Here is a 68,513-nt window from a genome sequence, read left to right as displayed (position 1 = left end):
GCGTGATATCAACCCCCAAGTCTTTTTCCTTCTCTGACTCCTGAAGAATTTCCTCTCCCAGACGATACCTTGTATCTGGCCTCCTGCTCCCTACACCTATCTTCATTACATTACATTTGGTTGGGTTAAACTCTAACAACCATTTGTTCGACCATTCCTTCAGCTTGTCTAGGTCTTCTTGAAGCCTCAAACAGTCCTCTTCTGTTTTAATCCTTCTCATAATTTTAGCATCGTCCGCAAACATTGAGAGAAACGAATCGATACCCTCCGGGAGATCATTTACATATATCAGAAACAAGATAGGACCGAGTACAGAGCCTTGTGTGTGTACTCACCTAGTTGTGTTTGCGGGGGTTGAGCTCTGGCTCTTTGGTCCCGCCTCTCAACCGTCAATCAACAGGTGTACAGATTCATGAGCCTATCGGGCTCTGTCATATCTACACTTGAAACTGTGTATGGAGTCAGCCTCCACCACATCACTTCCTAATGCATTCCATTTGTCAACCACTCTGACACTAAAAAAGTTCTTTCTAATATCTCTGTGGCTCATTTGGGCACTCAGTTTCCACCTGTGTCCCCTTGTGCGTGTTCCCCTTGTGTTAAATAGACTGTCTTTATCTACCCTATCAATCCCCTTCAGAATCTTGAATGTGGTGATCATGACCCCCCTAACTCTTCTGTCTTCCAGCGAAGTGAGGTTTAATTCCCGTAGTCTCTCCTCGTAGCTCATACCTCTCAGCTCGGGTACTAGTCTGGTGGCAAACCTTTGAACCTTTTCCAGTTTAGTCTTATCCTTGACTAGATATGGACTCCATGCTGGGGCTGCATACTCCAGGATTGGCCTGACATATGTGGTATACAAAGTTCTGAATGATTCTTTACACAAGTTTCTGAATGCCGTTCGTATGTTGGCGAGCCTGGCATATGCCGCTGATGTTATCCGCTTGATATGTGCTGCAGGAGACAGGTCTGGCGTGATATCAACCCCCAAGTCTTTTTCCTTCTCTGACTCCTGAAGAATTTCCTCTCCCAGATGATACCTTGTATCTGGCCTCCTGCTCCCTACACCTATCTTCATTACATTACATTTGGTTGGGTTAAACTCTAACAACCATTTGTTCGACCATTCCTTCAGCTTGTCTAGGTCTTCTTGAAGCCTCAAACAGTCCTCTTCTGTTTTAATCCTTCTCATAATTTTAGCATCGTCCGCAAACATTGAGAGAAATGAATCGATACCCTCCGGGAGATCATTTACATATATCAGAAACAAGATAGGACCGAGTACAGAGCCCTGTGGGACTCCACTGGTGACTTCACGCCAATCGGAGGTCTCACCCCTCACCGTAACTCTCTGCTTCCTATTGCTTAGATACTCCCTTATCCACTGGAGCACCTTACCAGCTACACCTGCCTGTCTCTCCAGCTTATGTACCAGCCTCTTATGCGGTACTGTGTCAAAGGCTTTCCGACAATCCAAGAAAATGCAGTCCGCCCAGCCCTCTCTTTCTTGCTTAATCTGTGTCACCTGATCGTAGAATTCTATCAAGCCTGTAAGGCAAGATTTACCCTCCCTGAATCCATGTGTGTGTGTGTGTGTGTGTGTGTGTGTGTGTGTGTGTGTGTGTGTAAATTTGTTCGGTATCAATAAAATACTAACTCTTACGGTCAATAGTATGCTGGAGTTTAATTTATCCATAAAAATGAAAGTGCAACAAGGACCATAATAACCTACAACTTGAACATCCTTGTTGTTCTAGTTGCAGGTTGGTATAGTCATATAGTGACTTGTGTTGTATAGATAATGTACATGTAGATGTCATGAATAACAGTAAATAGTAAAAACCATCTTGCTTTTGTCTCAATCCATTATAGTCGGCTAATAATTTTGGGATTCAACAACTATAATGATGTTTTAATGACATAATTAACACATGTTTGCTTCAGTCTTAAGAAGATTTGTTCAGATAACGACTGGTAGGATGCATAATATCTTTATTAGTAATATTGTTTAACTAACATTGTCAACTCCTTGTCTTCTTTGTCTCAAGCTTGTGTGATCATATACCAGCTTGGTTGATGATGGATATCCTCAGCGATCATCTTGTTTTTTCTAACAATGATAGCACAATGTTCCTCTCTTCTCGAGTCAGTATAGTTAGATAAAGACTACTAGTGTGAAGCAGGATATCATAGTTATAGTAATACCCTATTCCCCACTCCCTCGTCCGATGCATTCCCAAATGATCTGAGGTTCCCATCAGAAAATTGGGAACATCAAATGATCTGATGTTCCCATTACTGATATATAAAAAACCCAGATAAAACACAATGAAAAAAAAATGAAAAAAATATAAAAAGTAAACTATTCCGACAAAATGAACGGTATGGTAAATAACACAGCTTAATTCCAATGCAATGTCACACAAAATAATTAAACCAAAATGAAAATGAATCAAAATCTATGAAAATTCAATTTTTCAATGAAATCGGAAATATTGAAAGGCATCGTAACATATTTAGGATAGTGCATGTTGCTATTACGGGCAATAGATGGCACTGTTTTTAAACAAAAAGCATGTTTTTACCTGTCACAGGTGTAGCATCTATACGTATACTCGCAAAATGAATGGTATTGTAATCAACTCTGCTCAATTTCACGCACTGTCACACATAATAAATAAATTAAATTGAAAATAAATAAAAATCTACGAAAATTCAATTTGTCAATGCAATCGGCAACATTGAAATGGAATAGTAACATATTTATTATAGCGTGTGCTGCTCTTCGTGCAACAGATGGCGCTGTTTCTTAAAAAATGAATGTTTTTACCTGTCTCAGGTGTGCCATCTATACTTACACTTGCGAAATGAACGGTATTGTAAATTACACAGCTCAATTCCACCGTATGTATGTATATAGTATAGTAGCATGTATATAGTAGGTATATAATAACACGCCCCTATTCGAATGCAATGGTGTGTCAGAATTTCAGAGCAATGGGTAAAGAGGTTTCGATGATTTCCCTCACATGAAAAAACATGAAAAAATAGTTAAAAAAAAAAAAAATCCCGGCACAGACGTGACATCTATATAGTATGTATATAAAAACGAACCTCGGATGCGAATGAAACGTTGTGGTTAAATTTCGAAGCAATCGGTGAAGAACTTTCGGAGATTAGCGATTTTGAACAAACGAACATTTACATTTTCATTTATATAGATTTATCAGGCGTGTTGCTCATGCCTTAAGCTTGCATGGTAAGATAACTATAGGTGGTGTTCCGAGTGTCTGTGAAGCTCATTATTAACTGATGACGACAACAATGTTCCTCGTGCCTCAATCCGCCATTCTCATATATCATTAGTTACATACCATTTATGATTATATTGGTTGAATGGTGATGGCAACAATGTTTCTCTTTCCTCGAACTAGTATTGCCAACATTTTATTGCCAAACATTTATGGCGTATGTTGCTTATAAAGGTTATATTGATTAACTGACGATGGCAAGACTGGAGCTATCGGTTAACAATTAGTAAAGTCATTTATTGTTGGGTTCTGCATAATGCTCTTCTTCTTCTTCTGTTAATAAAAATAATAATAATCTTTAAGGGGGAAAGTACATACATACAAAATGGTATTCAAGAAAAATGTTGTATCTCTATGTAGGACAAGTAAATACAATGCCTCAAGCCACTAATACACTCAGTGTTTCAGGCATGACAATAGCACCACTGTCGCTCTCGTCACAAGTAATAAATTATCAAATAAGAACTGGTGAAATGTCGGATATTTTAATGGTGATCTATTCTTATTAATTGTAAATTGATCTTCCTCTCTTAAATTTACGGTGAAAATAGTTATACATAAAAGCTTAAAGTCGGTATACTTCACTAGTATATAAAAATGGTCAACTAGAACAACTTATTTCAATATTTTACATAAATTACTGGAATCGTGACGGTTTATGCATAATAACAATTGTGGTATCTGTTGACAGGCGAGACAGCCCTTCACGGGGCAGCCGAAGGTGGTCACGACAACACTGTGAAGGTCCTCCTCGAAGCTGGAGCAAACGTCAACGCTACAGATAATAACGGTAAGAGTCACACTTATGCATCCCAACATTATACAACACTCATATCACACAACACCACACTTATCATGGGTCAAAATGTAATATTTATATTTTATAATTATACCATAGGGGAAAGTGTTTGTCTGTTCATAGTTGGAGGCTAAAGTTTTAAAATAAGTTGTGTTATAGTAATCTGCACCATAATTCATTGATTTTGAAAAAATTAACAGAAAATTCCTGCTGTGAATAATTTGTCAATACTAGCATCAAACAGATAATTCTCCCACAGTGGCAAAAGTTTCTCAAGCAACTGCTCTTTACCATGGTAAGGATAACTATTGTTTTTCTAGTACTTCACACCACTGAACTGCTGTCACTGCCAACTACCTACACATTAGATAATTATATTATTTTTAAGACAGAGATTGACAGAGAAAAAGATAGAGACAGAAACACACAGAAAGTCAGAAACAAAAACACAGCTCGAGACAGACAGAGCGAGGAAGAGACAAAGATAGAGGAAGAGAATGAGGCAGACAGTAGATAAAGGGATGGATGGATAGACAAATGAATAAACAGATAATCCGTAGGAGCTGTGATGCGGGTTTGAACCTATGTGCTGGGTGTTCCCAGGCACACGCTCTCTTTGTATTGAAGGCGGAGCGTCAGAGGTAGAACATTTCGAGATGACAGAGCCAGAGTGCATGGGGGGGATTGTGCGAAACTCTGGTTCGTGCTTCAGTGGAAGCCTCAGAAGTCCTAGAAGTCCTCATGCAGTATTACCTCAGCTTGTAATCCTTTTTGACCTTGTCGTCGCTTACTCTTCTAGAGAGTGTGCCTGGGAACACCTAGCGCATAGGTTCGAACCTATGTCACGGCTCCTACGGATTTTCTCATTGATGCATCACGCGAGTGTGATTACTCACTGTGTAATGAATAGGTAGATGCATGTATGGATACATAGGTAGACATATAAGTGGTTAGATGGAGAGATAAATGGATGAATAGATAGACAGATGAGTAGATGGTTGGACAGGTAAATGGAAGGACAGATAGATGAATATATGGATGGACGTATAGGTAGCAAGATGGATATGGATTGAAGATTAATTACATGGGATAGATAAATAGAGATAATTGGGTGGATGAATGGATAGAACGATCAGTAGGTGCATGGATAGATAGATGGATAGATAGATAGAACAATAGATGAATAGAAAGAACCTGATGGATATGAACGAAGGATAGAAGGCTGTACAGATGGACGGAGAGAAAGAAAGGTGGATATATATATATATATATATATATATATATATATATATATATATATATATATATATATATATATATATATATATATATATAACTGAAAACTCATACCCCAGAAGTGACTCGAACCCATACTGCCAGGAGCAACGCAACTGGTATGTACAGGGACGCCTTAATCCACTTGACCATCACGACCAGACATAAGGAAGTGATAGCCGAGGCTATTTGACCCACTTCCTGTGGACCTGTGGACCATTCAGGCTTGTTCGCATTTGTGTTCCTCACGTGTTGCCCCAAAAATGAGGTGATTTGATAAAATGCTATCCCCAAGATTACCATCCGAGTGCCAGCGGGGAAGTGGGTCAAATAGCCTCGGCTATCACTTCCTTATGCCTGGTCGTGATGGTCAAGTGGATTAAGGCGTCCCTGTACATACCAGTTGCGTTGCTCCTGGCAGTATGGGTTCGAGTCACTTCTGGGGTGTGAGTTTTCAGTTGCATATTGTCCTGGGGACCATTCAGGCTTGTTCGCATATATATATATATATATATATATATATATATATATATATATATATATATATATATATATATATATATATATATATATATATATATATATATATATGTATGTATATATATATGTCGTACCTAGTAGCCAGAACGCACTTCTCAGCCTACTATGCAAGGCCCGATTTGCCTAATAAGCCAAGTTTTCATGAATTAATGTTTTTTTGACTACCTAACCTACCTAACCTAACCTAACCTAGCTTTTTCGGCTACCTAACCTAACCTAACCTATAAAGATAGGTTAGGTTAGGTTAGGTTCGGTCATATATCTACGTTAATTTTAACTACAATAAAAAAAAATTGACCTCATACATAATGAAATAGGTAGCTTTATCATTTCATAAGAAAAAAATTCGAGAAAATATATTAATTCATGAAAACTTGGCTTATTAGGCAAATCGGGCCTTGCATAGTAGGCTGAGAAGTGCGTTCTGGCAACTAGGTACGACATATATATATATATATATATATATATATATATATATATATATATATATATATATATATATATATATATATATATATATATATATCCACCTTTCTTTCTCTCCGTCCATCTGTACAGCCTTCTATCCTTCGTTCATATCCATCAGGTTCTTTCTATTCATCTATTGTTCTATCTATCTATCCATGCACCTACTGATCGTTCTATCCATTCATCCACCCAATTATCTCTATTTATCTATCCCATGTAATTAATCTTCAATCCATATCCATCTTGCTACCTATACAGTCCATCCATATATTCATCTATCTGTCCTTCCATTTACCTGTCCAACCATCTACTCATCTGTCTATCTATTCTGATTTTTGTCTGTAGGGATAACGTTTCTATTAACAATATCTTTCAGGACCCTTTCCTCCGTTTTATGAGCTGTGGAAAAGAAGTTGCTGTAAAATAGTCTAATAAGGGGTATAGGTGTTGTGTTGGTTGTCTCTTCAGAGGTTGCATGGCGTTTCACTTTCCTTCTTATGATGTCTTCGACGAAACCATTGGAGAAGCCGTTGTTGACTAGGACCTGCCTTACCCTACAGAGTTCTTCGTCGACTTGCTTCCATTCTGAGCTGTGGCTGAGAATGGAAGAACACCTATACCCCCTATTAGACTGAGAACACCTATACCCCCTATTAGACTATTTTACAGGAACTTCTTTTCCACAGCTCATAAAACGGAGGAAAGGGTCCTGAAAGATATTGTTAATAGAAACGTTATCCCTACAGACAAAAATCAGAGGATACAACTGACGATTTACTATAAAACCAGAAAAACGGCCAGCCTACTCATGAGAAACTCTCCAGACACAAAACAGAACGCTTTAAAAGAGACTAACGTCGTCTATGCCTTCAAATGCCCTCTTGGGGACTGTAAGCTCCAAAAACCCCAGTATATAGGCAAGAAAACAACATCTCTTTCTAGGCGTTTAACGATGCATAAGCAACAGGGCTCCATTAAGGAACATATAATCTCTTCCCACAACCAAACCATCGCCAGAGAAATCCTAGTAAACAACACAGAAATCATCGATAGATACAGTGATAGCAGGCGGCTTGATGTTTGCGAGGCATTACACATCAAGAAGTCAACACCAGCAATCAACAGCCAATTAATGCACAACTATATTCTACCCACCTCAAGACTCCGCTCCAATATAGAAGCTTCAAGAAATATGGACCAATAGGCTTTCTACAATCACTTCTATTCAATACCCATTGTTGCATGTTCTGGCTTGTGTTGATGAAATTAATACCTTATTAAAAACCACGTCACCCCATCCACCTCACTCAAATGTAGATATAAACAAAATCGGAGATGTGTAAGTTCTATTCAGTTGTGTATGTGTTAACTAAAGTCTTTGAAAATGTAATAAGTTTTACGAAACGTGCTCAAGTGTCGCGTCAGACAAGAAATAAAAATGAATTTTGGAGAATTGATTTTTGAATTACCTCCAACAGTGAAAAGAAATGTACGAAAGATTGAGAAAATTCGTGTTAGAATTATTAATCTTACTTTTTCGGTCATATTTAATAATATATGTCTACAGGAAAGACTGCTACCAAAATATACTATTATATATATTATATATATATATTATATATATATTATATATATATATATATATATATATATATATATATATATATATATATATATATATATATATTATATATTATATATATTTATATATTTTATTTATATAATATACTTGCTGTACCCGGCCACGCTTTGCTCAGCCACAGCAACTTTCCCCTGTCCTCCCTCCCCCGTTCCATTGTGCTCCCAACCACTCCCCCGTTTCCTCTTTCTCCTAACCATTCCTCATTCCCCCATCCCCCCACCATACCCCCCCCCCCCTCCTCTATCCCCTTGTCCTCCCCACCATTCCCCACTCCACCGTCCCCTCATCCTCCTTATCATTCCAACCTTCCTGTCCCATTGTCCTCCCCACCATTCTCTATTCTCCCATCCCTTCCTCCCCACCATCCCCAGCTCCTCCGCCCCCTCGTCCTTCCCATCATTAACCCCTCCCCCTGTCACCGCGTCCTCCTCACCATTCCCCACTCCCTTGTCCGATGCATTCCCAAATGTTCTGATGTTCCCATCAGAAAATTGGGAACATCAAATGATCTGATGTTCCTATCACTGATATAAGAAAACAGTTAAAAAAACGAAATAAAAACAATGAAAAAATAAAAAAATAAACTATACTCACGAAATGAATGGTATGGTAAACAACACAGCTCAATTCTAACGCAATGCCACACAAAATAATTATATAAAAGTCAAAATAGATCAAAATCTATGAAAATTCAAGTTATCAATGAAATTGGAAACATTGAAATGGAATCGTAACATATTTAGCGTGTGTTGCTCATATGTGCAACAGATGGCACTGTTTCTTAAAGAAGGTTTTTACCTGTGACAGGTGTGGCATCTATACTTATACTTACAAAATGAATGGTATGGTAAACTACACAGCTCAATTCCATGGCAAGGTCTCACAAAATAATTAAATCAAAATGAAAATAATTCGAAATCTTTGATAATTCAATTTATCAATGCAATCGCAATCATTTAAATGGAATCGTAACATATTTAGTATAGAATGTGTTGCTATTACATGCAACAGATGGTGCTTTTTTTTTGTAAAAAAGCAGGTTTTTACCTGTCACAGATGTGGCATCTATTTAATAGGTATTTAATAATATATATAGACTGGCTGTACCCGGCCACGCAATGCTCTGGCTCAACAACGTCGCAGCAACCCTTCCCTGTCCTTCCTGACCTCCCCACTAGTCTACCTCTCCCATCCCATCCCATCCCATCCCATAGTCCTCCCAACCATTCCCCTGTGCCGTCATCCTCCCCCACCATTCCTCCCTCTCCTGCCCCCTCGTCCTCCCCACCATTCCCCACTTCCCCTGTCCACTCGTCCTCCCCACCATACTTAACTAACCCGTACTCCTGTCCTCCCCATCATCCCTCCCTCCCTCGTCCCCTTGTCCTCCCCACCAGCCTCCACTCAACGGTTTCCTTGTCCTCCCCACCATTTTCCATTCCCCCCGTCCCCCTCTTCCTCACCATGCTACACTTCCCCCGTCCCCTCGTCCTCTCCCATCATCTCCCACTTTACTGTTCTCTTGTCCTCCCGCAACTCTCCACCCTCCATTCCTTCGTCCTAAACATCTTCCATTCCCCTATCGCCATGTCCTTCCCACCATTACCCCAAACACACAATCCCATCGTTCTCCCCACCATTCCCCTCTCTAGTCCTCTCGTCTTCCCCACCGTACCAAATTCATATCCCCTCGTCCTCCCCCACCATTCCCCACTACCTCGTCCGATGCGTTCTCAAATGATTTGATGTTCCCGTCAGAAAAATGGGAACATTTGATGATCTTATTAAGTTTTCAGGCATCACTGAAAAATAAGTAGAACAGTTAAAAAACGAAATGAAAAACAATGAAAAAATACAAAAACTATTCTCACAATATGAACAGTATGGTAAATATAAAAACACACACATATTCGAATGGAACGTTGTGTCAAATTATGAAAGCAATCGGCGAAGAACTTTTGGAGATTACAGTTTGTATTGCTCTTACGTCCAACAGATGGCGCTGTTTTTCAAAAAAACATGTTTTTTCCTGTCACAGGTGAGGCATGTATATAGTAGATATTTAAAAACATGCGCCTATTTGAATGCAACATTGTGTCAAAGTTAAAAAGCAATCGGTAAAAAAGTCAATGTCACACAAAATAATTAAATGAAAATGAAAACAAATCAAATTATATGAAAATTTAATTTGTCAATGTAATCGGAGACATTGAAGTGCAATCGTAACATACTTAGTACAGAGTGAGTTTCTCTTACATGCAACAGATGGTGCTGTTTCTTAAAAAAAATGTTTTTACCTGTCACAGAACAAATCCACAAGGGCCATGACGAGGATATGCACCTACATCCTAGATCATCCCAGATGCTGCCTTAATCGACTGAGCTACGACATGGTCAAAGGAGTTGAAACCAGAAGTTCTACTGGACTTACTTGGGTTTGTGTCTTGGAGAGGCTGCAGGATCCAAGTAAGTCCAGTAGAACTTCTGGTTTCAATTCTTTTGACCATGTCGTAGCTCAATCGATTAAGTCAGCGTCTGGGAAAGATCTCTAACGTAGGTACGAATCTTAGTCACGGTCCTTGTGGATTTGTAAATTGATGCATCACACTATTGTGATTTCTGTGTTTAACCTGTCACAGGTGTGGCATCAATACTTATACTTACGAATTGAAAGGTATGGTAAACAACACAGCTCAATTCCAATGCAATGCTACACAAAATATTTAAATCATAATGGAAATAAATCGAAATCTATGAAAATTCAATTTGTCAATGCAATCGGTAACATTGAAATGGAATTGTAACATGTTTAGTATAGCATGTGTTGCTATTATGAACAACAGATAACGCTGTTTTTCAAAAACGGCATATTTTTACTTGTCACAGGTGTGTCATCTATATTGTAGGTATATAAAAACCTGCATGTATTTGAATGGAAAGCTGTGTCAAAATTTCAAAGCAATAGGTGAAGATCTTTCGGAGATTTCTGCATGTGTTGGTCTTACGTCCAACAGATGGCCCGGTTTCTCAAAAAACATGTTTTTTTCTGTCACAGGTGAGGCATGTATATAGTAGGTATATTAACTGTGTGAGCCTACTGTGTTGGTGAGAGGGTGAGTGTGGTCACCCTGGCCTACTGTGTTGGTGAGAGGGTGAGTGTTGCCTCCCTGGCCTACTGTGTTGGTGAGAGGGTGAGTGTTGCCTCCCTAGCCTACTGTGTTGGTGAGAGGGTGAGTGTTGCCTCCCTGGCCTACTGTGTTGGTGAGAGGGTGAGTGTTGTCTCCCTGGCCTACTGTGTTGGTGAGAGGGTGAGTGTTGCCTCCCTGGCCTACTGTGTTGGTGAGAGGGTGAGTGTTGCCTCCCTGGCCTACTGTGTTGGTGAGAGGGTGAGTGTTGCCTCCCTGGCCTACTGTGTTGGTGAGAGGGTGAGTGTTGTCTCCCTGGCCTACTGTGTTGGTGAGAGGGTGAGTGTTGTCACCCTGGCCTACTGTGTTGGTGAGAGGGTGAGTGTTGCCTCCCTGGCCTACTGTGTTGGTGAGAGGGTGAGTGTTGCCTCCCTGGCCTACTGTGTTGGTGAGAGGGTGAGTGTTGTCACCCTGGCCTACTGTGTTGGTGAGAGGGTGAGTGTTGCCTCCCTGGCCTACTGTGTTGGTGAGAGGGTGAGTGTTGCCTCCCTGGCCTACTGTGTTGGTGAGAGGGTGAGTGTTGTCACCCTGGCCTACTGTGTTGGTGAGAGGGTGAGTGTTGCCTCCCTGGCCTACTGTGTTGGTGAGAGGGTCAGTGTTGCCTCCCTAGCCTACTGTGTTGGTGAGAGGGTGAGTGTTGCCTCCCTGGCCTACTGTGTTGGTGAGAGGGTGAGTGTTGCCTCCCTGGCCTACTGTGTCGGTGAGAGGGTCAGTGTTGCCTCCCTGGCCTACTGTGTTGGTGAGAGGGTCAGTGTTGCCTCCCTGGCCTACTGTGTTGGTGAGAGGGTGAGTGTTGCCTCCCTGGCCTACTGTGTTGGTGAGAGGGTGAGTGTTGTCACCCTGGCCTACTGTGTTGGTGAGAGGGTCAGTGTTGCCTCCCTGGCCTACTGTGTTGTCTCCCTGGCCTACTGTGTTGGTGAGAGGGTGAGTGTTGCCTCCCTGGCCTACTGTGTTGGTGAGAGGGTGAGTGTTGCCTCCCTGGCCTACTGTGTTGGTGAGAGGGTCAGTGTTGTCACCCTGGCCTACTGTGTTGGTGAGAGGGTGAGTGTGGTCACCCTGGCCTACTGTGTTGGTGAGAGGGTCAGTGTTGTCACCCTACTTGTCCTCCACAACACTACCCTCCTCTTCCTCCTCCACAACACTACCCTCCTCCTCCTCCTCCACAACACTACCCTCCTCTTCCTCCTCCACAACACTACCCTCCTCTTCCTCCTCCACAACACTACCCTCCTCCTCCTCCTCCACAACACTACCCTCCTCCTCCTCCTCCACAACACTACCCTCCTCTTCCTCCTCCACAACACTACCCTCCTCCTCCTCCTCCACAACACTACCCTCCTCCTCCTCCTCCACAACACTACCCTCCTCCTCCTCCTCCTCCACAACACTACCCTCCTCCTCCTCCTCCTCCACAACACTACCCTCCTCCTCCCCCTCCACAACAGCCTCTCTGTCTCTGCCTCTCTGTCTCTGTCTGTCTCTGCCTCTCTGTCTCGGCCTCTCTGTCTTTGCCTCTCTGTCTCTGCTTCTCTGTCTCTGTCTGTCTCTGCCTATGTCTCTGCCTCTCTGTCTCTGCCTCTCTGACTCTGCCTCTCCGTCTGTGCCTCTCTGCCTCTGTTTGTCTCTGTCTCTGCCTCTCTGTCTGTGCCTCTCTGTTTCAGCCTCTCTGTTTCAGCCTCTCTGTCTCTATCTGTCTCTGCCTCTCTGGCTCTGCCTCTCTGTCTCTGCCTCTCTGTCTCTGCCTCTCTGTCTCTGCCTCTCTGACTATGCCTTTCCGACTCTGCCTTTCTGTCTGTCTCTACCTCTATGTCTCTGCCTCTCTGTCTCTGCCTCTCTGTCTTTGCGTCTCTGTCTCAGCCTCTCTGTCTCTGTCTATCTCTGCCTCTCTGTCTCTGCCTCTCTGTCTTTTTCTCTCTGTCTCTGCCTCTCTGTCTCTGTCTGTCACTGCCTTTGTCTGTCTCTCTGACTCTGCCTCTCTGACTCTGCCTCTCTGTCTCAGCCTCTCTGTCTCTACCTCTGTGTCTCTGCCTCTCTGTCTCTGCCTCTCTGTCTTTGCCTCTCTGACCCTGCCTCTCTGATTCTACCTCTCTGTCTCAGCCTCACTGTCTTGGCCTCTCTGTCTCTGCCTCTCTGTCTCTGCTTCTCTGTATCAGCCTCTCTGTCTCTGCCTCTCTGTCTCTGCCTCTTTGTCTCAGCCTCTCTGTCTTTGCCTCCCTGTCTCTGCTTCTCTGTCTCTGCTGCTCTGTCTCTGCCTCTCTGTCTCTCTGTCTCAGCCTCTCTGCCTCTGCCTCTCTGATTCTGCCTCTCTGTTTCCCTGTCTCAGCCTCTCTGTCTCTGCCTCTCTGTCTCTGACTCTCTGTCTCTTCCTCTCTGTTTCCCTGTCTCAGCCTCTCTGTCTCTGCCTCTCTGTCTCTGACTCTCTGTCTCTTCCTCTCTGTCTCTGCCTCTCTGTCTCTGCCTCTCTGGCTCTGCCTCTCTGGCTCTGCCTCTCTTACTCTGCCTCTCTGTCTCTGCCTCTCTGGCTCTGCCTCTCTGACTGTGCCTCTCTGTCTCTGCCTCTCTGTCTCAGCCTCTCTGTCTCTGCCTCTCTGTCTCTGACTCTGTCTCTTCCTCTCTGTCTCTGCCTCTCTTACTCTGCCTCTCTGTCTCTGCCTCTCTGGCTCTGCCTCTCTGTCTCTGCCTCTCTGACTCTGCCTCTCTGCTTCTGCCTCTCTGTCTCAGCCTCTCTGTCTCAGCCTCTATTTCTCTGACTCTCTTTCTCTGCCTCTCTGTCTCTGCTTCACTGTCTCTGCCTCTCTGTCTCTGCCTCTCTGACTCTGCATCTCTGTCTCAGCCTCTCTGTCTCTGCCTCTCACTCAGTCTCTCTGTCTCTCTGTCTCAGCCTCTCTGTCTCTGCCTCTCTGTCTCTGCCTCTTTGTCTAAGCCTCTCTGTCTCTGACTCTCTGTCTCTGCCTCTCTCCCTCTCTGTCTCTGCCTCTCCCTCTCTGTCTCTGCCTCTCTGTCTCTGCCTCTCTGTCTCTCCCTCTCTGTCTCTGCCTCTCTGTCTCTCCCTCTCTGTCTCTGCCTCTCCCTCTCTGTCTCAGCCTCACTTTCTCTGCCTCTCTGTCTCTGCCTCTCTGGCTTTGCTTCTCTTACTCTGCCTCTCTGTCTCAGCCTCTCTGTCTCTCTGTCACTGCCTCTCTGTTTCTGCCGTTCTGTCTCGGCCTCTCTGTCACAGCCTCTCTGTTTCTGCCTCTCTGTCTCTGCTTCGCTGACTCTGCCTCTCTGAAGCTGCCTCCCTGTCTCTGTCTCTCTGTCTCTGACTCTCTCTCTCTCTCTGTATCTGCCTCTCTGTCTCTACCTCTCTGTCTCTGCCTTTCTGTCTCTGCCTCTCTGTCTCAGCCTCTCTGTCCCTGCCTCTCTGTCTCTGCCTCTCTGTTTCTGCCTCTGTCTCAGCCTCTCTGTCTCTGTCTCTGTCTGTCTCTGCCTCTCTGTCTCTGCCTCTTTGTCTCAGTCTCTCTGTCTCTGCGTCTCTGTCTTTGCCACTCTATCTCTGCCTCTCTGTCTCTGTCTCTCTGTCTCTGCCTCTCTGTCTCTGTCTCTCTGTATCAGCCTCTCTGTCTCTGCCTCTCTGTCTCTGCCTCTTTGTCTCAGCCTCTCTGTCTTTGCCTCTCTGTCTCTGCTTCTCTGTTTTTGCTGCTCTGTCTCTGCCTCTCTGTCTCTCTGTCTCAGCCTCTCTGCCTCTGCCTCTCTGTCTCTGACTCTCTGTCTCTTCCTCTCTGTCTCTGCCTCTCTGGCTCTGCCTCTCTGGCTCTGCCTCTCTTACTCTGCCTCTCTGTCTCTGCCTCTCTGGCTCTGCCTCTCTGACTGTGCCTCTCTGTCTCTGCCTCTCTGTCTCTGCCTCTCTGTCTCTGCCTGTCTGTCTCTGCCTCTCTGACTCTGCCTCTCTGTCTCAGCCTCTTTGCCCTTTTCATCTCTGCCTCTCTGTCTCTGCCTCTCTGACTCTGCATCTCTGTCTCAGCCTCTCTGTCTCTGCCTCTCTCTCAGTCTCTCTGTCTCAGCCTCTCTGTCTCAGCCTCTCTGTCTCTGCCTCTCTGTCTCTGCCTCTTTGTCTAAGCCTCTCTGTCTCTGCCTCTCTGTATCTGCCTCTCTCTCTCTCTGTCTCAGCCTCTCTGTCTCTGCCTCTGTCTCTGCCTCTCTGTCTTAGCCTCTCTGTCTCTCCCTCTCTATCTCTGCCTCTCCCTCTCTGTCTCTGTATCTCTGTCTCTGCCTCTCTGTCTCTCCCTCTCTGTCTCTGCCTCTCTGTCTTAGCCTCTCTGTCTCTGCCTCTCTGTCTCTGCCTCTCCCTCTCTGTCTCAGCCTCTCTTTCTCTGCCTCTCTGTCTCTGCCTCTCTGGATTTGCTTCTCTTACTCTGCCAATCTGTCTCTGACTCTCTGTTTCTGCCTCTCTGACTCTGCCTCTCTGTTTCTGCCTCTCTGTCACTGCCTCTCTGTTTCTGCCGCTCTGTCTCTGCCTCTCTGTCACAGCCTCTCTGTTTCTGCCTCTCTGTCTCTGCCTCGCTGACTCTGCCTCTCTGAAGCTGACTCCCTGTCTCTGTCTCTCTGTCTCTGCCTCTCTCTCTCTCTCTGTCTCTGCCTCTCTGTCTCTACCTCTCTGTCTCTGCCTTTCTGTCTCTGCCTCTCTGTCTCAGCCTCTCTTTCTCTGCCTCTCTCTCTGTCTCTGTCTCTCTGTGTCTGCCTCTCTGTCTCTGCCTCTCTGTCTTTGCCTCTCTGTTTCTACCTCTCTGTCTCTGCCTCTCTGTCTCAGCCTCTCTGTCTTGGCCTCTCTGTCACTGCCTCTCTGTCTCTGCCTGTCTCTGCCTCTCTGTCTCTGCCTCTCTGTTTCTGCCTCTGTCTCAGCCTCTCTGTCTCTGTCTCTGTCTGTCTCTGCCTCTCTGACTCTGCCTCTCTCAAGCTACCACTCTGTCTCTGTCTCTCTGTCTCTGCCTCTCTGTCTCTGCCTGTCTCTGCCTCTCTGTCTCTGCCTCTCTGTCTCTGCCTCTCTGTTTCTGCCTCTGTCTCAGCCTCTCTGTCTCTGTCTCTGTCTGTCTCTGCCTCTCTGTCTCTGCCTCTTTGTCTCAGTCTCTCTGTCTCTGCGTCTCTGTCTTTGCCACTCTATCTCTGCCTCTCTGTCTCTGTCTCTCTGTCTCTGCCTCTCTGTCTCTGCCTGTCTCTGCCTCTCTGTCTCTGCCTCTCTGTCTCTGCCTCTCTGTCTCTGCCTCTTTGTCTCTGCCTCTCTTACTCTGCCTCTCTGTCTCTGCCTCTCTGTCTCTGCCTCTCTTTCTCTGCCTCTTTTTCTCTGCCTCTTTGTCTCTGCCTCTCTTACTCTGCCTCTCGGTCTCTGCCTCTCTGTCTCTGCTTCTCTGTCTCTGCCTCTCTTTCTCTGCCTCTCTGTCTCTGCCTCTCTTTCTCTGCCTCTCTGTCTCTGCCTATGTCTCTACCTCTCTGTCTCTACCTCTCTGTCTCTACCTCTCTGTCTTTGCCTCTCTGTCTCTGCCTCTCTGTCTCTGCCTCTCTGTCTCTACCTCTCTGTCTCTGCCTTTTTGTCTCTGCATCTCTGTCTCTGCCTCTTTGTCTCTGCCTCTCTGTCTCTGCCTCTCTGTCTCTGCCTCTCTGTCTCTGCCTCTCTGACTCTGCATCTCTGTCTCAGCCTCTCTGTCTCTGCCTCTCACTCAGTCTCTCTGTCTCTCTGTCTCAGCCTCTCTGTCTCTGCCTCTCTGTCTCTGCCTCTTTGTCTAAGCCTCTCTGTCTCTGCCTCTCTGTCTCTGCCTCTCTCCCTCTCTGTCTCTGCCTCTCCCTCTCTGTCTCTGCCTCTCTGTCTCTGCCTCTCTGTCTCTCCCTCTCTGTCTCTGCCTCTCTGTCTCTCCCTCTCTGTCTCTGCCTCTCCCTCTCTGTCTCAGCCTCTCTTTCTCTGCCTCTCTGTCTCTGCCTCTCTGGCTTTGCTTCTCTTACTCTGCCTCTCTGTCTCAGCCTCTCTGTCTCTCTGTCACTGCCTCTCTGTTTCTGCCGCTCTGTCTCGGCCTCTCTGTCACAGCCTCTCTGTTTCTGCCTCTCTGTCTCTGCTTCGCTGACTCTGCCTCTCTGAAGCTGCCTCCCTGTCTCTGACTCTCTCTCTCTCTCTGTATCTGCCTCTCTGTCTCTACCTCTCTGTCTCTGCCTTTCTGTCTCTGCCTCTCTGTCTCAGCCTCTCTGTCCCTGCCTCTCTGTCTCTGCCTCTCTGTTTCTGCCTCTGTCTCAGCCTCTCTGTCTCTGTCTCTGTCTGTCTCTGCCTCTCTGTCTCTGCCTCTTTGTCTCAGTCTCTCTGTCTCTGCGTCTCTGTCTTTGCCACTCTATCTCTGCCTCTCTGTCTCTGTCTCTCTGTCTCTGCCTCTCTGTCTCTGTCTCTCTGTATCAGCCTCTCTGTCTCTGCCTCTCTGTCTCTGCCTCTTTGTCTCAGCCTCTCTGTCTTTGCCTCTCTGTCTCTGCTTCTCTGTTTTTGCTGCTCTGTCTCTGCCTCTCTGTCTCTCTGTCTCAGCCTCTCTGCCTCTGCCTCTCTGTCTCTGACTCTCTGTCTCTTCCTCTCTGTCTCTGCCTCTCTGGCTCTGCCTCTCTGGCTCTGCCTCTCTTACTCTGCCTCTCTGTCTCTGCCTCTCTGGCTCTGCCTCTCTGACTGTGCCTCTCTGTCTCTGCCTCTCTGTCTCTGCCTCTCTGTCTCTGCCTGTCTGTCTCTGCCTCTCTGACTCTGCCTCTCTGTCTCAGCCTCTTTGCCCTTTTCATCTCTGCCTCTCTGTCTCTGCCTCTCTGACTCTGCATCTCTGTCTCAGCCTCTCTGTCTCTGCCTCTCTCTCAGTCTCTCTGTCTCAGCCTCTCTGTCTCAGCCTCTCTGTCTCTGCCTCTCTGTCTCTGCCTCTTTGTCTAAGCCTCTCTGTCTCTGCCTCTCTGTCTCTGCCTCTCTCTCTCTCTGTCTCAGCCTCTCTGTCTCTGCCTCTGTCTCTGCCTCTCTGTCTTAGCCTCTCTGTCTCTCCCTCTCTATCTCTGCCTCTCCCTCTCTGTCTCTGTATCTCTGTCTCTGCCTCTCTGTCTCTCCCTCTCTGTCTCTGCCTCTCTGTCTTAGCCTCTCTGTCTCTGCCTCTCTGTCTCTGCCTCTCCCTCTCTGTCTCAGCCTCTCTTTCTCTGCCTCTCTGTCTCTGCCTCTCTGGATTTGCTTCTCTTACTCTGCCAATCTGTCTCTGACTCTCTGTTTCTGCCTCTCTGACTCTGCCTCTCTGTTTCTGCCTCTCTGTCACTGCCTCTCTGTTTCTGCCGCTCTGTCTCTGCCTCTCTGTCACAGCCTCTCTGTTTCTGCCTCTCTGTCTCTGCCTCGCTGACTCTGCCTCTCTGAAGCTGACTCCCTGTCTCTGTCTCTCTGTCTCTGCCTCTCTCTCTCTCTCTGTCTCTGCCTCTCTGTCTCTACCTCTCTGTCTCTGCCTTTCTGTCTCTGCCTCTCTGTCTCAGCCTCTCTTTCTCTGCCTCTCTCTCTGTCTCTGTCTCTCTGTGTCTGCCTCTCTGTCTCTGCCTCTCTGTCTTTGCCTCTCTGTTTCTACCTCTCTGTCTCTGCCTCTCTGTCTCAGCCTCTCTGTCTTGGCCTCTCTGTCACTGCCTCTCTGTCTCTGCCTGTCTCTGCCTCTCTGTCTCTGCCTCTCTGTTTCTGCCTCTGTCTCAGCCTCTCTGTCTCTGTCTCTGTCTGTCTCTGCCTCTCTGACTCTGCCTCTCTCAAGCTACCACTCTGTCTCTGTCTCTCTGTCTCTGCCTCTCTGTCTCTGCCTGTCTCTGCCTCTCTGTCTCTGCCTCTCTGTCTCTGCCTCTCTGTTTCTGCCTCTGTCTCAGCCTCTCTGTCTCTGTCTCTGTCTGTCTCTGCCTCTCTGTCTCTGCCTCTTTGTCTCAGTCTCTCTGTCTCTGCGTCTCTGTCTTTGCCACTCTATCTCTGCCTCTCTGTCTCTGTCTCTCTGTCTCTGCCTCTCTGTCTCTGCCTGTCTCTGCCTCTCTGTCTCTGCCTCTCTGTCTCTGCCTCTCTGTCTCTGCCTCTTTGTCTCTGCCTCTCTTACTCTGCCTCTCTGTCTCTGCCTCTCTGTCTCTGCCTCTCTTTCTCTGCCTCTTTTTCTCTGCCTCTTTGTCTCTGCCTCTCTTACTCTGCCTCTCGGTCTCTGCCTCTCTGTCTCTGCTTCTCTGTCTCTGCCTCTCTTTCTCTGCCTCTCTGTCTCTGCCTCTCTTTCTCTGCCTCTCTGTCTCTGCCTATGTCTCTACCTCTCTGTCTCTACCTCTCTGTCTCTACCTCTCTGTCTTTGCCTCTCTGTCTCTGCCTCTCTGTCTCTGCCTCTCTGTCTCTACCTCTCTGTCTCTGCCTTTTTGTCTCTGCATCTCTGTCTCTGCCTCTTTGTCTCTGCCTCTCTGTCTCTGCCTCTCTGTCTCTGCCTCTCTGTCTCTGCCTCTCTGTCTCTGCCTCTCTGACTCTGCCTCTCCGTCTCTGCCTCTCTGTCTCTGCCTCTCTGTCTCTGTCTGACTCTGCCTCTCTGTCTCTGCCTCTCTGTCTCTGCCTCTCTGTCTCTGTCTGACTCTGCCTCTCTGTCTCTGCCTCTCTGACTCTTCCTCTCTGACTCTGCCTCTCTGTCTCTGCCTCTCTGTCACTGCCTCTCTGTCTTTGCCTCTCTGTTTCTGCCTCTCTGTCTCTGCCTCTCTGTCTCTGCCTCTCTGTCTCTGCTTCTCTGTTTCAGCCTCTCTGTCTCTGCCGCTCTGTCTCTGCCTCTCTGTCACAGCCTCTCTGTTTCTGCCTCTCTGTCTCTGCCTCTCTGTCTCTGTCTCTCTGACTCTTCCTCTCTGAAGCTTCCTCCCTGTCTCTGTCGCTCTGTCTCTGCCTCTCTCTCAATCTCTCTCTCTCTCTGCATCTCTGTCTCTACCTCTCTGTCTCTGCCTCTCTGTCTCTGCCTCTCTGTCTCAGCCTCTCTGTCTCAGCCTCTCTCTCTGTCTCTGTCTCTGCCTCTCTGTCTCTCCCTCTCTGTCTCTGCCTCTCTGTCTTGGCCTCTCTGTCACTGCCTCTCTGTCTCTGCTTTTGTCTCAGCCTCTCTGAAGCTACCTCTCTGTCTCTGTCTCTCTGTCTCTGCCTCTCTCTCTCTCTGTCTCTGCCTCTCTGTCTCTACCTCTCTGTCTCTGCCTCTCTGTCTCTGCCTCTGTCTCAGCCTCTCTGTCTCTGCCTCTCTCTGTCTCTGTCTCTCTGTCTCTGCCTCTCTGTCTCTGCCTCTCTGTCACAGCCTCTCTGTCTCTGCCTCTCTCTCTGTCTCTGTCTCTCTGTGTCTGCCTCTCTGTCTCTGCCTCTCTGTCTCAGCCTCTCTGTCTCTGCCTCTCTCTGTCTCTGTCTCTCTGTGTCTGCCTCTCTGTCTCTTCCTCTCTGAAGCTACCTCTCTGTCTCTGTCTCTCTGTCTCTGCCTCTCTGTCTCTGCCTGTCTCTGCCTCTCTGTCTCTGCCTCTCTGTCTCTGCCTGTCTCTGCCTCTCTGTCTCTCTGTCTCTGCCTCTCTGTCTCTGCCTGTCTCTGCCTCTCTGTCTCTGCCTCTCTGTCTCTGCCTGTCTCTGCCTCTCTGTCTCTGCCTTTCTGTCTCTGCCTCTCTGTCTCTGCCTCTTTGTCTCAGTCTCTCTGTCTCTGCGTCTCTGTCTTTGCCACTCTTTCTCTGCCTCTCTGTCTCTGTCTGTCTCTACCTCTCTGTCTCTGACTCTGTCTCAGCCTCTCTGTCTCTGCCTCTTTGTCTCTGCCTCTTTGTCTCTGCCTCTTTGTCTCTGCCTCTCTGACTCTGCCTCTCTGTCTCTGCCTCTCTGTCTCTGCTTCTCTGTCTCTGCCTCTCTTTCTCTGCCTCTCTGTCTCTGCCTCTCTGTCTCTGCCTCTCTGTCTCTGCCTCTCTGTCTCTGCCTCTCTGTCTCTGCCTATGTCTCTACCTCTCTGTCTCTACCTCTCTGTCTTTGCCTCTCTGTCTCTGCCTCTTTGTCTCTGCCTCTTTGTCTCTGCCTCTTTGTCTCTGCCTCTCTGACTCTGCCTCTCTGTCTCTCTGTCTCTGCTTCTCTGTCTCTGCCTCTCTTTCTCTGCCTCTCTGTCTCTGCCTCTCTGTCTCAGCCTCTCTGTCTCTGCCTCTCTGTCTCTGCCTCTCTGACTCTGCCTCTCTGTCACAGCCTCTCTTTTTCTGCCTCTCTGTCTTTGTCTCTTTGTCTCAGCCTCTCTGTCTCTGCCTCTCTGTCTCTGTCTGTCTCTACCTCTCTGTCTCTACGTCTCTGTCTCTACCTCTCTGTCTCTTCCTCTCTGTCTCTGCCTCTCTGTCTCTGTCTGTCTCTACCTCTCTGTCTCTACGTCTCTGTCTCTACCTCTCTGTCTCTTCCTCTCTGTCTCTACCTCTCTGTCTCTGCCTCTTTGTCTCAGCCTCTCTGATTCTGCCTCTCTGTCTCAGCCTCTCTGTCTTGGCCTCTCTGTCACTGCCTCTCGGTCTCTGCCTGTCTCTGCCTCTCTGTCTCTGCCTCTCTGTCTCTGCCTCTCTGTTTCTGCCTCTGTCTCAGCCTCTCTGTCTCTGTCTCTGTCTGTCTCTGCCTCTCTGACTCTGCCTCTCTCAAGCTACCTCTCTGTCTCTGTCTCTCTGTCTCTGCCTCTCTGTCTCTGCCTGTCTCTGCCTCTCTGTCTCTGCCTCTCTGTCTCTGCCTCTCTGTCTCTGCCTCTTTGTCTCTGCCTCTCTTACTCTGCCTCTCTGTCTCTGCCTCTCTGTCTCTGCCTCTCTTTCTCTGCCTCTTTTTCTCTGCCTCTTTGTCTCTGCCTCTCTTACTCTGCCTCTCTGTCTCTGCTTCTCTGTCTCTGCCTCTCTTTCTCTGCCTCTCTGTCTCTGCCTCTCTTTCTCTGCCTCTCTGTCTCTGCCTATGTCTCTACCTCTCTGTCTCTACCTCTCTGTCTCTACCTCTCTGTCTTTGCCTCTCTGTCTCTGCCTCTCTGTCTCTGCCTCTCTGTCTCTACCTCTCTGTCTCTGCCTCTTTGTCTCTGCATCTCTGTCTCTGCCTCTTTGTCTCTGCCTCTCTGTCTCTGCCTCTGTCTCTGCCTCTCTGTCTCTGCCACTGTGTCTCTGCCTCTCTGACTCTGCCTCTCCGTCTCTGCCTCTCTATCTCTGCCTCTCTGTCTCTGTCTGACTCTGCCTCTCTGTCTCTGCCTCTCTGTCTCTGCCTCTCTGTCTTTGCTTCTCTGTCTCAGCCTCTCTGACTCTGCCTCTCTGTCTCTGCCTCTCTGTCTCTGCCTCTCTGACTCTGCCTCTCTGTCACAGCCTCACTGCCTCTACCTCTCTGACTCTGTCTCTGTCTGTCTCTGCCTCTCTGTCTCTGCCTCTCTGTCTCAGCCTCTCTGACTCTACCTCTCTGTCTCTGCCTCTCCGTCTCTGCCTCTCTGTCTCTGCCTCTCTGTCTCTGTCTGACTCTGCCTCTCTGTCTCTGCCTCTCTGACTCTACCTCTCTGACTCTGCCTCTCTGTCTCTGCCTCTCTGTCACTGCCTCTCTGTCTTTGCCTCTCTGTTTCTGCCTCTCTGTCTCTGCATTTCTGTCTCTGCTTCTCTGTTTCAGCCTCTCTGTCTCTGCCGCTCTGTCTCTGCCTCTCTGTCACAGCCTCTCTGTTTCTGCCTCTCTGTCTCTGCCTCTCTGTCTCTGCCTCTCAGACTCTGCCTCTCTGAAGCTTCCTCCCTGTCTCTATCTCTCTGTCTCTGCCTCTCTCTCAATCTCTCTCTCTCTCTCTGCATCTCTGTCTCTACCTCTCTGTCTCTGCCTCTCTGTCTCTGCCTCTCTGTCTCAGCCTCTCTGTCTCAGCCTCTCTCTCTGTCTCTGTCTCTGCCTCTCTGTGTCTCTCTCTCTGTCTCTGCCTCTCTGTCTTGGCCTCTCTGTCACTGCCTCTCTGAAGCTGCCTCCCTGTCTCTGTCTCTCTGTCTCTGCCTCTCTCTCTCTCTGTCTCTGCCTCTCTGTCTCTACCTCTCTGTCTCTGCCTCTCTGTATCTGCCTCTGTCTCAGCCTCTCTGTCTCTGCCTCTCTCTCTGTCTCTGTCTCTCTGTGTCTGCCTCTCTGTCTCTGCCTCTCTGTCTCAGCCTCTCTGTCTCTGCCTCTCTCTGTCTCTGTCTCTCTGTGTCTGCCTCTCTGTCTCTTCCTCTCTGAAGCTACCTCTCTGTCTCTGTCTCTCTGTCTCTGCCTCTCTGTCTCTGCCTCTCTGTCTCTGCCTCTTTGTCTCAGTCTCTCTGTCTCTGCGTCTCTGTCTTTGCCACTCTATCTCTGCCTCTCTGTCTCTGTCTGTCTCTACCTCTCTGTCTCTGACTCTGTCTCAGCCTCTCTGTCTCTGCCTCTTTGTCTCTGCCTCTTTGTTTCTGCCTCTTTGTCTCGGCCTCTCTGACTCTGCCTCTCTGTCTCTGCCTCTCTGTCTCTGCTTCTCTGTCTCTGCCTCTCTTTCTCTGCCTCTCTGTCTCTGCCTCTCTGTCTCTGCCTCTCTGTCTCTGCCTCTCTGTCTCTGCCTCTCTGTCTCTGCATATGTCTCTACCTCTCTGTCTCTACCTCTCTGTCTCTACCTCTCTGTCTTTGCCTCTCTGTCTCTGCCTCTCTGTCTCTGCCTCTTTGTCTCTGCCTCTTTGTCTCTGCCTCTTTGTCTCTGCCTCTCTGACTCTGCCTCTCTGTCTCTGTCTCTCTGTCTCTGCTTCTCTGTCTCTGCCTCTCTTTCTCTGCCTCTCTGTCTCTGCCTCTCTGTCTCAGCCTCTCTGTCTCTGCCTCTCTGTCTCTGCCTCTCTGACTTTGCCTCTCTGTTACAGCCTCTCTGCCTCTGCCTCTCTGTCTCTGTCTGTCTCTGCCTCTCTGTCTCGGCTTCTCTGACTCTGCCTCTCTTTTTTTGCCTCTCTGTCTTTGCCTCTTTGTCTCAGCCTCTCTGTCTCTGCCTCTCTGTCTCTGTCTGTCTATACCTCTCTGTCTCTGCCTCTCTGTCTCTGCCTCTCTGTCTCTACCTCTCTGTCTCTGCCTCTTTGTCTCTGCCCCTCTGTCTCTGCCTCTCTGTCTCTGCCTCTCTGTCTCTGCCTCTCTGTCTCTGCCTCTCTGACTCTGCTTCTCCGTCTCTGCCTTTCTGTCTCTGCCTCTGTCTCTGTCTGACTCTGCCTCTCTCTCTCTGCCTCTCTGTGTCTGCCTCTCTGTCTTTGCCTCTCTGTCTCAGTCTCTCTGACTCTGCCTCTCTGTCTCTGCCTCTCTGACTCTGCCTCTCTGTCACAGCCTCTCTGCCTCTGCCTCTCTGTCTCTGTCTGTCTCTGCCTCTCTGTCTCTGCCTCTCTGACTCTGCCTCTCAGTCTCTGCCTCTCTGTCTCATCCTCTCTGTCTCTGCCTCTCTGTCTCTGCCTCTCTGACTCTGCCTCTCTGTCACAGCCTCTCCGCCTCTGCCTCTCTGTCTCTGTCTGTCTCTGCCTCTCTGTCTCGGCTTCTCTGACTCTGCCTCTCTTTTTCTGCCTCTCTGTCTTTGCCTCTTTGTCTCAGCCTCTCTGTCTCTGCCTCTCTGTCTCTGTCTGTCTCTGCCTCTCTGTCTCTGCCTCTGCCTCTCTGTCTCTGCCTCTCTGTCTCTTTCTGTCTCTCCCTCTCTGTCTCTGTCTCTCTGTCTCTGCCTCTCTGTCTCTGCCTCTCAGTCTCTGCCTTTCTGTCTTTGCCGCTCTGTCACAGCCTCTCTGTCTCTGTCTGTCTCGGCCTCTCTGTCTCTGCCTCTCTGACTATGTTTCTCTGTCTCTGCCTCTCTGTCTCTGCCTCTCTGTCTCTGTCTCTCTGTCTATGCCTCTCTGTCTCTGCCTCTCTGTCTTGGCCTCTCTGTCTCTTCCTCTCTGGATCTGCCTCTCTATCTCTGCTTCTCTATCTCTGCATCTCTGTCTCTGCCTCTTGGTTACCCTGTTTCAGCCTCTCTGTCTCTGCCTCTATGTCTCTTCCTCTCTGTCTCAGCCTCTTTGTCTGAGCCTCTCTGTCTCTCCTTCTGTCTCTACCTCTCTGTCTCTGCCTCTCTGTCCCTGGCTCTCTGTCTCTTCCTCTCTGGATCTGCCTCTCTGTCTCTGCCTCTCTGACTCTGCCTCTCTGTTACAGCCTCTCTGCCTCTGCCTCTCTGTCTCTGTCTGTCTCTGCCTCTCTGTCTCGGCTTCTCTGACTCTGCCTCTCTTTTTTTGCCTCTCTGTCTTTGCCTCTTTGTCTCAGCCTCTCTGTCTCTGCCTCTCTGTCTCTGTCTGTCTCTACCTCTCTGTCTCTGCCTCTCTGTCTCTGCCTCTCTGTCTCTACCTCTCTGTCTCTGCCTCTTTGTCTCTGCCTCTCTGTCTCTGCCTCTCTGTCTCTGCCTCTCTGTCTCTGCCTCTCTGTCTCTGCCTCTCTGACTCTGCTTCTCCGTCTCTGCCTTTCTGTCTCTGCCTCTGTCTCTGTCTGACTCTGCCTCTCTCTCTCTGCCTCTCTGTGTCTGCCTCTCTGTCTTTGCCTCTCTGTCTCAGTCTCTCTGACTCTCTGTCTCTGCCTCTCTGACTCTGCCTCTCTGTCACAGCCTCTCCGCCTCTGCCTCTCTGTCTCTGTCTGTCTCTGCCTCTCTGTCTCGGCTTCTCTGACTCTGCCTCTCTTTTTCTGCCTCTCTGTCTTTGCCTCTTTGTCTCAGCCTCTCTGTCTCTGCCTCTCTGTCTCTTTCTGTCTCTCCCTCTCTGTCTCTGTCTCTCTGTCTCTGCCTCTCTGTCTCTGCCTCTCAGTCTCTGCCTCTCTGTCTTTGCCGCTCTGTCACAGCCTCTCTGTCTCTGTCTGTCTCTGCCTCTCTGTCTCTGCCTCTCTGACTATGCTTCTCTGTCTCTGCCTCTCTGTCTCTGCCTCTCTGTCTCTGTCTCTCTGTCTATGCCTCTCTGTCTCTGCCTCTCTGTCTTGGCCTCTCTGTCTCTTCCTCTCTGGATCTGCCTCTCTATCTCTGCTTCTCTATCTCTGCATCTCTGTCTCTGCCTCTTGGTTACCCTGTTTCAGCCTCTCTGTCTCTGCCTCTATGTCTCTTCCTCTCTGTCTCAGCCTCTTTGTCTGAGCCTCTCTGTCTCTCCTTCTGTCTCTACCTCTCTGTCTCTGCCTCTCTGTCCCTGGCTCTCTGTCTCTTCCTCTCTGGATCTGCCTCTCTGTCTCTGCCTCTCTGACTCTGCCTCTCTGACGCTGCTTCTCTGTCTCTGTCTGTCTGTCTCTGCCTCTCTGTCTAGAGAGGCAGAGACAGAGAGGCAGAGACAGAGAGGCAGAGTCAGAGAGGCAGAGACAGAGAGACCGAGCGGCAGAGACAGAGAGGCAGAGTCAGAGAGGCAGAGACAGAGAGGCAGAGACAGAGAGGTAGAGACAGAGTGGCAGAGACAGAGAGGCTAAGACAGAGAGGCTGAGACAGAGAGACGGAGAGGGAGAGACAGAGAGGCAGAGACAGAGAGGTTGAGGCAGAGAGGCAGAGACAGAGAGGCAGAGACAGAGAGGCAGAGATAGAGAGGCTGAGACAGAGAGACAGAGAGGCAGAGACAGAGAGGCAGAGACAGAGGCAGAGACAGAGAGGCAGAGACAGAGAGGCAGAGACAGAGAGGCCGAGACAAAGAGGCAGAGACAGAGAGGCAGAAACAGAGAGGCAGAGACAGAGAGGCAGAGACAGAGAGGCCGAGACAAAGAGGCAGAGACAGAGAGGCAGAAACAGAGAGGCAGAGACAGAGAGGCAGTAACAGAGAGGCAGAGACAGAGAGGCAGAGTCAGAGAGGCAGAAACAGAGAGGCAGAGACAGAGAGGCAGAGACAGAGAGGCAGAGACAGAGAGGCAGAGTCAGAGAGGCAGAGACAGAGAGGCAGAGACAGAGAGGCTGAGACAGAGAGGCAAAGACAGAGAGGCAAAGACAGAGAGGCAAAGACAGAGAGGCAGAGACAGACAGAGACAGAGAGGCAGAGACAGAGAGGCAGAGACAGAGAGGCAGAGACAGAGAGGCAGAGTCAGAGAGGCAGAGACCGAGAGGCAGAGACAGAGAGGCTGAGACAGAGAGTCAGAGGCAGAGACAGAGAGGCCGAGGCAGAGAGGCAGAGACAGAGAGGCAGAAGTACAGAGGCAGAGACAGAGAGGGAGAGACAGAGAGGCAGAGACAGAGAGGCAGAGACAGAGAGGCTGAGACAGAGAGACAGAGAGGCAGAGACAGAGAGGCAGAGACAGAGAGGCAGAAGCAGAAAGGCAGAGACACAGGCAGAGACAGAGAGGCTGAGACAGAGAGGCTGAGACAGAGAGTCAGAGGCAGAGACAGAGAGGCCGAGACAGAGAGGCAGAGACAGAGAGGCAGAAGCAGAAAGGCAGAGACACAGGCAGAGACAGAGAGGCTGAGACAGAGAGGCTGAGACAGAGAGTCAGAGGCAGAGACAGAGAGGCCGAGACAGAGAGGCAGAGACAGAGAGGCAGAAACAGAGAGGCAGAGACACAAGCAGAGACAGAGAGGCAGAGACAGAGAGGCAGAGACAGAGAGGCAGAGACAGAGAGGATGAGACAGAGAGGCAGAGACAGAGAGGCAGAGACAGAGAGGTAGAGACAAAGAGGTAGAGACAGAGAGGCTGAGACAGAGAGGCAGAGACAGAGAGGCTGAGACAGAGAGACAGAGAGGCAGAGACAGAGAGGCAGAGACAGAGAGGCAGAGACAGAGAGGCAGAGTCAGAGAGACAGAGACAGAGAGGCAGAGACAGAGAGGTAGAGACAGAGAGGCAGAGACAGAGAGGCAGACACAGAGAGGCTGAGACAGAGAGACAGAGAGGCAGAGACAGAGATGCAGAGACAGAGAGGTTGAGACAGAGAGGCAGAGACAGAGAGGCAGAGACAGAGAGGCAGAGAGAGAGAGACCGAGAGGCAGAGACAGAGAGGCAGAGACAGAGGCAGAGACAGAGAGGCAGAGTCAGAGAGGCAGAGACAGAGAGGCAGAGACAGAGAGGTAGAGACAGAGAGGCAGAGACAGAGAGGCAGAGACATAGAGGAAGAGTCAGAGAGCCAGAGACAGAGAGGCAGAGACAGAGAGGCTGAGACAGAGAGTCAGAGGCAGAGACAGAGAGGCCGAGACAGAGAGGCAGAGACAGAGAGGCAGAAGCGGAAAGGCAGAGATACAGGCAGAGACAGAGAGGCAGAGACAGAGAGGCAGAGACAGAGAGGCAGAGTCAGAGAGACAGAGACAGAGAGGCAGAGACAGAGAGGGAGAGACAGAGAGGCAGAGACAGAGAGGCAGAGACAGAGAGGCTGAGACAGAGAGACAGAGAGGCAGAGACAGAGATGCAGAGACAGAGAGGTTGAGACAGAGAGACAGAGAGGCAGAGACAGAGAGGCAGAGACAGAGAGGCAGAGACAGAGAGGCAGAGACAGAGAGGCTGAGACAGAAAGACAGAGAGGCAGAGACAGAGATGCAGAGACAGAGAGGTTGAGACAGAGAGACAGAGAGGCAAAGACAGAGAGGCAGAGACAGAGAGGCAGAGACAGAGAGGCAGAGTCAGAGAGGCAGAGACAGAGAGACCGAGCGGCAGAGACAGAGAGGCAGAGTCAGAGAGGCTGAGACAGAGAGACAGAGAGGCAGAGACAGAGATGCAGAGACAGAGAGGTTGAGACAGAGAGACAGAGAGGCAGAGACAGAGAGGCAGAGACAGAGAGGTAGAGACAGAGAGGCAGAGACAGAGAGGCAGAGACAGAGAGGCTGAGACAGAAAGACAGAGAGGCAGAGACAGAGATGCAGAGACAGAGAGGTTGAGACAGAGAGACAGAGAGGCAAAGACAGAGAGGCAGAGACAGAGAGGCAGAGACAGAGAGGCAGAGTCAGAGAGGCAGAGACAGAGAGACCGAGCGGCAGAGACAGAGAGGCAGAGTCAGAGAGGCAGAGACAGAGAGGCAGAGACAGAGAGGTAGAGACAGAGTGGCAGAGACAGAGAGGCTAAGACAGAGAGGCTGAGACAGAGAGACGGAGAGGGAGAGACAGAGAGGCAGAGACAGAGAGGTTGAGGCAGAGAGGCAGAGACAGAGAGGCAGAGACAGAGAGGCAGAGATAGAGAGGCTGAGACAGAGAGACAGAGAGGCAGAGACAGAGAGGCAGAGACAGAGGCAGAGACAGAGAGGCAGAGACAGAGAGGCAGAGACAGAGAGGCCGAGACAAAGAGGCAGAGACAGAGAGGCAGAAACAGAGAGGCAGAGACAGAGAGGCAGAGACAGAGAGGCCGAGACAAAGAGGCAGAGACAGAGAGGCAGAAACAGAGAGGCAGAGACAGAGAGGCAGTAACAGAGAGGCAGAGACAGAGAGGCAGAGTCAGAGAGGCAGAAACAGAGAGGCAGAGACAGAGAGGCAGAGACAGAGAGGCAGAGACAGAGAGGCAGAGTCAGAGAGGCAGAGACAGAGAGGCAGAGACAGAGAGGCTGAGACAGAGAGGCAAAGACAGAGAGGCAAAGACAGAGAGGCAAAGACAGAAAGGCAGAGACAGACAGAGACAGAGAGGCAGAGACAGAGAGGCAGAGACAGAGAGGCAGAGACAGAGAGGCAGAGTCAGAGAGGCAGAGACCGAGAGGCAGAGACAGAGAGGCTGAGACAGAGAGTCAGAGGCAGAGACAGAGAGGCCGAGGCAGAGAGGCAGAGACAGAGAGGCAGAAGTACAGAGGCAGAGACAAAGAGGGAGAGACAGAGAGGCAGAGACAGAGAGGCAGAGACAGAGAGGCTGAGACAGAGAGACAGAGAGGCAGAGACAGAGATGCAGAGACAGAGAGGTTGAGACAGAGAGACAGAGAGGCAGAGACAGAGAGGCAGAGACAGAGAGGTAGAGACAGAGAGGCAGAGACAGAGAGGCAGAGACAGAGAGGCTGAGACAGAAAGACAGAGAGGCAGAGACAGAGATGCAGAGACAGAGAGGTTGAGACAGAGAGACAGAGAGGCAAAGACAGAGAGGCAGAGACAGAGAGGCAGAGACAGAGAGGCAGAGTCAGAGAGGCAGAGACAGAGAGACCGAGCGGCAGAGACAGAGAGGCAGAGTCAGAGAGGCAGAGACAGAGAGGCAGAGACAGAGAGGTAGAGACAGAGTGGCAGAGACAGACAGGCTAAGACAGAGAGGCTGAGACAGAGAGACGGAGAGGGAGAGACAGAGAGGCAGAGACAGAGAGGTTGAGGCAGAGAGGCAGAGACAGAGAGGCAGAGACAGAGAGGCAGAGATAGAGAGGCTGAGACAGAGAGACAGAGAGGCAGAGACAGAGAGGCAGAGACAGAGGCAGAGACAGAGAGGCAGAGACAGAGAGGCAGAGACAGAGAGGCCGAGACAAAGAGGCAGAGACAGAGAGGCAGAAACAGAGAGGCAGAGACAGAGAGGCAGAGACAGAGAGGCCGAGACAAAGAGGCAGAGACAGAGAGGCAGAAACAGAGAGGCAGAGACAGAGAGGCAGTAACAGAGAGGCAGAGACAGAGAGGCAGAGTCAGAGAGGCAGAAACAGAGAGGCAGAGACAGAGAGGCAGAGACAGAGAGGCAGAGACAGAGAGGCAGAGTCAGAGAGGCAGAGACAGAGAGGCAGAGACAGACAGAGACAGAGAGGCTGAGACAGAGAGGCAAAGACAGAGAGGCAAAGACAGAGAGGCAGAGACAGACAGAGACAGAGAGGCAGAGACAGAGAGGCAGAGACAGAGAGGCAGAGACAGAGAGGCAGAGTCAGAGAGGCAGAGACCGAGAGGCAGAGACAGAGAGGCTGAGACAGAGAGTCAGAGGCAGAGACAGAGAGGCCGAGGCAGAGAGGCAGAGACAGAGAGGCAGAAGCACAGAGGCAGAGACACAGGCAGAGACAGAGAGGCTGAGACAGAGAGGCTGAGACAGAGAGTCAGAGGCAGAGACAGAGAGGCCGAGACAGAGAGGCAGAGACAGAGATGCAGAAACAGAGAGGCAGAGACACAAGCAGAGACAGAGAGGTAGAGACAGCTAGAGGTAGAGACAGAGAGGCTGAGACAGAGAGGCAGAGACAGAGAGGCAGAGACAGAGAGGCAGAGTCAGAGAGGCAGAGACAGAGAGGCAGAGACAGACAGAGACAGAGAGGCTGAGACAGAGACGCAAAGACAGAGTGGCAGAGACAGATAGGCAGAAACAGACAGAGACAGAGACGCAGAGACAGAGAGGCAGAGACAGAGAGGCAGAGTCAGAGAGGCAGAGACAGAGAGGCAGAGACAGAGAGGCTGAGACAGAGAGTCAGAGGCAGAGACAGAGAGGCCGAGACAGAGAGGCAGAGACAGAGAGGCAGAAGCAGAAAGGCAGAGACACAGGCAGAGACAGAGAGGCTGAGAAAGAGAGGCTGAGACAGAGAGTCAGAGGCAGAGACAGAGAGGCCGAGACAGAGAGGCAGAGACAGAGAGGCAGAAACAGAGAGGCAGAGACACAAGCAGAGACAGAGAGGCAGAGACAGAGAGGCAGAGACAGAGAGGATGAGACAGAGAGGCAGAGACAGAGAGGCAGAGACAGAGAGGTAGAGACAGAGAGGTAGAGACAGAGAGGCTGAGACAGAGAGGCAGAGAAAGAGAGGCAGAGACAGAGAGGCAGAGATAGATAGGCTGAGACAGAGAGACAGAGGCAGAGACAGAGAGGCAGAGACAGAGAGGCAGAGACAGAGAGGCAGAGTCGAAGAGACAGAGACAGAGAGGCAGAGACATAGAGGTAGAGACAGAGAGGCAGAGACAGAGAGGCAGAGACAGAGAGGCAGAGACAGAGAGGCTGAGACAGAGAGGCAGAGTCAGAGATGCAGAGACAGAGAGGTTGAGACAGAGAGACAGAGAGGCAGAGACAGAGACACAGACAGAGAGACCGAGAGGCAGAGACAGAGAGGCAGAGTCAGAGAGGCAGTGACAGAGAGGCAGAGACAGAGAGGTAGAGACAGAGAGGCAGAGACAGAGAGGCAGAGACAGAGAGGCTGAGACAGAGAGACAGAGAGGCAGAGACAGAGTTGCAGAGACAGAGAGGTTGAGACAGAGAGACAGAGAGGCAGAGACAGAGAGGCAGAGACAGAGAGGCAGAGACAGAGAGGCAGAGTCAGAGAGTCAGAGACAGAGAGACCGAGAAGCAGAGACAGAGAGGCAGAGTCAGAGAGGCAGAGACAGAGAGGCAGAGACAGAGAGGTAGAGACAGAGTGGCAGAGACAGAGAGGCTGAGACAGAGAGGCTGAGACAGAGAGACGGCGAGGGAGAGACAGAGAGGCAGAGACAGAGAGGTTGAGGCAGAGAGGCAGAGACAGAAAGGCAGAGACAGAGGCATAGATAGAGAGGCTGAGACAGAGAGACAGAGAGGCAGAGACAGAGAGGCAGAGACAGAGAGGCAGAGACAGAGAGGCAGAGACAGAGAGGCAGAGACAGAGAGGTTCGACAGAGAGACAGAGAGGCAGAGACAGAGATGCAGAGACAGAGAGACCGAGAGGCAGAGACAGAGAGGCAGAGTCAGAGAGGCAGAGATAGAGAGGCAGAGACAGACAGACAGAGAGGCAGAGACAGAGATGCAGAGACAGAGAGGTTGAGACAGAGAGGCAGAGAGGCAGAGACGGAGAGGCAGAGACAGAGGCAGAGACAGAGAGACCGAGAGGCAGAGACAGAGAGGCAGAGTCAGAGAGGCAGAGATAGAGAGGCAGAGACAGAGAGGTAGAGACAGAGAGGCAGAGACAGAGAGGCAGAGACAGAGAGGCTGAGACAGAGAGACAGAGAGGCAGAGACAGAGATGCAGAGACAGAGAGGTTGAGACAGAGAGACAGAGAGGCAGAGACAGAGAGGCAGAGACAGAGAGGCAGAGACAGAGAGGCAGAGACAGAGAGGATGAGACAGAGAGAAAGAGAGGCAGAGACAAAGAGGCAGAGACAGAGAGGCAGAGACAGAGAGGCCGAGACAGAGAGGATGAGACAGAGAGGCAGGGAGGCAGAGACAGAGAGGCAGAGTCAGAGAGACAGAGACAGAGAAGATGAGACAGAGAGACAGAGAGGCAGAGACAGAGAGGCAGAGACAGAGAGGCAGAGACAGAGAGGCAGAGTCAGAGAGACAGAGACAGAGAGGCAGAGACAGAGAGGTAGAGACAGAGAGGCAGAGACAGAGAGGCAGAGACAGAGAGGCAGAGACAGAGAGGCAGAGACAGAGAGGCTGAGACAGAGAGGCAGAGACAGAGATGCAGAGACAGAGTGGTTGAGACAGAGAGACAGAGAGGCAGAGACAGAGAGGCAGAGACAGAGAGGCAGAGACAGAGAGGCAGAGACAGAGTGGCAGAGACAGAGAGGCTAAGACAGAGAGGCTGAGACAGAGAGACGAAGAGGGAGAGACAGAGAGGCAGAGACAGAGAGGTTGAGGCAGAGAGGCAGAGACAGAGAGGCAGAGACAGAGAGGCAGAGATAGAGAGGCTGAGACAGAGAGACAGAGAGGCAGAGACAGAGAGGCAGAGACAGAGGCAGAGACAGAGAGGCAGAGACAGAGAGGCAGAGACAGAGAGGCCGAGACAAAGAGGCAGAGATAGAGAGGCAGAAACAGAGAGGCAGAGACAGAGAGGCAGAGACAGAGAGGCCGAGACAAAGAGGCAGAGACAGAGAGGCAGAAACAGAGAGGCAGAGACAGAGAGGCAGTAACAGAGAGGCAGAGACAGAGAGGCAGAGTCAGAGAGGCAGAAACAGAGAGGCAGAGACAGAGAGGCAGAGACAGAGAGGCAGAGACAGAGAGGCAGAGTCAGAGAGGCAGAGACAGAGAGGCAGAGACAGACAGAGACAGAGAGGCTGAGACAGAGAGGCAAAGACAGAGAGGCAAAGACAGAGAGGCAGAGACAGACAGAGACAGAGAGGCAGAGACAGAGAGGCAGAGACAGAGAGGCAGAGACAGAGAGGCAGAGTCAGAGAGGCAGAGACCGAGAGGCAGAGACAGAGAGGCTGAGACAGAGAGTCAGAGGCAGAGACAGAGAGGCCGAGGCAGAGAGGCAGAGACAGAGAGGCAGAAGCACAGAGGCAGAGACACAGGCAGAGACAGAGAGGCTGAGACAGAGAGGCTGAGACAGAGAGTCAGAGGCAGAGACAGAGAGGCCGAGACAGAGAGGCAGAGACAGAGATGCAGAAACAGAGAGGCAGAGACACAAGCAGAGACAGAGAGGTAGAGACAGCTAGAGGTAGAGACAGAGAGGCTGAGACAGAGAGGCAGAGACAGAGAGGCAGAGACAGAGAGGCAGAGTCAGAGAGGCAGAGACAGAGAGGCAGAGACAGACAGAGACAGAGAGGCTGAGACAGAGACGCAAAGACAGAGTGGCAGAGACAGAGAGGCAGAGACAGACAGAGACAGAGACGCAGAGACAGAGAGGCAGAGACAGAGAGGCAGAGTCAGAGAGGCAGAGACAGAGAGGCAGAGACAGAGAGGCTGAGACAGAGAGTCAGAGGCAGAGACAGAGAGGCCGAGACAGAGAGGCAGAGACAGAGAGGCAGAAGCAGAAAGGCAGAGACACAGGCAGAGACAGAGAGGCTGAGAAAGAGAGGCTGAGAGAGAGAGTCAGAGGCAGAGACAGAGAGGCCGAGACAGAGAGGCAGAGACAGAGAGGCAGAAACAGAGAGGCAGAGACACAAGCAGAGACAGAGAGGCAGAGACAGAGAGGCAGAGACAGAGAGGATGAGACAGAGAGGCAGAGACAGAGAGGCAGAGACAGAGAGGTAGAGACAGAGAGGTAGAGACAGAGAGGCTGAGACAGAGAGGCAGAGAAAGAGAGGCAGAGACAGAGAGGCAGAGATAGATAGGCTGAGACAGAGAGACAGAGGCAGAGACAGAGAGGCAGAGACAGAGAGGCAGAGACAGAGAGGCAGAGTCAGAGAGACAGAGACAGAGAGGCAGAGACATAGAGGTAGAGACAGAGAGGCAGAGACAGAGAGGCAGAGACAGAGAGGCTGAGACAGAGAGGCAGAGTCAGAGATGCAGAGACAGAGAGGTTGAGACAGAGAGACAGAGAGGCAGAGACAGAGAGGCAGAGACAGAGAGACCGAGAGGCAGAGACAGAGAGGCAGAGTCAGAGAGGCAGTGACAGAGAGGCAGAGACAGAGAGGTAGAGACAGAGAGGCAGAGACAGAGAGGCAGAGACAGAGAGGCTGAGACAGAGAGACAGAGAGGCAGAGACAGAGTTGCAGAGACAGAGAGGTTGAGACAGAGAGACAGAGAGGCAGAGACAGAGAGGCAGAGACAGAGAGGCAGAGACAGAGAGGCAGAGTCAGAGAGTCAGAGACAGAGAGACCGAGAAGCAGAGACAGAGAGGCAGAGTCAGAGAGGCAGAGACAGAGAGGCAGAGACAGAGAGGTAGAGACAGAGTGGCAGAGACAGAGAGGCTGAGACAGAGAGGCTGAGACAGAGAGACGGCGAGGGAGAGACAGAGAGGCAGAGACAGAGAGGTTGAGGCAGAGAGGCAGAGACAGAAAGGCAGAGACAGAGGCATAGATAGAGAGGCTGAGACAGAGAGACAGAGAGGCAGAGACAGAGAGGCAGAGACAGAGAGGCAGAGACAGAGAGGCAGAGACAGAGAGGCAGAGACAGAGAGGCAGAGACAGAGAGGTTCGACAGAGAGACAGAGAGGCAGAGACAGAGATGCAGAGACAGAGAGACCGAGAGGCAGAGACAGAGAGGCAGAGTCAGAGAGGCAGAGATAGAGAGGCAGAGACAGACAGACAGAGAGGCAGAGACAGAGATGCAGAGACAGAGAGGTTGAGACAGAGAGGCAGAGAGGCAGAGACGGAGAGGCAGAGACAGAGGCAGAGACAGAGAGACCGAGAGGCAGAGACAGAGAGGCAGAGTCAGAGAGGCAGAGATAGAGAGGCAGAGACAGAGAGGTAGAGACAGAGAGGCAGAGACAGAGAGGCAGAGACAGAGAGGCTGAGACAGAGAGACAGAGAGGCAGAGACAGAGATGCAGAGACAGAGAGGTTGAGACAGAGAGACAGAGAGGCAGAGACAGAGAGGCAGAGACAGAGAGGCAGAGACAGAGAGGATGAGACAGAGAGAAAAAGAGGCAGAGACAAAGAGGCAGAGACAGAGAGGCAGAGACAGAGAGGCCGAAACAGAGAGGATGAGACAGAGAGGCAGGGAGGCAGAGACAGAGAGGCAGAGTCAGAGAGACAGAGACAGAGAGGATGAGACAGAGAGACAGAGAGGCAGAGACAGAGAGGCAGAGACAGAGAGGCAGAGACAGAGAGGCAGAGTCAGAGAGACAGAGACAGAGAGGCAGAGACAGAGAGGTAGAGACAGAGAGGCAGAGACAGAGAGGCAGAGACAGAGAGGCAGAGACAGAGAGGCAGAGACAGAGAGGCTGAGACAGAGAGACAGAGAGGCAGAGACAGAGATGCAGAGACAGAGAGGTTGAGACAGAGAGACAGAGAGGCAGAGACAGAGAGGCAGAGACAGAGAGGCAGAGACAGAGAGGCAGAGACAGAGAGACCGCGGGGCAGAGACAGAGAGGCAGAGTCAGAGAGGCAGAGACAGAGAGGCAGAGACAGAGAGTTAGAGACAGAGAGGCAGAGACAGAGAGGCAGAGACAGAGAGGCAGAGACAGAGAGGCAGAGACAGAGAGGCTGAGACAGAAAGACAGAGAGGCAGAGACAGAGATGTAGAGACAGAGAGGTTGAGACAGAGAGACAGAGAGGCAGAGTCAGAGAGTCAGAGACAGAGAGACCGAGAGGCAGAGACAGAGAGGCAGAGTCAGAGAGGCAGAGACAGAGAGGCAGAGACAGAGAGGTAGAGACAGAGTGGCAGAGACAGAGAGGCTGAGACAGAGAGGCTGAGACAGAGAGACGGAGAGGGAGAGACAGAGAGGCAGAGACAGAGAGGTTGAGACAGAGAGGTTGAGACAGAGAGACAGAGAGGTTGAGACAGAGAGACAGAGAGGCAGAGACAGAGAGGCAGAGACAGAGAGGCAGAGACAGAGAGGCAGAGTCAGAGAGGCAGAGACAGAGAGGCAGAGACAGAGAGGCAGAGACAGGGAGGTTGAGACAGAGAGACAGAGAGGTAGAGACAGAGAGGCAGAGACAGAGAGGCAGAGACAGAGAGGCAGAGACAGAGAGGCAGAGACAGAGAGGTTAGAGAGAGAGAGAGAGGCAGAGACAGAGATGCAGAGACAGAGAGACCGAGAGGCAGAGACAGAGAGGCAGAGTCAGAGAGGCAGAGACAGAGAGGCAGAGACAGAGAGACAGAGAGGCAGAGACAGAGATGCAGAGACAGAGAGGTTGAGACAGAGAGACAGAGAGGCAGAGACGGAGAGGCAGAGACAGAGAGGCAGAGACAGAGAGACCGAGAGGCAGAGACAGAGAGGCAGAGTCAGAGAGGCAGAGACAGAGAAGCAGAGACAGAGAGGTAGAGACAGAGAGGCAGAGACAGAGAGGCAGAGACAGAGAGGCTGAGACAGAGAGACAGAGAGGCAGAGACAGAGAGGCATAGACAGAGAGGCAGAGACAGAGAGGCAGAGACAGAGAGGCAGAGACAGAGAGACAGAGAGGCAGAGACATAGATGCAGAGACAGAGAGGCAGAGACAGAGAGGCAGAGACAGAGAGGCCGAGACAGAGAGGTAAATACAGAGAGGCTGAGACAGACAGACAGAGAGGCAGAGACAGAGAGGCAGAGACAGAGAGGCAGAGACAGAGAGGCAGAGACAGAGAGACAGAGACAGAGAGGCAGAGACAGAGAGGCAGAGACAGAGAGGCAGAGATAGAGAGGCAGAGACAGAGAGGCAGAGACAGAGAGGTAGAGACAGAGAGGCTGAGACACAGAGACAGAGAGGCAGAGACAGAGAGGTTGAGACAGAGAGACAGAGAGGCAGAGACAGAGAGGCAGAGACAGAGAGGCAGAGACAGAGAGACCGTGAGGCAGAGACAGAGAGGCCGAGTCAGAGAGGCAGAGACAGAGAGGCAGAGATAGAGAGGTAGAGACAGAGAGGCAGAGACAGAGAGGCAGAGACAGAGAGGCAGAGACAGAGAGGCAGAGACACAGGCAGAGACAGAGAGGCAGAGACAGAGAGGCAGAGACAGAGAGGCTGAGACAGAGAGGCAGAGACAGAGAGGCAGAGACAGAGAGGTAGAGACAGAGAGGTAGAGACAGAGAGGCTGAGGCGGAGAGGCAGAGACAGAGAGGCTGAGACAGATAGACAGGAGGCAGAGACAGAGAAGCAGAGACAGAGAGGAGGAGACAGAGAGACAGAGAGGCAGAGACAGAGAGACAGAGACAGAGTGGCAGAGACAGAGATGCAGAGACAGAGAGGTTGAGACAGAGAGGTTGAGACAGAGAGACAGAGAGGCAGAGACAGAGAGGCAGAGACAGAGAGGCAGAGACAGAGAGGCAGAGACAGAGAGGCAGAGACAGAGAGGATGAGACAGAGAGACAGAGAGGCAGAGACAGAGATGCAGAGACAGAGAGGCAGAGACAGAGAGGCAGAGACAGAGAGGCCGAGACAGAGAGGTAAATACAGAGAGGCTGAGACAGACAGACAGAGAGGCAGAGACAGAGAGGCAGAGACAGAGAGGCAGAGACAGAGAGGCAGAGACAGAGAGACAGAGACAGAGAGGCAGAGAGAGAGAGTCAGAGACAGAGAGGCAGAGATAGAGAGGCAGAGACAGAGAGGCCGAGACAGAGAGGTAAATACAGAGAGGCTGAGACAGACAGACAGAGAGGCAGAGACAGAGAGGCAGAGACAGAGAGGCAGAGACAGAGAGGCAGAGACAGAGAGGCAGAGACAGAGAGTCAGAGACAGAGAGGCAGAGATAGAGAGGCAGAGACAGAGAGGCAGAGACAGAGAGGTAGAGACAGAGAGGCTGAGACACAGAGACAGAGAGGCAGAGACAGAGAGGCTGAGACAGAGAGACAGAGAGGCAGAGACAGAGAGGCAGAGACAGAGAGGCAGAGACAGAGAGACCGAGAGGCAGAGACAGAGAGGCCGAGTCAGAGAGGCAGAGACAGAGAGGCAGAGATAGAGAGGTAGAGACAGAGAGGCAGAGACAGAGAGGCAGAGACAGAGAGGCTGAGACAGAGAGACAGAGATGCAGAGACAGAGATGCAGAGACAGAGAGGTTGAGACAGAGAGACAGAGAGGCAGAGACAGAGAGGCAGAGACAGAGAGGCAGAGACAGAGAGGCAGAGACAGAGAGGATGAGACAGAGAGACAGAGACAGAGAGGCAGAGACAGAGAGGCAGAGACAGAGAGGCAGAGACAGAGAGGCCGAGACAGAGAGGATGAGACAGAGAGGATGAGACAGAGAGGATGAGACAGAGAGACAGAGAGGCAGAGACAGAGAGGCAGAGGGAGAGAGGTAGATACAGAGAGGCTGAGACAGAGAGACAGAGAGGCAGAGACAGAGAGGCAGAGACAGAGAGGCAGAGACAGAGAGGCAGAGACAGAGAGGCAGAGACAGAGAGACAGAGACAGAGAGGCAGAGACTGAGAGGCAGAGAGAGAGAGGCAGAGACAGAGAGGCAGAGACAGAGACGCAGAGACAGAGAGGCAGAGACAGAGAGTCAGAGACAGAGAGACAGAGACAGAGAGGCAGAGACAGAGAGGCAGAGACAGAGAGGCAGAGACAGAGAGGAAGAGTCAGAGAGGCAGAGACAGAGAGGCAGAGACAGAGAGGTAGAGACAGAGAGGCAGAGACAGAGAGGCAGAGACAGAGAGGAAGAGTCAGAGAGCCAGAGACAGAGAGGCAGAGACAGAGAGGCTGAGACAGAGAGTCAGAGGCAGAGACAGAGAGGCCGAGACAGAGAGGCAGAGACAGAGAGGCAGAAGCGGAAAGGCAGAGATACAGGCAGAGACAGAGAGGCAGAGACAGAGAGGCAGAGACAGAGAGGCAGAGAGAGAGAGGCAGAGACAGAGAGGCAGAGTCAGAGAGACAGAGACAGAGAGGCCGAGACAGGAAGGGAGAGATAGAGAGGCAGAGACAGAGAGGCAGAGACAGAGAGGCTGAGACAGAGAGACAGAGAGGCAGAGACAGAGATGCAGAGACAGAGAGGTTGAGACAGAGAGACAGAGAGGCAGAGACAGAGAGGCAGAGACAGAGAGGCAGAGACAGAGAGACCGAGAGGCAGAGACAGAGGGGCAGAGTCAGAGAGGCAGAGACAGAGAGGCAGAGACAGAGAGGTAGAGACAGAGAGGCAGAGACAGAGAGGCAGAGACAGAGAGGCTGAGACAGAAAGACAGAGAGGCAGAGACAGAGATGCAGAGACAGAGAGGTTGAGACAGAGAGACAGAGCGGCAGAGACAGAGAGGCAGAGTCAGAGAGGCAGAGACAGAGAGGCAGAGACAGAGAGGTAGAGACAGAGTGGCAGAGACAGAGAGGCTAAGACAGAGAGGCTGAGACAGAGAGACGGAGAGGGAGAGACAGAGAGGCAGAGACAGAGAGGTTGAGGCAGAGAGGCAGAGACAGAGAGGCAGAGACATAGAGGCAGAGATAGAGAGGCTGAGACAGAGAGACAGAGAGGCAGAGACAGAGAGGCAGAGACAGAGGCAGAGACAGAGAGGCAGAGACAGAGAGGCAGAGACAGAGAGGCCGAGACAAAGAGGCAGAGACAGAGAGGCAGAAACAGAGAGGCAGAGACAGAGAGGCAGAGACAGAGAGGCCGAGACAAAGAGGCAGAGACAGAGAGGCAGAAACAGAGAGGCAGAGACAGAGAGGCAGTAACAGAGAGGCAGAGACAGAGAGGCAGAGTCAGAGAGGCAGAGACAGAGAGGCAGAGACAGAGAGGCAGAGACAGAGAGGCAGAGACAGAGAGGCAGAGTCAGAGAGGCAGAGACAGAGAGGCAGAGACAGAGAGGCAGAGACAGACAGAGACAGAGAGGCTGAGACAGAGAGGCAAAGACATAGAGGCAAAGACAGAGAGGCAGAGACAGACAGAGACAGAGAGGCAGAGACAGAGAGGCAGAGACAGAGAGGCAGAGACAGAGAGGCAGAGTCAGAGAGGCAGAGATTGAGAGGCAGAGACAGAGAGGCTGAGACAGAGAGTCAGAGGCAGAGACAGAGAGGCCGAGACAGAGAGGCAGAGACAGAGATGCAGAAACAGAGTGGCAGAGACACAAGCAGAGACAGAGAGGTAGAGACAGCTAGAGGTAGAGACAGAGAGGCTGAGACAGAGAGGCAGAGACAGAGAGGCAGAGACAGAGAGGCAGAGTCAGAGAGGCAGAGACAGAGAGGCAGAGACAGACAGAGACAGAGAGGCTGTGACAGAGACGCAAAGACAGAGTGGCAGAGACAGATAGGCAGAGACAGACAGAGACAGAGACGCAGAGACAGAGAGGCAGAGACAGAGAGGCAGAGTCAGAGAGGCAGAGACAGAGATGCAGAGACAGAGAGGCTGAGACAGAGAGTCAGAGGCAGAGACAGAGAGGCCGAGACAGAGAGGCAGAGACAGAGAGGCAGAAGCAGAAAGGCAGAGACACAGGCAGAGACAGAGAGGCTGAGAAAGAGAGGCTGAGACAGAGAGTCAGAGGCAGAGACAGAGAGGCCGAGACAGAGAGGCAGAGACAGAGAGGCAGAAACAGAGAGGCAGAGACACAAGCAGAGACAGAGAGGCAGATACAGAGAGGCAGAGACAGAGAGGATGAGACAGAGAGGCAGAGACAGAGAGGCAGAGACAGAGAGGTAGAGACAGAGAGGTAGAGACAGAGAGGCTGAGACAGAGAGGCAGAGAAAGAGAGGCAGAGACAGAGAGGCTGAGACAGAGAGGCAGAGACAGAGAGGCTGAGACAGAGAGGCAGAGTCAGAGATGCAGAGACAGAGAGGTTGAGACAGAGAGACAGAGAGGCAGAGACAGAGAGGCAGAGACAGAGAGACCGAGAGGCAGAGACAGAGAGGCAGAGTCAGAGAGGCAGTGACAGAGAGGCAGAGACAGAGAGGTAGAGACAGAGAGGCAGAGACAGAGAGGCAGAGACAGAGAGGCTGAGACAGAAAGACAGAGAGGCAGAGACAGAGATGCAGAGACAGAGAGGTTGAGACAGAGAGACAGAGAGGCAGAGACAGAGAGGCAGAGACAGAGAGGCAGAGACAGAAAGGCAGAGTCAGAGAGTCAGAGACAGAGAGACCGAGAAGCAGAGACAGAGAGGCAGAGTCAGAGAGGCAGAGACAGAGAGGCAGAGACAGAGAGGTAGAGACAGAGTGGCAGAGACAGAGAGGCTGAGACAGAGAGGCTGAGACAGAGAGACGGAGAGGGAGAGACAGAGAGGCAGAGACAGAGAGGTTGAGGCAGAGAGGCAGAGACAGAAAGGCAGAGACAGAGGCATAGATAGAGAGGCTGAGACAGAGAGACAGAGAGGCAGAGACAGAGGGGCAGAGACAGAGAGACAGAGACAGAGAGGCAGAGACAGAGAGGCAGAGACAGAGAGGTTCGACAGAGAGACAGAGAGGCAGAGACAGAGATGCAGAGACAGAGAGACCGAGAGGCAGAGACAGAGAGGCAGAGTCAGAGAGGCAGAGAGAGAGAGGCAGAGACAGAGAGACAGAGAGGCAGAGACAGAGATGCAGAGACAGAGAGGTTGAGACAGAGAGACAGAGAGGCAGAGACGGAGAGGCAGAGACAGAGGCAGAGACAGAGAGACCGAGAGGCAGAGACAGAGAGGCAGAGTCAGAGAGGCAGAGATAGAGAGGCAGAGACAGAGAGGTAGAGACAGAGAGGCAGAGACAGAGAGGCAGAGACAGAGAGGCTGAGACAGAGAGACAGAGAGGCAGAGACAGAGATGCAGAGACAGAGAGGTTGAGACAGAGAGACAGAGAGGCAGAGACAGAGAGGCAGAGACAGAGAGGCAGAGACAGAGAGGCAGAGACAGAGAGGATGAGACAGAGAGAAAGAGAGGCAGAGACAAAGAGGCAGAGACAGAGAGGCAGAGACAGAGAGGCCGAGACAGAGAGGATGAGACAGAGAGGCAGGGAGGCAGAGACAGAGAGGCAGAGACAGAGAGACAGAGACAGAGAGGATGAGACAGAGAGACAGAGAGGCAGAGACAGAGAGGCAGAGACAGAGAGGTAGATACAGAGAGGCTGAGACAGACAGACAGAGAGGCAGAGACAGAGAGGTAGAGACAGAGAGGCACAGACAGAGAGGCAGAGACAGAGAGACAGAGACAGAGAGGCAGAGACAGAGAGGCAGAGATAGAGAGGCAGAGATAGAGAGACCGAGAGGCAGAGACAGAGAGGCCGAGTCAGAGAGGCAGAGACAGAGAGGCAGAGACAGAGAGGTAGAGACAGAGAGGCAGAGACAGAGAGGCAGAGACAGAGAAGCAGAGACAGAGAGGATGAGACAGAGAGGCAGAGACAGAGAGGCAGAGACAGAGAGGTAGAGACAGAGAGGTAGAGACAGAGAGGCTGAGACAGAGAGGCAGAGACAAAGAGGCAGAGACAGAGAGGCAGAGATAGATAGGCTGAGACAGAGAGACAGAGAGGCAGAGACAGAGAGGCAGAGACAGAGAGGCAGAGACAGAGAGGCAGAGTCAGAGAGACAGAGACAGAGAGGCAGAGACAGAGAGGTAGAGACAGAGAGGCAGAGACAGAGAGGCAGAGACAGAGAGGTAGAGACAGAGAGGCAGAGACAGAGAGGCTGAGACAGAGAGACAGAGAGGCAGAGACAGAGATGCAGAGACAGAGAGGTTGAGACAGAGAGACAGAGAGGCAGAGACAGAGAGGCAGAGACAGAGAGACCGCGGGGCAGAGACAGAGAGGCAGAGTCAGAGAGGCAGAGACAGAGAGGCAGAGACAGAGAGTTAGAGACAGAGAGGCAGAGACAGAGAGGCAGAGAAAGAGAGGCAGAGACAGAGAGGCAGAGACAGAGAGGCAGAGACAGAAAGACAGAGAGGCAGAGACAGAGATGTAGAGACAGAGAGGTTGAGACAGAGAGACAGAGAGGCAGAGACAGAGAGGCAGGGACAGAGAGGCAGAGACAGAGAGGCAGAGTCAGAGAGGCAGAGACAGAGAGGCAGAGACAGAGAGGTAGAGACAGAGTGGCAGAGACAGAGAGGCTGAGACAGAGAGGCTGAGACAGAGAGACGGAGAGGGAGAGACAGAGAGGCAGAGACAGAGAGGTTGAGGCAGAGAGGCAGAGACAGAGAGGCAGAGACAGAGAGGCAGAGACAGAGAGGTAGAGACAGAGAGGCAGAGACAGAGAGGCAGAGACATAGAGGCAGAGACAGAGAGGCAGAGACAGAGAGGTTCGACAGAGAGACAGAGAGGCAGAGACAGAGATGCAGAGACAGAGAGGCCGAGAGGCAGAGACAGAGAGTCAGAGTCAGAGAGGCAGAGACAGAGAGGCAGAGACAGAGAGACAGAGAGGCAGAGACAGAGATGCAGAGACAGAGAGGTTGAGACAGAGAGACAGAGAGGCAGAGACGGAGAGGCAGAGACAGAGAGGCAGAGACAGAGAGACCGAGAGGCAGAGAGAGAGAGGCAGAGTCAGAGAGGCAGAGACAGAGAGAGCAGAGACAGAGAGGTAGAGACAGAGAGGCAGAGACAGAGAGGCAGAGACAGAGAGGCTGAGACAGAGAGACAGAGAGGCAGAGACAGAGAGGCAGAGACAGAGAGGCAGAGACAGAGAGGCAGAGACAGAGAGGCAGAGACAGAGAGGATGAGACAGAGAGACAGAGAGGCAGAGACAGAGATGCAGAGACAGAGAGGCCGAGACAGAGAGACAGAGAGGCAGAGACAGAGATGCAGAGACAGAGAGGCAGAGACAGAGAGGCAGAGACAGAGAGGCCGTGACAGAGAGGTAAATACAGAGAGGCTGAGACAGACAGACAGAGAGGCAGAGACAGAGAGGCAGAGACAGAGAGGCAGAGACAGAGAGGCAGAGACAGAGAGACAGAGACAGAGAGGCAGAGACAGAGAGGCAGAGACAGAGAGGCAGAGATAGAGAGGCAGAGACAGAGAGGCAGAGACAGAGAGGTAGAGACAGAGAGTCTGAGACACAGAGACAGAGAGGCAGAGACAGAGAGGTTGAGACAGAGAGACAGAGAGGCAGAGACAGAGAGGCAGAGACAGAGAGGCAGAGACAGAGAGACCGAGAGGCAGAGACAGAGAGGCCGAGTCAGAGAGGCAGAGACAGAGAGGCAGAGATAGAGAGGTAGAGACAGAGAGGCAGAGACAGAGAGGCAGAGACAGAGAGGCAGAGACAGAGAGGCAGAGACAGAGAGGCAGAGACAGAGAGGCAGAGACACAGGCAGAGACAGAGAGGCAGAGACAGAGAGGCAGAGACAGAGAGGCTGAGACAGAGAGGCAGAGACAGAGAGGCAGAGACAGAGAGGTAGAGACAGAGAGGTAGAGACAGAGAGGCTGAGACAGATAGACAGGAGGCAGAGACAGAGAAGCAGAGACAGAGAGGAGGAGACAGAGAGACAGAGAGGCAGAGACAGAGAGACAGAGACAGAGTGGCAGAGACAGAGATGCAGAGACAGAGAGGTTGAGACAGAGAGACAGAGAGGCAGAGAAAGAGAGTCAGAGACAGAGAGGCAGAGACAGAGAGGCAGAGACAGAGAGGCAGAGACAGAGAGGATGAGACAGAGAGGCAGAGACAGAGATGCAGAGACAGAGAGGCAGAGACAGAGAGGCCGAGACAGAGAGGTAAATACAGAGAGGCTGAGACAGACAGACAGAGAGGCAGAGACAGAGAGGCAGAGACAGAGAGGCTGAGACAGAGAGGCAGAGACAGAGAGACAGAGACAGAGAGGCAGAGACAGAGAGGCAGAGACAGAGAGGCAGAGATAGAGAGGCAGAGACAGAGAGGCAGAGACAGAGAGGTAGAGACAGAGAGGCTGAGACACAGAGACAGAGAGGCAGAGACAGAGAGGTTGAGACAGAGAGACAGAGAGGCAGAGACAGAGAGGCAGAGACAGAGAGGCAGAGACAGAGAGACCGAGAGGCAGAGACAGAGAGGCCGAGTCAGAGAGGCAGAGACAGAGAGGCAGAGATAGAGAGGTAGAGACAGAGAGGCAGAGACAGAGAGGCAGAGACAGAGAGGCTGAGACAGAGAGACAGAGATGCAGAGACAGAGATGCAGAGACAGAGAGGTTGAGACAGAGAGACAGAGAGGCAGAGACAGAGAGGCAGAGACAGAGAGGCAGAGACAGAGAGGCAGAGACAGAGAGGCAGAGACAGAGAGGATGAGACAGAGAGACAGAGACAGAGAGGCAGAGACAGAGAGGCAGAGACAGAGAGGCAGAGACAGAGAGGCCGAGACAGAGAGGATGAGACAGAGAGGATGAGACAGAGAGGATGAGACAGAGAGACAGAGAGGCAGAGACAGAGAGGCAGAGACAGAGAGGCAGAGGGAGAGAGGTAGATACAGAGAGGCTGAGACAGAGAGACAGAGAGGCAGAGACAGAGAGGCAGAGACAGAGAGTCAGAGACAGAGAGGCAGAGACAGAGAGGCAGAGACAGAGAGACAGAGACAGAGAGGCAGAGACAGAGAGGCAGAGAGAGAGAGGCAGAGACAGAGAGGCAGAGACAGAGAGGCAGAGACAGAGAGGCAGAGACAGAGAGTCAGAGACAGAGAGACAGAGACAGAGAGGCAGAGACAGAGAGGCAGAGACACAGAGAGGCTGAGACAGAGAGACAGAGGCAGAGACAGAGAGGCAGAGAGAGAGAGGTAGATACAGAGAGGCTGAGACAGAGAGACAGAGAGGCAGAGACAGAGAGGCAGAGACAGAGAGGCAGAGACAGAGAGACAGAGACAGAGAGGCAGAGACAGAGAGGCAGAGACAGAGAGGCAGAGACAGAGAGACAGAGACAGAGAGGCAGAGACAGAGAGGCAGAGACAGAGAGGCAGAGACAGAGAGGCAGAGACAGAGACAGAGAGGCAGAGACAGAGAGGCAGAGACACAGAGAGGCTGAGACAGAGAGACAGAGACACAGAGAGGCTGAGACAGAGAGACAGAGAGGCAGAGACAGAGAGGCAGAGACAGAGACAGAGAGGCAGAGACAGAGAGGCAGAGACACAGAGAGGCTGAGACAGAGAGACAGAGACACAGAGAGGCTGAGACAGAGAGACAGAGAGGCAGAGACAGAGAGGCAAAGACACAGAAGACGCCACTTCCCTCCCCCCCCCACAACTTAACCTCCCATACCACAACTATAAACAACAACTACCACCATCACCATTGTACAAACCTAGCTCTACTACCCTAGCTGTACTCATCTAATAGAGCTCACCTAATTGTGCTCACCTAATTGTGCTGACCAAATTGTACTCTTCTAGTTGTACTCATGTAGTTGTTCCTACCTTTTTCATTGTATTCCCCTAGGCTGCAGTGCTCAGAAAGATGTACTCACCTACATGTACTTTCCATGTTGTGCTTGCGTTGTTGAACTCACCTACTTGTATTCACTTAGCAGTGCTTGCCAAGGTGTACTCGCCTACATGTACGCTCCTAGTTGCACTCTTGTAGTTGTACTTACCTAGATGTACTCAACGATTTGTACTTCAATGATATTTAATGTAAAATTTACTATACTATAGATGCATTAAATTAAGAGTTATTTTGATGCATTCTATTTTTTTTTATTCGAATAAAAATGTTACATAAAATGTTGTCTGTGTTCTTCATACACCTATGCAACAACATTTTACATTTATGGTAATGTATTATACATAGAGTACATCAATACTTTGTACTTCAGTACAAAGTACTTCAGCAGTATTTCATGGGAGGAAGAGGAGGGGAGTGCTGTGGAGGAGGAAGAGGAGGGTAGTGTTGTGGAGGAGGAAGAGGAGGGTAGTGTTGTGGAGGAGGAAGAGGAGGGTAGTGCTGTGGAGGAGGAAGAGGAGGGTAGTGCTGTGGAGGAGGAAGAGGAGGGTAGTGTTGAGGAGGAGGAAGAGGAGGGTAGTGCTGTGGAGGAGGAAGAGGAGGGTAGTAATGTCGGGGAGGAAGAGGAGAGTAGTGTTGTAAAGAAGGAAGAGGAGGGTAGTGTGGTAGAGGAGGAAGAGTAGGGTAGTGTTGTGGAGGAGGAGGAGGAGGAGGGTAGTGTTGTGGAGGAGGAGGAGGAGGAGGGGTAGTGTTGTGGAGGAGGAAGAGTAGGGTAGTGTTGTGAAGGAAGAGGAGGAGGGTAGTGTTGTGGAGGAGGAAGAGTAGGATAGTGTTGTGGAGGAGGAAGAGGAGGGCAGTGTTGTGGAGGAAGAGGAGGGTAGTGTTGTGGAGGAGGAGGAGGAGGAGGAGAGATAGTGCTTTAGAGGAGGAAAAGTAGGATAGTGTTGTGGAGGAAGAGGAGGAGTGTAGTGTTGTGGAGGAGGAGGAGGAGGGTAGTGTGCTGTGGAGGAGGAAGAGAAGGGTAGTGTTGTGGAGGAGGAGGAGGAGGAGGGGTAGTGTTGTGGAGGAGGAAGAGGAGGGAAGTGTTGTGGAGGAGTAGGAGGAGAGTAGTGTGCTGTGGAGGAGGAAGAGGAGGGTAGTGTTGTGGAGGAGGAAGAGGAGGGTAGTAATGTAGAGGAGAAAGAGGAGGGGTGGTGTTGTGGAGGAGGAAGAGGAGGGGTAGTGTTATGGAGGAGGAAGAGGAGGGAAGTGTTGTGGTGGAGGAGGAGGAGGGTAGTGTTGTGGAGGAGGAAGAGAAGGGTAGTGTTGTGGAGGAGGAGGAGGAGGGTAGTGTGCTGTGGAGGAGGAAGAGAAGGGTAGTGTTGTGGAGGAGGAGGAGGAGGAGGGGTAGTGTTGTGGAGGAGGAAGAGGAGGGAAGTGTTGTGGAGGAGGAGGAGGAGGGTAGTGTGCTGTGGAGGAGGAGGAGGAGGGTAGTGTTGTGGAGGAAGAGGAGAAGGGAAGTGTTGTGGAGGAGGAAGAGGAGGGTAGTGTTGTGGAAGAGGAAGAGGAGGGTAGTGTTGTGGAGGAGGAAACGGAGGGTAGTGTTGTGGAGGAGGAAGAGGAGGGTAGTGTTGTGGAGGAGGAAGATTAGGGTAGTGTTGTGGAGGAGGAAGAGGAGGGTAGTGTTGTGGAGGAGGAGGAGGAGGAAAGTGTTGTGGAGGAGGAGGAGGAGGGAAGTGTTGTGAAGGAGGAGGAGGAGGGTAGTGTTGAGGGGGAGGAAGAAGAGGGTAGTGTTGTGGAGGAGGAAGAGGAGGGTAGTGTTGTGGAGGAGGAAGCGGAGGGTAGTGTTGTGGAGAAAGAGGAGGAGGGAAGTGTTGTTGAGGTGGAAAAGGAGGGTAGTGTTGTTGAGGAGGAAGAGGAGGGTAGTGTTGTGGAGGGGGAAGAGGAGGGTAGTGTTGTGGAGGAGGAAAAGGAGGGTAGTGTTGTGGAGAAAGAGGAGGAGGGAAGTGTTGTTGAGGTGGAAAAGGAGGGTAGTGTTGTTGAGGAGGAAGAGGAGGAGGGGTAGTGTTGTGGAGGAGGAAGAGGAGGGAAGTGTTGTGGAGGAGTAGGAGGAGAGTAGTGTGCTGTGGAGGAGGAAGAGGAGGGTAGTGTTGTGGAGAAAGAGGAGGAGGGAAGTGTTGTTGAGGTGGAAAAGGAGGGTAGTGTTGTTGAGGAGGAAGAGGAGGGTAGTGTTGTGGAGGAGAAAGAGGACGGTAGTGTTGTGGAGGAGCGGGAGGAGGGAAGAGTTGTGGAGGACGAGGAGGAGGGTAGTGTTGTGGAGGAGGAGGAGGAGGGTAGTGTTGTGGAGGAGGAAGAGGAGGGTAGTGTAGTGGAGGAGGAGGAGGAGAATAGTGTTGTGGGGGAGGAAGAAGAGGGTAGTGTTGTGGAGGAGGAGGAGGAGGAGGAGGAGGGTAGTGTTGTGGAGGAGGAAGAGGAGGGTTGTGTTGAAGAGGAGGAAGAGGAGGATGATGTTGTGGAAGAGGAAGAGGAGGGTTGTGTTGTTGAGGAGGAAGAGAAGGGTACTGTTGTCGAGGAGGAGGGTAGTGTCGTGGAGGAGGAGGAGGAGGGAAGTGTTGTGGAAGATGAAAAGGAGGGAAGTGTTGTGGAGGAGGAAGAGGAGGGTAATGATGTGGAGGAGGAAGAGGAGGGTAGTGTTGTGGAGGTGGAAGAGGAGGGTAGTGTTGTGGAGGAGGAGGAGAAGGGTTGTGTTAAGGAGGAGGAAGAGGAAGGTAGTGTTGTGGGGGAGGAAGAAGTGGGTAGTGTTGTGGAGGAGGAGGAGGAGCGTAGTGTTGTAAAGGTAGGAAGAGGAGGGGAGTGTTGTTGAGGAGGAAGAGGAGGATAGTAATGTAGAGGAGGAAGATGAGAGTAGTGTTGTAGACGAGAAAGAGGAGAGTAGTGTTGTCAAAAAGGAAGAGCAGGGTAGTGTTGTAGAGGAGGAAGAGTAGGGAAGTGTTGTGGAGGAGAAAGAGTAGGGTAGTGTTGTGGAGGAAGAGGAGGAGGGTAGTTTTGTGGAGGAGGAAGAGTAGGGCAGTGCTGTGGAGGAGGAAGAGGAGGGTAGTGTTGTGGAGGAGGAAGAGGAGGGTAGTGTTGTGGAGGAGGAAGAGGAGGGTAGTGTTGTGGAGGAGGAAGAGGAGGGTAGTGTTGTGGAGGAGGAAGAGGAGGGTAGTGTTGTGGAGGAGGAAGAGGAGGGTAGTGTTGTGGAGGAGGAGAGGAGGGTAGTATTGTGGAGGAGGAAGAGGAGGGTAGTGTTGTGGAGGATGAAGAGGAGGGTAGTGTTGTGGAGGAGGAAAAGGAGGGAAGTGCTGTGGAGGAGGAAGAGGAGGGTAGTGTTGTGGAGGATGGAGATTAGGGTAGTGTTGTGGAGGAGGAAGAGTAGGGTAGTGTTGTGGAGGAAGAAGAGGAGGGTAGTCTTGTGGAGGAGGAAGAGGAGGGTAGTGTTGTGGAGAAAGAGGAGGAGGGAAGTGTTGTGGAGGAGGAAGAGGAGGGTAGTGCTGTAAAGGAGAAAGAGGAGGGTAGTGTTGTGGAGGAGGAAGAAGAAGGTAGTGTTGTGGAGGAGGAGGAGGAAGGGAGTGCTGTGGAGGAGGAGGAGGAGGGTAGTGTTGTGGAGGAGGAAGAGGAGCGTAGTTTTGTTGAAGAGGAAGAGGAGGTAGTTTTGTGGAGGAGGAAGAGGAGGGTAGTGTTGTGGAGGAGGAGGAGGAGGGTAGTGTTGTTGAGCACGAAGAGGAGGGTAGTCTTGTGGAGGAGGAAGAGGAGGGTAGTGTTGTGGAGGAGGAAGAGGAGGGGAGTGCTGTGGAGGAGGAAGAGTAGGGTAGTGTTGTGGAGGAGGAAGAGAAGGGTAGTGTTGTGGAGGTGGAAGAGGAGGGTAGTTTTGTGGAAGAGGAAGAGGAGGGTAGTTTTGTGGAGAAGGAAGAGGAGGGTAGTGCTGTGGAGGAGGAAGAGGAGGGTAGTGTTGTGGAGGAGGAAGAGGAGGATAGTGTTGTGGAGGAGGAAGAGGAGGGTAGTGTTGTGGAGGAGGAAAAGGAGGGAAGTGCTGTGGAGGAGGAAGAGGAGGGTAGTGTTGTGGAGGATGAAGAGTAGGGTAGTGTTTTGGAGGAGGAAGAGTAGGGTAGTGTTGTGGAGGAAGAAGAGGAGGGTAGTGTTGTGGAGAAGGAAGAGGAGTTTAGTTTTGTGGAGGAGGAAGACGAGGGTAGTGCTGTGGAGGAGGAAGAGGAGGGTAGTGTTGTGGAAGAGGAAGAGGAGGGTAGTTTTGTGGAGAAGTAAGAGGAGGGTAGTGTTGTGGAGGAGGAAGAGGAGGGTAGTTTTGTGGAGAAGGAAGAGGAGGGAAGTTTTGTTGAGGTGGAAAAGGAGGGTAGTGTTGTTGAGGAGGAAGAGGAGGGTAGTCTTGTGGAGGAGGAAGAGGAGGGTAGGGCTGTAAACGAGGAAGAGGAGGGTAGTGTTGTGGAGGAGGAAGAAGAAGGTAGTGTTGTGGAGGAGGAGGAGGACGGAAGCGTTGTGGTGGACGAGGAGGAGGGTAGTGTTGTGGAGGAGGACGAGGAGGGAAGTGTTGTGGAGGACGAGGAGGAGGGTAGTGTTTTGGAGGAGGAGGAGGAGGGTAGTGTTGTGGGGGACAAAGAAGAGGGTAGTGTTGTGGAGGAGGAGGAGGAGGAGGCGGGTGGTGTTGTGAAGGAGGAAGAGGAGGGTTGTGTTGAAGAGGAGGAAGAGGAGGATGATGTTGTGGAAGAGGAAGAGGAGGGTTGTGTTGTTGAGGAGGAAGAGGAGGGTAGTGTTGTGGAGGAGGAGGGTAGTGTCGTCGAGGAGGAGGAGGAGGGAAGTATTGTGGAGGATGAGGAGGAGGGAAGTGTTGGGGAGGAGGAAGAGGAGGGTAGTGATGTGGAGTAGGAAGAGGAGGGTTGTGTTGTAGGGGAGGAAGAGGAGGGAAGTGTTTTGGAGGAGGAGAAGGAGGGTAGTGTTGTGGAGGTGGAAGAGGAGGGTAGTGTTGTGGAGGAGGAGGAGGAGGGTTGTGTTGTGGAGGAGGAAGAGGAGGGCTAGTGTTGTGGAGGACGAAGAGGAGGGAAGTGTTGTGGGGGAGGAAGAAGTGTGTAGTGTTGTGGAGGAGGAGGAGGAGGAGGGTAGTGTTGTAAAGGTAGGAAGAGGAGGGGAGTGTTGTTGAGGAGGAAGAGGAGGATAGAAATGTAGAGGAGGAAGATGAGAGTAGTGTTGTAGAGGAGAAAGAGGAGAGTAGTGTTGTAAATTAGGAAGCGGAGGGTAGTGTTGTAGAGGAGAAAGAGTAGGGTAGTGTTGTGGAGGAGGAAGAGTAGGGAAGTGTTGTGGAGGAGAAAGAGTAGGGTAGTGTTGTGGAGGAAGAGGAGGAGGTTAGTTTTGTAGAGGAGGAAGAGGAGGGCAGTGCTGTGGAGGAGGAAGAGGAGGGTAGTGTTGTGGAGGAGGAAGAGGAGGGTAGTGTTGTGGAGGAGGAAGAGGAGGGTAGTTTTGTGGAAGAGGAAGAGGAGGGTAGTTTTGTGAAGGAGGAAGAGGAGGGTAGTGATGTGGAGGAGGAAGAATTGGGTAGTGTTGTGGAGGAGGAAGAGGAGGGTAGTGTTGTGGAGGAGGAAGAGGAGGGTAGTGTTGTGGAGGAGGAAAAGGAGGGAAGTGCTGTGGAGGAGGAAGAGGAGGGTAGTGTTGTGGAGGATGAAGAGTACGGTAGTGTTGTGGAGGAAGAAGAGGAGGGTAGTGTTGTGGAGTAGGAAGAGGAGGGTAGTTTTGTGGAGGAGGAAGACGAGGGTAGTGCTGTGGAGGAGGAAGAGGAGGGTAGTGTTGTGGAAGAGGAAGAGGAGGGTAGTGTTGTGGAGAAGGAAGAGGAGGGTAGTGTTGTGGAGGAGGAAGAGGAGGGTTGTGTTGAAGAGGAGGAAGAGGAGAATGATAATGTGGAGGAGGAAGAGGAGGGTTGTGTCGTGGAGGAGGAAGAGGAGGGAAGTGTTTTGGAGAAGGAGGGTAGTGTTGTGGAGGTGGAAGAGGAGGGTAGTGTTGTGGAGGAGGAGGAGGGTTGTGTTGTTGAGGAGGAAGAATAGGGCTAGTGTTGTGGAGGACGAAGAGGAAGGTAGTGTTGTGGAGGAGGAAGAGGTGGGTAGTGCTGTCGAGGAGGAAGAGGAGGGTAGTGCTGTGGAGGGAGGAAGAGTAGGGTAGTGCTGTGCAGGAGGAAGAGGAGGTTAGTGCTGTGGAGGAGGAAGAGGAGGGTAGAGTTGTGGAGGAGAAAGAGGAGGGTAGTGTTGTGGAAGAGGAGGAGGAGGAGGGGTAGTGTTGTGGAGGAGGAAGAGGAGAGTAGTGTTATAGAGGAGGAAGAGGAGGGTAGTAATGTAGAGGAGGAAGAGGAGAGTAGTGTTGTAGAGGAGGAAGAGGAGAGTAGTGTTGTAAATTAGGAAGCGGAGGGTAGTGTTGTAGAGGAGGAGGAGGAGGGTAGTGTTGTTGAGCACGAAGAGGAGGGTAGTCTTGTGGAGGAGGAAGAGGAGGGTAGTGTTGTGGAGGAGGAAGAGGAGGGGAGTTCTGTGGAGGAGGAAGAGTAGGGTAGTGTTGTGGAGGAGGAAGAGAAGGGTAGTGTTGTGGAGGTGGAAGAGGAGGGTAGTTTTGTGGAAGAGGAAGAGGAGGGTAGTTTTGTGGAGAAGGAAGAGGAGGGTAGTGCTGTGGAGGAGGAAGAGGAGGGTAGTGTTGTGGAGGAGGAAGAGGAGGATAGTGTTGTGGAGGAGGAAGAGGAGGGTAGTGTTGTGGAGGAGGAAAAGGAGGGAAGTGCTGTGGAGGAGGAAGAGGAGGGTAGTGTTGTGGAGGATGAAGAGTAGGGTAGTGTTTTGGAGGAGGAAGAGTAGGGTAGTGTTGTGGAGGAAGAAGAGGAGGGTAGTGTTGTGGAAGAGGAAGACGAGGGTAGTGCTGTGGAGGAGGAAGAGGAGGGTAGTGTTGTGGAAGAGGAAGAGGAGGGTAGTTTTGTGGAGAAGTAAGAGGAGGGTAGTGTTGTGGAGGAGGAAGAGGAGGGTAGTTTTGTGGAGAAGGAAGAGGAGGGAAGTTTTGTTGAGGTGGAAAAGGAGGGAAGTTTTGTTGAGGTGGAAAAGGAGGGTAGTGTTGTTGAGGAGGAAGAGGAGGGTAGTCTTGTGGAGGAGGAAGAGGAGGGTAGGGCTGTGAACGAGGAAGAGGAGGGTAGTGTTGTGGAGGAGGAAGAAGAAGGTAGTGTTGTGGAGGAGGAGGAGGACGGAAGCGTTGTGGTGGACGAGGAGGAGGGTAGTGTTGTGGAGGAGGAGGAGGAGGGAAGTGTTGTGGAGGACGAGGAGGAGGGTAGTGTTTTGGAGGAGGAGGAGGAGGGTAGTGTTGTGGGAGACAAAGAAGAGGGTAGTGTTGTGGAGGAGGAGGAGGAGGAGGAGGGTGGTGTTGTGAAGGAGGAAGAGGAGGGTTGTGTTGAAGAGGAGGAAGAGGAGGATGATGTTGCGGAAGAGGAAGAGGAGGGTTGTGTTGTTGAGGAGGAAGAGGAGGGTAGTGTTGTGGAGGAGGAGGGTAGTGTCGTCGAGGAGGAGGAGGAGGGAAGTATTGTGGAGGATGAGGAGGAGGGAAGTGTTGGGGAGGAGGAAGAGGAGGGTAGTGATGTGGAGTAGGAAGAGGAGGGTTGTGTTGTAGGGGAGGAAGAGGAGGGAAGTGTTTTGGAGGAGGAGAAGGAGGGTAGTGTTGTGGAGGTGGAAGAGGAGGGTAGTGTTGTGGAGGAGGAGGAGGAGGGTTGTGTTGTGGAGGAGGAAGAGGAGGGCTAGTGTTGTGGAGGACGAAGAGGAGGGTAGTGTTGTGGGGGAGGAAGAAGTGTGTAGTGTTTTGGAGGAGGAGGAGGAGGAGGGTAGTGTTGTAAAGGTAGGAAGAGGAGGGGAGTGTTGTTCAGGAGGAAGAGGAGGATAGAAATGTAGAGGAGGAAGATGAGAGTAGTGTTGTAGAGGAGAAAGAGGAGAGTAGTGTTGTAAATTAGGAAGCGGAGGGTAGTGTTGTAGAGGAGAAAGAGTAGGGTAGTGTTGTGGAGGAGGAAGAGTAGGGAAGTGTTGTGGAGGAGAAAGAGTAGGGTAGTGTTGTGGAGGAAGAGGAGGAGGTTAGTTTTGTGGAGGAGGAAGAGGAGGGCAGTGCTGTGGAGGAGGAAGAGGAGGGTAGTGTTGTGGAGGAGGAAGAGGAGGGTAGTGTTATGGAGGAGGAAGAGGAGGGTAGTTTTGTGGAAGAGGAAGAGGAGGGTAGTTTTGTGAAGGAGGAAGAGGAGGGTAGTGATGTGGAGGAGGAAGAATTGGGTAGTGTTGTGGAGGAGGAAGAGGAGGGTAGTGTTGTGGAGGAGGAAGACGAGGGTAGTGTTGTGGAGGAGGAAAAGGAGGGAAGTGCTGTGGAGGAGGAAGAGGAGGGTAGTGTTGTGGAGGATGAAGAGTAGGGTAGTGTTGTGGAGGAAGAAGAGGAGGGTAGTGTTGTGGAGTAGGAAGAGGAGGGTAGTTTTGTGGAGGAGGAAGACGAGGGTAGTGCTGTGGAGGAGGAAGAGGAGGGTAGTGTTGTGGAAGAGGAAGAGGAGGGTAGTGTTGTGGAGAAGTAAGAGGAGGGTAGTGATGTGGAGGAGGAAGAGGAGGGTAGTGTTGTGGAGAAGGAAGAGGAGGGTAGTGTTGTGGAGGAGGAAGAGGAGGGTTGTGTTGAAGAGGAGGAAGAGGAGAATGATAATGTGGAGGAGGAAGAGGAGGGTTGTGTCGTGGAGGAGGAAGAGGAGGGAAGTGTTTTGGAGAAGGAGGGTAGTGTTGTGGAGGTGGAAGAGGAGGGTAGTGTTGTGGAGGAGGAGGAGGGTTGTGTTGTTGAGGAGGAAGAATAGGGCTAGTGTTGTGGAGGACGAAGAGGAAGGTAGTGTTGTGGAGGAGGAAGAGGTGGGTAGTGCTGTCGAGGAGGAAGAGGAGGGTAGTGCTGTGGAGGGAGGAAGAGTAGGGTAGTGCTGTGGAGGAGGAAGAGGAGGTTAGTGCTGTGGAGGAGGAAGAGGAGGGTAGAGTTGTGGAGGAGAAAGAGGAGGGTAGTGTTGTGGAAGAGGAGGAGGAGGAGGGGTAGTGTTGTGGAGGAGGAAGAGGAGAGTAGTGTTATAGAGGAGGAAGAGGAGGGTAGTAATGTAGAGGAGGAAGAGGAGAGTAGTGTTGTAGAGGAGGAAGAGGAGAGTAGTGTTGTAAATTAGGAAGCGGAGGGTAGTGTTGTAGAGGAGAAAGAGTAGGGTAGTGTTGTGGAGGAGGAAGAGTAGGGTAGTGTTGTGGAGGAAGGGGGAGGGTAGTTTTGTGGAGGAGGATGAGGAGGGTAGAGCTGTGGAGGAGGAAGAGGAGGGTAGTGTTGTGGAGGAGGAAGAGGAGGGTAGTGTTGTGGAGGAGGAAGAGGAGGGGTAGTGTTGTGGAGGTGGAAGAGTAGGGTAGTGTTGTGGAGGAGGAAGAGGAGGGTAGTGTTGTGGAGGTGGAAGAGTTGGGTAGTGTTGTGGAGGAGGAAGAGGAGGGTAGTGTTGTGGAGCAGGAAGAGGAGGGTAGTGTTCTGGAGAAAGAGGAGGAGGGAAGTGTTGTGGAGGAGGAAGAGGAGGGTAGTGCTGTGGACGAGGAAGAGGAGGGTAGTGTTGTTGAGGAGGAAGAGGGGGGTAGTATTCTGGAAAAAAAGGAGGAGGGAAGTGTTGTGGAGGAGGAAGAGGAAAGTAGTGCTGTGGACGAGGAAGAGGAGGGTAGTGTTGTTGAGGAGGAAGAGGGGGGTAGTGTTCTGGAAAAAGAGGAGGAGGGAAGTGTTGTGGAGGAGGAAGAGGAGGGTAGTGCTGTGGAGGAGGAAGAGGAGGGTATTGTTGTGGAGGAGGAAGAGGAGGGTAGTGTTGTGAAGAAAGAAGAGGAGGGAGGTGTTGTGGAGGCGGAAGACGAAGGTAGTGTTGTGGAGGAGGAGGAGGAGGAGGAGGGTAGTGTTGTAGAGGAGGAGGAGGAGGGAAGTGTTGTGGAAGAGAAGGAGGAGGGTAGTGTTGTGGAGGCGAAAGAGGAGGGTAGTGTTGTGGAGAAAGAGGAGGAGGGAAGTGTTATGGAGGAGGAAGAGGAGGGTAGCGTTGTGGTGGAGGAAGAGGAGGATTGTGTTGAAGAGGAGGAAGAGGAGGATGATGTTGTGGAGGAGGAGGAGGAGGAGGGTAGTGTTGTGGGGGAGGAAGAAGAGGGTAGTGTTGTGGAGGAGGAGGAGGAAGAGGAGGGTAGTGTTGTGGAGGAGGAAGAGGAGGGTTCTGTTGAAGAGGAGGAAGAGGAGGATGATGATGTGGTGGAGGAAGAGGAGGGTTGTGTCGTAGAGGAGGAGGAGGAGGGAAGTGTTGTGGAGGAGGAGGAGGAGGGAAGTGTTGTGGAGGAGGACGAAGAGGGTAGTGTTGTGGATGAGGTAGAGGAGGGTTGTATTGTGGGGGAGGAAGAGGAGGGAAGTGTTTTGGAGAAGGAGGGTAGTGTTGTGGAGGTGGAAGAGGAGGGTAGTGTTGTGGAGGAGGAAGAGGAGGGCTAGTGTTGTGGAGGACGAAGAGGAAGGTAGTGTTGTGGAGGAGGAAGAGGTGGGTAGTGCTGTGGAGGAGGAAGAGGAGGGTAGTGCTGTGGAGGGAGGAAGAGTAGGGTAGTGCTGTGGAGGAGGAAGAGGAGGTTAGTGCTGTGGAGGAGGAAGAGGAGGGTAGAGTTGTGGAGGAGGAAGAGGAGGGTAGTGTTGTGGAGGAGGAGGAGGAGGAGGGGTAGTGTTGTGGAGGAGGAAGAGGAGAGTAGTGTTGCAGAGGAGGAAGAGGAGGGTAGTGTTGTGTAGGAAGAAGAGTAGGGTAGTGTTGTGGAGGAGAAAGAGGAGGGTAGTGTTGTAAAGGAGGAAGAGGAGGGTAGTGCTGTGGAGGAGGAAGAGGAGGGTAGTGTTGTGGAGGAGGAAGAGGAAGGTAGTGTTGTGGAGGAGGAGGAGGAGGGGAGTGTTTTAGAGGAGGATAAGGAGGGAAGTGTTGTGGAGGAGAAGGAGAAAGGTAGTGTTGTGGAGGAGGAAGAGGAGGGTAGTGTTCTGGAGGAGGAAGAGGAGGGTAGTGTTGTGGAGGAGGAAGAGGAGGGTAGTGTTGTGGAGGAGGAAGAGGAGGGTAGTAATGTAGAGGAGGAAGAGGAGAGTAGTGTTGTAGAGGAGGAAGAGTAGGGTAGTGTTGTGTAGGAGGAAAAGTAGGATAGTGTTGAGGAGGAAGAGGAGGAGGGTAGTTTTGTGGAGGAGGAACAGGAGGGTAGTGCTGTGGAGGAGGAAGAGGAGGGTAGTGTTGTGGAGGAGGAAGAGGAAGGTAGTGTTGTGGAGGAGGAAGAGGAGGGTAGTTTTGTGGAGGAGGAAGAGGAGGGTAGTTTTGTGGAGGAAGAAGAGGTGGGTAGTGCTGTTGAGGAGGAAGAGGAGGGTAGTGTTGTGGAGGAGGAAGAGGAGGGTAGTGTTGTGGAGGAGGAAGAGGAGGGTAGTGTTGTGGAGGAGGAAGAGGAGGGGTAGTGTTGTGGAGGTGGAAGAGTAGGGTAGTGTTGTGGAGGAGGAAGAGGAGGGTAGTGTTGTATTGGTGGAAGAGTTGGGTAGTGTTGTGGAGGAGGAAGAGGAGGGTAGTGTTGTGGAGGAGAAAGAGGAGGGTAGTAATGTAGAGGAGGAAGAGGAGAGTAGTGTTGGAGAGAAGGAAGAGGAGAGTAGTGTTGCAAAGGAGGAAGAGGAGGGTAGTGTTGTAGAGGAGGAAGAGTAGGGTAGTGTTGTGTAGGAGGAAGAGTAGGATAGTGTTGTGGAGGAAGAGGAGGAGGGTAGTTTTGTTGAGGAGGAACAGGAGGGTAGTGCTGTGGAGGAGGAAGAGGAGGGTAGTGTTGTGGAGGAGGAAGAGGAAGGTAGTGTTGTGGAGGAGGAAGAGGAGGGTAGTTTTGTGGAGGAGGAAGAGGAGGGTAGTTTTGTGGAGGAAGAAGAGGTGGGTAGTGCTGTTGAGGAGGAAGAGGAGGGTAGTGTTGTGGAGGAGGAAGAGGAGGGTAGTGTTGTGGAGGAGGAAGAGGAGGGTAGTGTTGTGGAGGAGGAAGAGGAGGGGTAGTGTTGTGGAGGTGGAAGAGTAGGGTAGTGTTGTGGAGGAGGAAGAGGAGGGTAGTGTTGTGGAGGTGGAAGAGTTGGGTAGTGTTGTGGAGGAGGAAGAGGAGGGTAGTGTTGTGGAGGAGAAAGAGGAGGGTAGTAATGTAGAGGAGGAAGAGGAGAGTAGTGTTGGAGAGAAGGAAGAGGAGAGTAGTGTTGCAAAGGAGGAAGAGGAGGGTAGTGTTGTAGAGGAGGAAGAGTAGGGTAGTGTTGTGTAGGAGGAAGAGTAGGATAGTGTTGTGGAGGAAGAGGAGGAGGGTAGTTTTGTTGAGGAGGAAGAGGAGGGTAGTGCTGTGGAGGAGGAAGAGGACGGTAGTGTTGTGGAGGAGGAAGAGGAAGGTAGTGTTGTGGAGGAGGAAGAGGAGGGTAGTTTTGTGGAGGAGGAAGAGGAGGGTAGTTTTGTGGAGGAAGAGGAGGAGGGTAGTGCTGTGGAGGAGGAAGAGGAGGGTAGTGTTGTGGAGGAGGAAGAGGAGGGGTAGTGTTGTGGAGGTGGAAGAGTAGGGTAGTGTTGTGGAGGAGGAAGAGGAGGGTAGTGTTGTGGAGGTGGAAAAGTTGGGTAGTGTTGTGGACGAGGAAGAGGAGGGTAGTGTTGTTGAGGAGGAAGAGGGGGGTAGTATTCTGGGAAAAAAGGAAGAGGGAAGTGTTGTGGAGGAGGAAGAGGAAAGTAGTGCTGTGGACGAGGTAGAGGAGGGTAGTGTTGTTGAGGAGGAAGAGGGGGGTAGTGTTCTGGAAAAAGAGGAGGAGGGAAGTGTTGTGGAGGAGGAAGAGGAGGGTAGTGCTGTGGAGGAGGAAGAGGAGGGTAGTGTTGTGGAGGAGGAGGAGGAGGAGGGAAGGGTTGTGGAGGACGAGGAGGAGGGTAGTGTTGTGGAGGAGGAGGTGGAGGAGAGTAGTGTTGTGGGGGAGGAAGAAGAGGGTAGTGTTGTGGGGGAGGAGGAGGAGGAGGAGGGTAGTGTTGTGTAGGAGGAAGAGGTGGGTAGTGCTGTGGAGGAGGAATAGGAGGTTAGGGCTGTGGAGGAGGAAGAGGAGGGTAGAGTTGTGGAGGAGGAAGAGGAGGGTAGTGTTGTGGAGGAGGAAGAGGAGAGTAGTGTTGTAGAGGATGGTAGTGTTGTAAAATAGGAAGCAGAGGGTAGTGTTGTAGAGGAGAAACATTAGGGTAGTGTTGTGGAGGAGGAAGAGTAGGGTAGTGTTGTGGAGGAAGAGGAGGGTAGCGTTGTGGAGGTGGAAAAGGGGGGTAGTGTTGTGGAGGAGGAAGAGGTAGGCAGTGTTGTGGAGGAGGAGGAGGAGGGTTGTGTGGAGGAAGACGAAGAGGAGGGTAGTGTTGTGGAGGAGGAAGAGGTGGGTAGTGTTGTGGAGGAGGAGGAGGAGGGTAGTGTTGTGGAGGTGGAAGAGGAGGGTAGTGTTGTAGAGGAGGAAGAGGAGGGTAGTAATGTAGAGGAGGATGAGGAGAGTAGTGTTGTAGAGGAGGAATTGGAGAGTAGTGTTGTAAAGGAGCAAGAGGAGGGTAGTGTTGTAGAAGAGGAAGAGTAGGGTAGTGTTGTGGAGGAGGAAGAATAGGGTAGTGATGTGGAGGAAGAGGAGGAGTGTAGTTTTGTGGAGGAGGAAGAGGAGGGTAGTGTTGTGGAGGAGAAAGAGGAGGGTAGTAATGTAGAGGAGGAAGAGGAGAGTAGTGTTGGAGAGAAGGAAGAGGAGAGTAGTGTTGCAAAGGAGGAAGAGGAGGGTAGTGTTGTAGAGGAGGAAGAGTAGGGTAGTGTTGTGTAGGAGGAAGAGTAGGATAGTGTTGTGGAGGAAGAGGAGGAGGGTAGTTTTGTTGAGGAGGAAGAGGAGGGTAGTGCTGTGGAGGAGGAAGAGGACGGTAGTGTTGTGGAGGAGGAAGAGGAAGGTAGTGTTGTGGAGGAGGAAGAGGAGGGTAGTTTTGTGGAGGAGGAAGAGGAGGGTAGTTTTGTGGAGGAAGAAGAGGAGGGTAGTGCTGTGGAGGAGGAAGAGGAGGGTAGTGTTGTGGAGGAGGAAGAGGAGGGGTAGTGTTGTGGAGGTGGAAGAGTAGGGTAGTGTTGTGGAGGAGGAAGAGGAGGGTAGTGTTGTGGAGGTGGAAAAGTTGGGTAGTGTTGTGGACGAGGAAGAGGAGGGTAGTGTTGTTGAGGAGGAAGAGGGGGGTAGTATTCTGGGAAAAAAGGAAGAGGGAAGTGTTGTGGAGGAGGAAGAGGAAAGTAGTGCTGTGGACGAGGTAGAGGAGGGTAGTGTTGTTGAGGAGGAAGAGGGGGGTAGTGTTCTGGAAAAAGAGGAGGAGGGAAGTGTTGTGGAGGAGGAAGAGGAGGCTAGTGCTGTGGAGGAGGAAGAGGAGGGTAGTGTTGTGGAGGAGGAGGAGGAGGAGGGAAGGGTTGTGGAGGACGAGGAGGAGGGTAGTGTTGTGGAGGAGGAGGAGGAGGAGGAGAGTAGTGTTGTGGGGGAGGAAGAAGAGGGTAGTGTTGTGGGGGAGGAGGAGGAGGAGGAGGGTAGTGTTGTGTAGGAGGAAGAGGTGGGTAGTGCTGTGGAGGAGGAATAGGAGGTTAGGGCTGTGGAGGAGGAAGAGGAGGGTAGAGTTGTGGAGGAGGAAGAGGAGGGTAGTGTTGTGGAGGAGGAAGAGGAGAGTAGTGTTGTAGAGGATGGTAGTGTTGTAAAATAGGAAGCAGAGGGTAGTGTTGTAGAGGAGAAACATTAGGGTAGTGTTGTGGAGGAGGAAGAGTAGGGTAGTGTTGTGGAGGAAGAGGAGGGTAGCGTTGTGGAGGTGGAAAAGGGGGGTAGTGTTGTGGAGGAGGAAGAGGTAGGCAGTGTTGTGGAGGAGGAGGAGGAGGGTTGTGTGGAGGAAGACGAAGAGGAGGGTAGTGTTGTGGAGGAGGAAGAGGTGGGTAGTGTTGTGGAGGAGGAGGAGGAGGGTAGTGTTGTGGAGGTGGAAGAGGAGGGTAGTGTTGTAGAGGAGGAAGAGGAGGGTAGTAATGTAAAGGAGGATGAGGAGAGTAGTGTTGTAGAGGAGGAATTGGAGAGTAGTGTTGTAAAGGAGCAAGAGGAGGGTAGTGTTGTAGAAGAGGAAGAGTAGGGTAGTGTTGTGGAGGAGGAAGAATAGGGTAGTGATGTGGAGGAAGAGGAGGAGTGTAGTTTTGTGGAGGAGGAAGAGGAGGGTAGTGCTGTGGAGGAGGAAGAGGAGGGTAGTGTTGTGGAGGAGGAAGAGGAGGGTAGTGTTGTGGAGGAGGAAGAGGAGGGTAGTTTTGTGGAGGAGGAAGAGGAGGGTAGTTTTGTGGAGGAGGAAGAGGAGGGTAGTGCTGTGGAGGAGGAAGAGGAGGTTAGTGTTGTGGAGGAGGAAAAGGAAGGTAGTGTTGTGGAGGAGGAAGAGAAGGGTAGTGTTGTGGAGGAGGAAGAGGAGAGAAGTGCTGTGGAGGAGGAAGAAGAGGGTAGTGTTGTGGAGGAGGAAGAGTTGGGTAGTGTTGTGGAGGAGGAAGAGGAGGGTTGTGTTGTGGAGAAGGAAGAGGAGGGTAGTTTTGTAGAGGAAGAGGAGGAGGGTAGTGCTGTGGAGGAGGAAGAGGAGGGTAGTGTTGTGGAGGAGGAAGAGGAGGGTAGTGTTGTGAAGAAAGAAGAGGAGGGAGGTGTTGTGGAGGCGGAAGAGGAAGGTAGTAGGTGTGGAGGAGGAGGAGGAGGAGAGTAGTGTTGTGGAGGAGGAGGAGGAGGGATGTGTTGTGGAAGAGAAGGAGGAGGGTAGTGTTGTGGAGGCGAAAGAGGAGGGTAGTGTTGTGGAGAAAGAGGAGGAGGGAAGTGTTATGGAGGAGGAGGAGGAAGAGGAGGGTAGCGTTGTGGTGGAGGAAGAGGAGGATTGTTTTGAAGAGGAGGAAGAGGAGGATGATGTTGTGGAGGAGGAGGAGGAGGAGGGTAGTGTTGTGGGGGAGGAAGAAGAGGGTAGTGTTGTGGAGGAGGAGGAGGAAGATGAGGGTAGTGTTGTGGAGGAGGAAGAGGAGGGTTGTGTCGTAGAGGAGGAGGAGGAGGAGGGAAGTGTTGTGGAGGAGGACGAAGAGGGTAGTGTTGTGGATGAGGTAGAGGAGGGTTGTATTGTGGGGGAGGAAGAGGAGGGAAGTGTTTTGGAGAAGGAGGGTAGTGTTGTGGAGGTGGAAGAGGAGGGGTAGTGTTGTGGAGGAGGAAGAGGAGGGCTAGTGTTGTGGAGGACGAAGAGGAAGGTAGTGTTGTGGAGAAGGAAGAGGTGGGTAGTGCTGTGTAGGAGGAAGAGGAGGGTAGTGCTGTGGAGGGAGGAAGAGTAGGGTAGTGCTGTGGAGGAGGAAGAGGAGGTTAGTGCTGTGGAGGAGGAAGAGGAGGGTAGAGTTGTGGAGGAGGAAGAGGAGGGTAGTGTTGTGGAGGAGGAGGAGGAGGAGGGGTAGTGTTGTGGAGGAGGAAGAGGAGAGTAGTGTTGTAGAGGAGGAAGAGGAGGGTAGTAATGTAGAGGAGGAAGAGGAGAGTAGTGTTGTAGAGGAGGAAGAGGAGAGTAGTGTTGTAAATTAGGAAGCGGAGGGTAGTGTTTTAGAGGAGAAAGAGTAGGGTAGTGTTGTGGAGGAGGAAGAGTAGGGTAGTGTTGTGGAGGAAGAGGAGGGTAGCGTTGTGGAGGAGGATGAGGAGGGTAGTGTTGTAGAGGAGGAAGAGGAGGGCAGTGTTGTGGAGGAGGAAGAGGTGGGTAGTGTTGTGGAGGAGGAAGAGGAGGGTTGTGTTGTGGGGGAGGAAGAGGAGGGTAGTGTTGTAGAGGAGGAAGAGTAGGGTAGTGTTGTGTAGGAAGAAGAGTAGGGTAGTGTTGTGGAGGAGAAAGAGGAGGGTAGTAATGTAGAGGAGGAAGAGGAGAGTAGTATTGTAGAGGAGGAAAAGGAGAGTAGTGTTGCAAAGAAGGAAGAGGAGGGTAGTGTTGTAAAGGAGGAAGAGGAGGGTAGTGTTGTGGAGGAGGAAGAGGAGGGTAGTAATGCAGAGGAGGAAGAGGAGAGTAGTGTTGTAGAGGAGGAAGAGGAGAGTAGTCTTGCAAAGGAGGAATAGTAGGGTAGTATTGTAGAGGAGGAAGAGTAGAGTAGTGTTGTGTAGGAGGAAAAGTAGGGTAGTGTTGTAGAGGAAGAGGAGGAGGGTAGTTTTGTGGAGGAGGAAGAGGAGGGTAGTGCTGTGGAGGAGGAAGAGGAGCGTAGTATTGTGGAGGAGGAAGAGGAGGGTAGTGTTGTGGAGGAGGAAGAGGAGGGTAGTGTTCTGGAGAAAGAGGAGGAGGGAAGTGTTGTGGAGGAGGAAGAGGAGGGTAGTGCTGTGGAGGAGGAAGAGGAGGGTAGTGTTGTTGAGGAGGAAGAGGGGGTAGTGTTCTAGAAAAAGAGGAGGAGGGAAGTGTTGTGGAGGAGGAAGAGGAGGGTAGTGCTGTGGAGGAGGAAGAGGAGGGTAGTGTTGTAGAGGAGGAAGAGGAAGGTAGTGTTGTGGAGGAGGAGGAGGAGGGTAGTGTTGTGGAGGAGGAGGAGGAGGAGGGAAGTGTTGTGGAGGACGAGGAGGAGGGTAGTGTTGTGGAGGAGGAGGAGGAGGAGGGTAGTGTTGTGGGGAAGGAAGAAGAGGGTAGTGTTGTGGGGGAGGAGGAGGAGGAGGAGGGTAGTGTTGTGTAGGAGGAAGAGGAGAGTAGTGCTGTGGAGGGAGGAAGAGTAGGGTAGTGCTGTGGAGGAGGAAGAGGAGGTTAGGGCTGTGGAGGAGGAAGAGGAGGGTAGAGTTGTGGAGGAGGAAGAGGAGGGTAGTGTTGTGGAGGAAGAAGAGGAGAGTAGTGTTGTAGAGGAGGGTAGTGTTGTAAATTAGGAAGCAGAGGGTAGTGTTGTAGAGGAGAAAGAGTAGGGTAGTGTTGTGGAGGAGGAAGAGTAGGGTAGTGTTGTGGAGGAAGAGGAGGGTAGCGTTGTGGAGGTGGAAAAGGGGGGTAGTGTTGTGGAGGAGGAAGAGGAGGGTAGTGTTGTGGAGGAGGAAGAGGTGGGTAGTGTTGTGGAGGAGGAAGAGGAGGGTTGTGTTGTGGGGGAGGAAGAGGAGGGAAGTGTTTTGGAGGGGGAGAAGGATGGTAGTGTTGTGGAGGTTGAAGAGGAGGGTAGTGTTGTGGAGGAGGAGGAGGAGGAGGGTTGTGTGGAGGAGGACGAAGAGGAGGGTAGTGTTGTGGAGGAGGAAGAGGTGGGTAGTGTTGTGGAGGAGGAAGAGTAGGGTAGTGATGTGGAGGAGTAAGAGGAGGGTAGTGTTGTGGAGGAGGAAGAGGAGGGTAGTGTTGTGGAGGAGGAAGAGGAGGGTAGTTTTGTGGAGGAGGAAGAGGAGGGTAGTTTTGTGGAGGAGGAAGAGGAGGGTAGTGCTGTGGAGGAGGAAGAGGAGGTTAGTGTTGTGGAGGAGGAAAAGGAAGGTAGTGTTGTGGAGGAGGAAGAGGAGGGCAGTGTTGTGGAGGAGGAAGAGTTGGGTAGTGTTGTGGAGGAGGAAGAGGAGGGTTGTGTTGTGGAGAAGGAAGAGGAGGGTAGTGTTGTGGAGGAGGAAGAGGAGGGTAGTTTTGTGGAGGAGGAAGAGGAGGGTAGTTTTGTGGAGGAGGAAGAGGAGGGTAGTGCTGTGGAGGAGGAAGAGGAGGTTAGTGTTGTGGAGGAGGAAAAGGAATGTAGTGTTGTGGAGGAGGAAGAGGAGGGTAGTGTTGTGGAGGAGGAAGAGTTGGGTAGTGTTGTGGAGGAGGAAGAGGAGGGTCGTGTTGTGGAGAAGGAAGAGGAGGGTAGTTTTGTAGAGGAGGATGAGGAGAGTAGTGTTGTAGAGGAGGAAAAGGAGAGTAGTGTTGTAAAGGAGGAAGAGGAGGGTAGTGTTGTGGAAGAGGAAGAGTAGGGTAGTGTTGTGGAGGAGGAAGAGTAGGGTAGTGATGTGGAGGAGTAAGAGGAGGGTAGTGTTGTGGAGGAGGAAGAGGAGGGTAGTGTTGTGGAGGAGGAAGAGGAGGGTAGTTTTGTGGAGGAGGAAGAGGAGGGTAGTTTTGTGGAGGAGGAAGAGGAGGGTAGTGCTGTGGAGGAGGAAGAGGAGGTTAGTGTTGTGGAGGAGGAAAAGGAAGGTAGTGTTGTGGAGGAGGAAGAGGAGGGTAGTGTTGTGGAGGAGGAAGAGTTGGGTAGTGTTGTGGAGGAGGAAGAGGAGGGTTGTGTTGTGGAGAAGGAAGAGGAGGGTAGTTTTGTAGAGGAAGAGGAGGAGGGTAGTGCTGTGGAGGAGGAAGAGAAGGGTAGTGTTGTGGAGGAGGAAGAGGAGGGTAGTGTTGTGAAGAAAGAAGAGGAAGGAGGTGTTGTGGAGGCGGAAGAGGAAGGTAGTGTTGTGGAGGAGGAGGAGGAGGAGGGTAGTGTTGTAGAGGAGGAGGAGGAGGGAAGTGTTGTGGAAGAGGAGGAGGAGGGTAGTGTTGTGGAGGCGAAAGAGGAGGGTAGTGTTGTGGAGAAAGAGGAGGAGGGAAGTGTTATGGAGGAGGAGGAGGAGGAAGAGGAGGGTAGCGTTGTGGAGGAGGAAGAGGAGGATTGTGTTGAAGAGGAGGAAGAGGAGGATGATGTTGTGGAGGAGGAGGAGGAGGAGGAGGAGGAGGAGGAGGAGGATGAGGGTAGTGTTGTGGGGGAGGAAGAAGAGGGTAGTGTTGTGGAGGAGGAGGAGGAAGAGGTGGGTAGTGTTGTGGAGGAGGAAGAGGAGGGTTGTGTTGAAGAGGAGGAAGAGGAGGTAGATGATGTGGAGGAGGAAGTGGAGGGTTGTGTCGTGGAGGAGGAGGAGGAGGGAAGTGTTGTGGAGGAGGAGGAGGAGGGAAGTGTTGTGGAGGAGGACGAGGAGGGTAGAGTTGTGGATGATGAAGAGGAGGGTTGTATTGTGGGGGAGGAAGAGGAGGGAAGTGTTTTGGAGAAGGAGGGTAGTGTTGTGGAGGTGGAAGAGGAGGGGTAGTGTTGTGGAGGAGGAAGAGGAGGGCTAGTGTTGTGGAGGACAAAGAGGAAGGTAGTGTTGTGGAGGAGGAAGAGGTGGGTAGTGCTGTGGAGGAGGAAGAGGAGGGTAGTGCTGTGGAGGGAGGAAGAGTAGGGTAGTGCTGTGGAGGAGGAAGAGGAGGTTAGTGCTGTGGAGGAGGAAGAGGAGGGTAGAGTTGTGGAGGAGGAAGAGGAGGGTAGTGTTGTGGAGGAGGAGGAGGAGGAGGGGTAGTGTTGTGGAGGAGGAAGAGGAGAGTAGTGTTGTAGAGGAGGAAGAGGAGGGTAGTAATGTAGAGGAGGAAGAGGAGAGTAGTGTTGTAGAGGAGGAAAAGGAGAGTAGTGTTGTAAATTAGGAAGCGGAGGGTAGTGTTGTAGAGGAGAAAGAGTAGGGTAGTGTTGTATAGGAGGAAGAGTAGGGTAGTGTTGTGGAGGAAGAGGAGGGTAGCGTTGTGGAGGTGGATGAGGAGGGTAGTTTTGTGGAGGAGGAAGAGGAGGGTAGTGTTGTGGAGGAGGAGGAGGAGGGTAGTGTTTTGGAGGAGGAGGAGGAGGGAAGTGTTGTGGAGGAGAAGGAGAAAGGTAGTGTTGTGGAGGAGGAAGAGGAGGGTAGTGTTCTGGAGGAGGAAGAGGAGGGTAGTGTTGTGGAGGAAGAAGAGGAGGGTAGTGTTGTGGAGAAAGAGGAGGAGGGAAGTGTTGTGGAGGAGGAGGAGGAACAGAAGGGTAGTGTTGTGGTGGAGGAAGAGGAGGATTGTGTTGAAGAGGAGGAAGAGGAGGATGATGTTGTGGAGGAGGAAGAGGAGGGTTGTGTTGTGGAGGAGGAAGAGGAGGGTAGTGTTGTGGAGGAGGAAGAGGAGGGTAGTGTTGTTGAGGAGGAAGAGGAGGGTAGTAATGTAGAGGAGGAAGAGGAGAGTAGTGTTGTAGAGGAGGAAGAGGAGAGTAGTGTTGCAAAGGAGGAATAGTAGGGTAGTGTTGTAGAGGAGCAAGAGTAGGGTAGTGTTGTGTA

The sequence above is a fragment of the Procambarus clarkii genome, chromosome 9, assembly GCF_040958095.1.
Source record: "Procambarus clarkii isolate CNS0578487 chromosome 9, FALCON_Pclarkii_2.0, whole genome shotgun sequence".
Taxonomy (NCBI): Eukaryota; Metazoa; Arthropoda; class Malacostraca; order Decapoda; family Cambaridae; genus Procambarus; species Procambarus clarkii.
The sequence above is the reverse complement of the archived record's forward strand: the minus strand, read 5'-3'. Positions refer to the sequence as shown.